The sequence below is a fragment of the Malus domestica genome, chromosome 15 (assembly GCF_042453785.1).
Source record: "Malus domestica chromosome 15, GDT2T_hap1".
Lineage (NCBI taxonomy): Eukaryota > Viridiplantae > Streptophyta > Magnoliopsida > Rosales > Rosaceae > Malus > Malus domestica.
Genome location: NC_091675.1, coordinates 27,270,925 through 27,343,013, shown reverse-complemented (window position 1 = coordinate 27,343,013; position 72,089 = coordinate 27,270,925). Strand labels below are relative to the sequence as shown.

The window sequence follows — 72,089 nt, the reverse complement described above, 5'->3', positions numbered from 1 at the left end:
TTGCCACATTAACCCTTTGGACCTACAAACACACGAAAATAGCTTAAAATACTAAAATAACTACGAACTAACAACATAAATGCCAAGAAACAAGCTAACTAAGTCGCATAAATATGCTCATATCAAATTCCCCCACACTTAGCTTTTGCTAGTCCTCGAGCAAAACAAAACAAACAAACAAAACAAAACAAAACAAACCACAACCTAGACCTTCCAACAATTGGCTCATGGATTTTTAATGAAACATGACATTTTAAAAATCATCATTCCCACATATTTTGGTCATCCTTACACTTGAGCACGTACTTATAGTCACCATTTACTAGTTTACAATTAACCAATTAAAATGATGTTTTGAATGTAGTAACATGCCTTAGAGAATTTACTCAATTCCTTACAAGATACTCTCTATTTTCACACACATTTTCTGACTACACACCCTACACTAGTTATATGTGAGAAGATTGATGTAAACATGAAAACGAACACTCACATATATGTATAACAAAGGGGGCAATTTTCTGGAGTTATTCAGCATATTTAGATATGATCTCATGAATGGAATGCTACTACTTAGATGCAAGAACCAGTGACACCATATGCTCATACCAATTCCAAACTCCACATATTGAAACGCATGACACTCAAGATGAAGTTAAGGGTTGTAACGGGGTTTAAGGGTAATGGCTAACAAAGAAAGGATAAGGATAACAAACGTTCTGAAAGCAATAGCAAGCAAAGTAATGAAATAGACACTTGGAATTCACTTAATAATGCAGAAATTAACTTTTAAACACAAAGGGAAGATTCAAGCAACACTTAGGGCCGAATTCAATGTTTTGGACCCTTTCTTCAACAAACAACACTTTAGAGTTTTTTTTTTCTCATATTTTTCAACTATTTTTCACTCTTTTCACAACTTTTCTTCTTTTCATTCTATTTTCCACGAATGTTTCTTTTTTTCCTTTTCTTTTCTACCCGTGCCTTATTAAGGACTTTGACACACACACAAGAATCATTTCCCCCACACTTGTTTTTCTGCAAAAGTTCAACAAAAGGAATTCCTTCTAAATTATGTTTTAATATGCTTCAAGAACAAGGGTATGGATGGTCCTAATCTAGGCTAGGTGAGGATAGTGTGGGTTAACAAAGAACATAGGCTACAAAAGGCTCAACGGGGTTAAACTTAAACACATAATGAAATAGGGCACGACAATTTGGCTGTGGTGGTCACTACACAACTTCATCTTGAATATGTGTTATGCAAATCAATAGCATGTTTTGAATGAAATAGGCATGAGTTCTAGCATTTGGAACTAAATGATGAAACGCCTTCTAAGTAGCAACCAAGCAAAGAATAATGAGATCATGCAACGACTTTAGAAAACAATAGTGCACAGATTATTAACTCTCCAAATAAATGTTTAGGCTCAAGTCTCACAAGGTTGTAGCATACATTTGAGTTCCTTCTTTCAAGCATGTTACAAAAATTGATTTTTTCCTTTATGATTGCATGTGAATTCATAAATTATAACCACAACCAAGCATACACCAAAGAGTAAATCAAATTGTTATCCATGTTTATAACTCTCTTTAACAGTCATGTAATTAAAAACCAAATCCTCATCATTGTGTTGGAAGGTACCCTAAGACACAAATAAACATACAAAAACAACTCTTTTTGGGTTTTTCAAAACAATTTTTCAAATTTTTATGAGATTTTCGGATTTTTATGTCAAAACACACTGAAACACTCCAAAACAGCTTAAAAACACTTAAAATAGAAAGGAACAACACTAGAAGTAATGGGTGATAAACTCCTACGAATTTCATGCAAAACAACTCCAAAACAGCTTAAAAACACTTAAAACAGCAAGGAACAACATTAGAAGTAATGGGTGATAAACTCCTACGAATTTCATGCAAAACAATGGTTACCCCCCCCCCCCACACTTAAATCAAACATTGTCCTCAATGTTTCAAGCATAAACTCACACAAAAATAAGCAAATAAACAAACAACGAATAAACATGACAAGTATAGCAAAGTAAACAAAAAAGACAGAGTAGAGTTTAAGAACGCAAATCTGGTTTTGGAGATAGATGATCTTGTTGACTTTCCACAGCTTTGATCTCAAACTGGTTTGGAATTCTGAGCAAGGAATATCAGAGTTCCTTGGTTTCAAATCAGACTCCTTCTGCTGGGTTGATTTGATTGTGCAGTCTGCATTCTTCTCTGCTTGTTTCTTCTGCACGGCAGGCAGGCACGAGGTAGAGGTGTTGGTCTGTTTCTTTCTTCAATCTTTCCAAGTGCCCACCTCTTGCTTTCTTTCTCCTTGTCCCTAGCTGAGGATGAATTGGCAAATTGTCTCCACATGCTTCGAGGTATCATTTTCACTTCCCTTATCTGTTCCCCAGGCAGATGTGGTAGACAAAGAGGAAGCATAAAATGATGAAGATGAGTACTCGAGAGCAAGGCTAGGTAAGCAATCAGGAAGGGGTTCCAGGCAGTCGGTTCCAGATCGGAAGATTGATACCAAGTGCTGGCTGATTGCTCTCTTTCTCCTTGTCCCAAAACAACGACAAGGAGAAGGACGGGGAGAAAGCATGATATGAGATACTCTTGCTTTCAACCTTCATGATATGAAATACTTTTGCTTTAGATGAGTTGTTTGCAGAGGTACCCCAAGGAATAAGGAACACTGAGTGACTCGAGAGGGTTTGTTGGAAAGGCATTCTCGGAGAAGAAGAAGGGTTATGTATGTCTGCCTTGCAATGGAAGGTGAGGGTTGACATTTATAGGAATTAATAACCGGTACTATTCTTTCACTCTTGTCAGCAACCGTTGGATGATTTAATAGTAACTTCACGTGTTTTCTACTTCACAAGAGATCTTCGATAGATTGCCTGTAATTTCTGCAAGGCTGAGTGTGCATGTGACAGGTGCCGACACGTTTGGAAAAATAAGTGCCTCTTTGATATCTGGAATCGGCGCTTCGACAAACTGCCCGTGATTTCCGCAAAGCTTACTCTGTATGTGACAGATGTTGACACGTCTGGAAAAGCAAATGGTTGGAATCGACGCTTCGACAAACTGCCCGTGATTTCTGCAAAGCTTACTCTGCATATGACAGATGCTGACACGTCTGGAAAAGCAGATGTCTCTCCGATATCTGGAATTGCCTCTTCGATCTCTGAAATCCCGTCGAGTGCAGAGGTTGCATGTGACAAGTGCGGACAAATCTGGAAAAGAAGATTGGCCGTGGTTTCTGAGCAAGCCCAGCTTTTGAGAAAGCTATCGCCTCTTTGATTTTTAAGTTGGCCTCTTCGATTTCTGAGCTCGCCTCTTCGATCTCTGAAATCCCATCCCGTGCTGATTTTTATAGAGGTACGCAGGACGTTCAAAGCACACTTGAATTTCTGCTTGTAAAAACTCACTTCTTGCACTTCTACGATCTTGACTTGTCTGACCTCCTCTTTCTTTAACACCTCTGAAAATGTCTGGCCCCTCCGACCGTCGTTTTGACTTAAACCTTGGTGAAGAGGCAGCCCCGCCTTCTCTAAACAACATATGGCGCCCATCCTTCATATCCCCTACTGGTCCCCTTACCGTTGGGGATTCGGTGATGAAGAATGATATAACAGCTGCGATGGTGGCCAGGAACCTTGTCACTCCCAAAGATAACAGACTACTTGCCAAATAGTCTGATGAGTTGGCTGTTAAAGATTTTTTGGCTCTCAGTGTGCAGTGCGCAGGTTCCATGTCTAATATGGCCCAACGTCTATTTGCCCGAACCCGTCAAGTTGAATCATTGGCGGCTGAAGTGATGAGTCTCAAGCAGGAGATTAGAGGGCTTAAGCATGAGAATAAACAGTTGCACAGGCTCGCACATAATTATGCTACAAAGATGAAGAGGAAGATTAACCAGATGCAGGAATCTGATGGTCAGATTTTACTTGATCATCAAAGGTTTGTGGGTTTGTTCCAACAGCATTTTCCTTCGTCTTCTGGGGCTGTACCGCGTAATGAAGCTCCAAATGATCAACCTCTGATTCCTCCTCCTTCTGGGGCTCCGCCGACTGCTGAGGCTCCGCCGACTACTGAGACTTCTCCTAAGCAGCCTTTGTGAAGGCCCCCTCTTGTATTTATCTGCTTAATGTTCCTTTCTTTTTTATGAATGTAAAAATACCTTGCATAACTGTCAGTGTTTCAAAAATAAACCCACACCAAAAACAATTAAACAAGCAACAAATAAAAATGATAATCATGGCAAAATAAAACTGCGGAAAAGGGAAGGTTTTTAGAAACGCAACACTGATTATGGAGCAATTCAAAAATCTTCCTTATTTGAATACATGGGTTGCCTCCCAAGAAGCGATTGCTTTAACGTCTTCCAGCAGGTCGAAACTTCCTTCTAAACTTGGATAGGGTCCATAGCATGGAATTGATCCTTGAATGGACGGTGATACTTGACGTGATCCGGCAATGGTTTAAATTCTAGTGTAGGTGCCTGAATCATCAAAATCAGCAAGTTAGTATATAATAAAATCAAAGTTGGAGAAGATGGCTTACTTGCTTGCTCCAACACAAACTTAATTACGAACACCACATTTTTGAAGGTTGCAGGGATATGGGACTTGGCTAGATTTGGTGTTTTGAGAGTTATGACTTGTCCCGTGTCATAAAATCCAACTTCTTTGGGAATTTTCGTCTCAAGTGTATCTTCTTTGATGAATTCTAGACATTCCCCATCCACTTCTTGCTCTTGAGTCTTTGGAAAGGTTTCGAAGATGCCTTTCTCACCCTCTTCTTCCTTGGATTGCATGATCCTGCAAGGAATAAGGACATTTGGTGAAACAGGGTCAGGACAAATTGAATTTAGGCTTACCTTGGTTGTAGTGGATGGCATAGAAGGCAAATGAGGCTGCGGCAAGGGTGGTTCTTCCCTTGTCGTGGCCTTGTTATTCCCCTCTTCTTCGAGCAGCAGTTGTTCATCCATGTTTTGGCTTGGTTTGGATGTCTTGGGTTCACCTCCAACCTGCATAGTACTTCCCAAAGTGATAGCATCATGGATTTCAAAATCTTCCTTCAAATTTTCAATAGTTGAGTTGGAGAGTTCACTTTGCTCTTGAATTTGTGCCATGAACTCCATAATCTGCCCAATTTGCTTATCCAATTCTCCCGTCTTCTTGGCTTGATTTTGCATCTCTTTGTTTCCATTTTCTACTCCCTGGTTCAAAGAGGTGAGTAACTTATTAAACATATAATTATCCAAAGACGTACCTGAATTGAATTGGGCAGATTGTTGTGGTGGTTGCATAGGTCTTGAATAGAACTCCTCTTCTTGCTGCCAATACCCATCTTGTTGGAATTGTTGAGGTTCTCCCTACATGTAATCTGAATAATCTCTCCAATCCGAATTGTAAGCGTTGGAAAACATGTTGTCCCCTGATTGGCTATGGCCTTGATAACCCCAAGCATCTTCATTTGCAGCGAATTTAGAACATTGATGAGTTGGATATCCTTGCCCATAGGACACACCATCTGTAGGGACACTTTGCATAGTGGTCCTTTCGGCATATTGTGACACTTGAGAAGTAAGTTTTGCCAATTGAGCTTGAATGGTAGCAAAATCCATGTCTTTCTTCTTTAGTACTTGAAATCAAGGAAACAAAACTAAATCAAATATCATAAGTAAAAATAAAAGACACAAATAGAAACGAAGTCAGTAACTAAAACAAAAAACATGAAAAAGAAACAACGGGGGATTAGCAAAGTTGCTAATCCCCGGCAACGGCGCCAAAATTTGATGCGATGAAAATTAAGCACTCAAATTAAACCCTCTTGTTGTCAAATTGTAGTATAAATGCAAGTAGGGATCGTTCTAAACCGGGGATAAGGAGGGCTTGCTAAAACCTTTAAAAAAACATAAAAACAAAGTTAAAAACGTTTAAATAGACTCAAGGGACTCAAACCAGATTCTAAAGACGCAAAACAACTTAAAAAACACTCAAAATTGCCTAAAACCACTTACTGGGCAGATTTGACTCAAATTTTTATGAGATTTTCGGATTTTTATGTCAAAACACACTGAAACACTGCAAAACAGCTTAAAAACACTTAAAACAGCAAGGACCAACACTAGAAGTAATGGGTGATAAACTCCTACGAATTTCATGCAAAACAACTCCAAAACAGCTTAAAAACATTTAAAACAGCAAGGAACAACATTAGAAGTAATGGGTGATAAACTCCTACGAATTTCATGCAAAACAATGGTTACCCCCCCCCCCCAACACTTAAATCAAACATTGTCCTTAATGTTTCAAGCATAAACTCACACAAAAATAAGCAAATAAACAAACAACGAATAAACATGACAAGTATAGCAAAGTAAACAAAAAAGACAGAGTGGAGTTTAAGAACGCAAATCTGGTTTTGGAGATAGATGATCTTGTTGACTTTCCACAGCTTTGATCTCAAACTGGTTTGGAATTCTGAGCGAGGAATATCAGAGTTCCTTGGTTTCAAATCAGACTCCTTCTGCTGGGTTGATTTGATTATGTAGTCTGCATTCTTCTCTGCTTGTTTCTTCTGCACGGCAGGCAGGCACGAGGTAGAGGTGTTGGTCTGTTTCTTTCTTCAATCTTTCCAAGTGCCCACCTCTTGCTTTCTTTCTCCTTGTCCCTAGCTGAGGATGAATTGGCAAATTGTCTCCACATGCTTCGAGGTATCATTTTCACTTCCCTTATCTGTTCCCCAAGCAGATGTGGTAGACGAAGAAGAAGCATAAAATGATGAAGATGAGTACTCGAGAGCAAGGCTAGGTAAGCAATCAGGAAGAGGTTCCAGGCAGTCGGTTCCAGATCGGAAGATTGATACCAAGTGTTGGCTGATTGCTTTCTTTCTCCTTGTCCCAAAACAACGACAAGGAGAATGACGGGGAGAAAGCATGATATGAGATACTCTTGCTTTCAACCTTCATGATATGAAATACTTTTGCTTTGGATGAGTTATTTGCAGAGGTAAAGTTAAGCACTCAAATTAAACCCTCTTGTTGTCAAATTGTAGTTTAAATGCAAGTAGGGATCGTTCTAAACCGGGGATTAGGAGGGCTTACTAAAACCTCTAAACTGACTTAAAAACATATAAACAAAGTTAAAAATGCTAAACTAGACTCAAAGAACTGAAAACAAACTCAAAGGACTCAAAACAAGCTAAAAACGCTCAAATCTGCCTAAAAACACTTACTGGGCAGATTTGACTCTAACACAACTTTGGACGAAATTTGGGTTTTGACTTGAATCAAAACACTCAAAAACACTAACGAAATATAAATTTAACACTTTGAAACAACAAAGTAAAAGGGAGATTTTGGTTTTGACGAATTCGAAACGAACAAACAACTTATAAAACTAGACAGATTGTAAAGCGAATTTAAGAAATGAGATGATGGATGGATTAATTAGAGGTCCGTTCTTCACACATGACACACTTGTACATGAATCGATTTCCAATTGCTTTTCAATAAACTATGATGCTCAACACCCCAGATTAACCGTGATGCACAAATTAACCCTCAGTTTTTCCTTTACTCATTGAGTTGGATGAATGCATGCAACAACCCAAATCATTCTCTAAAAGTCCCCTATATGAATGCATAATAGAGATACAATCAGAGATCATTACGTGCAATGAAAATCATAAGTGTTGGCGAGGCAATTATAACTATGAATGCATGATACATTTGCCAAGAATTCAATTAACACGATTGTGATAAACAACCTTCACTACTCATGAATATAAACTTGTAACGATTAGGTGAAACTCATTTATATTCTAGCATCTAATTCATGCATGAAAACTAAGTATGCATCCTTAATAAACATACAAGAATCAGTTATGAATAAAATAGATATTTGAATTGCAATCACAACTTATCAAATCACAATTGGAAGAAATCAATTCATATCTCAAGCATGTTCATGGCTTCAAACTTCCCCCTAACTAAATAGGGGTTTAGCCACTCATAGTTGCAACAAAATCAGAAAATAACAAAGTAGACATTGAAAGCAAGAACGAAGTACACCTAAAACGCTCCAATCTTCAAGCTTGAAATGCCAAGGACCTTCTTTTTCACCACCTTGTTGCGGCACAAGAAAGGGGAGTGGCTAAATGGAGGTCATGGCAAGGGATGAAAGTGTAAGTGTATGGAGTTGTGAGATGTGAAAATGTAGTGTCTTTGGATGGAGATGGATTCCTTTAGGAAGGGGAATGATGGATGTAATGGATTTGCACGGCTAAGAGATAAAAGTGTATGGATTGGTGAGATGTAGTATGGCTAGATGAATGGATGGAGGTCACGGCAAGGAAATTGTGTTTGTGAATGAAGTTGTGAGATGTGAAATGTAGTGTCTTTGGATGATGGCCCCCCTAAATTATGGTGAAGGGTGGATGTATTTATAGGCTAGGGAGAGGAGTGTATGGAGTTGTACTGAGTGGATGTAATGGGTGTAGTGGATGAGTGTTGTGGTAATGAGTGGATGTAATGGGTGTAGTGGGTGGATGTTTGGTAATGAGTGGATGTAATGGGTGTAGTGGGTTGTGGTAATGAGTGGATGTAATGGATGTAGTGAGTGGATGTTTGGTAATGAGTGGATGTAATGGGTGTAGTGTATGAGTGTTTGGTAATGAGTGGATGTAATGGGTGTAGTGGGTGGATGTTTGGAGAATGGATGTGTTGGGTGAAATGAGTGGATGTAGTGGTAGGTGAATGTGTTAGGTGAAATGAGTGGATGTAGTGGTAGGTGAATGGATGTGTTGGGTGAAATGAGTGTGCTAAAATGGTTATTTATAGGGAGAGGATGATGCACAAACTTCAAATTTCGTCCATTCCTTTTGCTCCAAGCATATGCCATCCATTCCATGCCCAAAAATGCTCCAAAAATTCTCCAAAATGCACTTCTTTGCCACATTAACCCTTTAGACCTACAAACACACGAAAATAGCTTAAAATACTAAAATAACTACGAACTAACAACATAAATGCCAAGAAACAAGCTAACTAAGTCGCATAAATATGCTCCTATCAACTACCGCGATAACCAAGGGTATCGCCATGATAATCCCCGACCTCAGGCAGTCAACACAGTAGGTCAAGCACGTGTCAAGACAGCCCCTACCCTGAGGTATGAGGCATACACACTTTTGAACGCCACATGCATGGCCATTTACCCCAGCATAGCACACTTGATACTGAAGCCAAAGCCGAGGCACCCGGATTACAAGCCCACGAAGAACACGGGCACGTTTTGCTGCTACCACGAGCATAATGGCCATGATGGCGAGAAGTGTACCACCATTCGTGATCATATTGAAGCTTTGGCACGTGAAGGAAAAATTGATCAATTCCTCCTTCACCCTCCAAGGGGTAACCGTAACCAACGCCAGGTAAATGTGATATATTCCATAAGTGGTGGCACACCCATATCTAAATCTTCCAACAAGGCCATGAAAAATAGTGAACGAGCTTTAAGGTCTAGCCACCAAGTGTTTCACGTGGAAGACATCAAGGGAGGTAAGTATCAAAAGCCTAACTGGGATCCAATATTTTTCTACCCTGAGGAAGAAAGAGGTATCATCTACCCTCACAACGACCCACTGATCGTGGAAGCTCACATAGCCAACTTTGAAGTATGACGAATCCTGGTAAACATGGGGGCTTCGGTCAATATCATGTTTGCTGAAGCTTTCAAGCACTTAATGTAGCTGAACACTTGCTCGACCGCTCGATTTCCCCTCTGATAAGCTTTTCCGGTGATATCGTGCAACCTTTGGGGAGCATACACTTACCTTTCACAATTGGTACAGGTCCTTACATAGCTACCATTACCACTAACTTCCTGGTGGTTGATTGCCCAACGGTATACAATGTCATCTTCGAATGCATAGGCATCAATGATCTCAAGGCCATGGTATCCACACATATGTTGTTGATGAAATTTCCAATGCCCTATGACAATGGTTACATCATAGGAGACCAACTTAGTGCACGATTATGTTACAACACTTCGGTCAAGCAACAACACCTGCATGTGCCCAAGGAAACCTTTTCTATACATGACCAAGTCATAAAAACCAGCCCAGACGATGGCAACAGTCAACCCGACGATCCTCGAGATGACTCTTTCACCCAGCAAGCACAACCCGCTGAAGAGTTGGAGAAGGTCTCTATCTCAAAAGATTATCCGAATCGCATAGTGAAGATTGGCACCACCTTGTCACCACCCATTCGGTTGGCATTGATCTCTTTTTTGCAAGAGAACACTGAGGTCTTCTCCTGGTCACACGAGGACATGCCAGGCATCTCTCCCGATATAATCTGTCATCGCTTAAGTATTGACCCCAAGACCAAGCCAGTGAGACAGAAGTGAAAATCTTATGACGCTGAACGGTACGAGGCAATGAAGGCAGAAGTTGAAAAACTCAAAGGCATAGACTTCGTCCGCGAAGTCAATTATCCAACGTGGGTAGCAAATGTTGTCCTTGTTAAGAAAAATCCGACCTAGGAAAGTCTCCTGCTCCAAAAGGTCTTGTGGAGAATGTGTGTCGATTACACCGACCTAAACAAAGGATGCCAGAAGGATAGCTTTCCTCTTCCTCTTATAGACAAACTTATAGACTCTACGGCAGGGTGTGAACTCCTAAGCTTTATGGATGCTTACTCAGGATACAACCAAATCCTCATGAACCCTCCGGACCAAAAACACACAGCCTTCACTACTGACAGGGGACTATATTGCTATAAAGTCATGCCCTTCGACCTAAAGAATGCAGGAGCGACTTATCAGAGACTGGTCAATTCAATGTTCGTCGAACAGATTGGGAAGAGCATGGAAGTTTAAGTTGATGATATGCTAGTCAAGAGCAAACATGTTGACCAACACATCACCAACCTATCTGAAACTTTCACCATTCTAAAGAGGTATGGAATGAGGTTGAACCCCAACAAATATGCCTTTGGTGTAAGCTCTGGCAAATTCTTAGGCTTCATGATAAGCCAACGAGGCATTGAAGCTAATCCCGAGAAGATCAAAGCAATCATCGACATGAAGGAACCGGTAACTTCAAAAGACATCCAGAGCCTTACTGGCAAGGTGGCAGCCTTAACTAAGTTCATCTCTAAGGCCACCGACAGATGCGTTCCTTTCTTCAAAGCACTTAAAGGAAGTAAGAAGTACATTACATGGACTGATGAATGTGCTAAAGCATTCAAGAACCTCAAAGACTACATGAGTAAAGCCCATTTGCTTTCCAAACCTGAGGTCGGTGACACTCTCATTATCTATCTGTCGATATCGGCTTCAGCAGTAAGTTTTGTTCTCATTTGAAATGATGGTAATGTCAAACGGCCTGTCTACTACGCTAGCAATGCCTTACAAGATGCGGAGACACGATACTCCAACATTAAGAAATTGGCTCTAGCATTGGTCATGTCTGCTCGAAAACTTCGCCCTTACTTCCAAGCACACTTCATCATCGTGCTTACCAAGCATCCTCTTCGACAGATACTCCAAAGTCTTGACACTTCCGGGCGAATGATCAAATGTGCGATAGTATTGGGTGAGTTTGACATCTCCTACCAACCAAAGCCAGCTGAGAAGGGCCAAGCAGTGGCAGACTTCATCGCCGACTTCACATATCCGGTTGACATTGTTTCTACGCCTAAAAAAATGGTTTCATTACCCTCAGAAGCTCAGAAAATAGAAGCAACAGCCCCAGCATGGAGTCTATATGTTGATGGCTCGTCCAACCAACAGGGTTATGGAGCAGGACTAGTCCTTACGACCCCTGACAAAGTGGCGATAGAGTATGCTCTTCGTTTCAAATTCAAGGCGTCGAACAATGAGGCCGAATATAAAGCCCTCATAGTAGGCTTACGTTTGGCCAAACACCTTGGGCTTAAACGAATTGATATCTTCAGTGACTCCCAATTGGTGGTTAACCAGGTCACCAACAACTTTGACGTTAAGGATAGCTCCATGGCAGCATATCTGGCACAAACACAATTGTTGCTCAAGCACTTTCACTACCAGATCACCCAAATTCCTCGAGCGGCAAACAGTCATGCAGATGCTTTGGCTCGCCTCGCCTCAACGGTGGAAGACAAGATTGGGAGAAAAATTCAGGTCGAATTGTTGGCAGCACCAAGCACTATGGCTGCGAAAGTGTGCAACTTACAACAAGGAGATAGTTGGATTACCCCGATTTATAAATTCCTTGCTCATGGCACCCTTCCAAATGACAAAGTCCAAGCTAAGCAGATTCGATACAAGGCTACCCGTTACTTGATCATTAATGACCAACTCTACAAGCGAGGTTTTAACCTACCATACCTAAGATACCTTAAGCCCGCAGAGGCAGAAACTGTCTTCGGGAAATACATGAAGGAGTCTGCGAAGATCATGCTGGATCTCGATCCCTAGCACACAAGGTTTTTCGCTAAGGATATTACTGACCAACATTCCACCAAGATGCCATCAGAATATCCCGCTCATGTGATAAGTGTCAACGCTACGCAACTATTCCTCACTCCCCTCCCGAGCCCATCATCCTATGATCAGCCTTTGGCTCTTCGCCCAATGGGGACTTGATTTGATCGGCCCAATGCCTGCAGGGAAGGGCAAGGTTTGCTATGCAATCGTTGCAGTTGACTACTTCACAAAGTGAGCCGAAGTAGAACCCTTGGCAACCATTACTGAGGTAAAAATAGAAGACTTCGTATGGAAGAAAATCCTTTGCAGATTCGGCATTCCCAATGCGATAGTCACTGACAACGGGCGACAGTTCGACAACAATAAGTTCAGGATGTCCTGCTCTAAGTTCAACATCAACTTATGTTTTGCCTCCCCAGCTCATCACCAGTCTAATGGACAAGTTGAAGCCATCAACAAAATAATCAAGCGAACTTTGAAAACCAGCTTGGACAAGGCTAAAGGTTGTTAGCCAGAATTTGTTCCCCAAGTTCTTTGGTCATACCGCACTTCGTATCGGACATCAACAAAAGAAACCCCATTCTCACTTGCCTTTGGTACAGAGGCAGTGGTCCTAGTTGAGCTTGAGCAAGCAACGTTCCGAGTCCAAAACTACATGTAAAGCGAAAATGACAAACGACTTACCCTCAACTTAGATCTAGTCGAGGAACACAGAAACTAGGCTCACTTGAGGAATGTCGCCTACAAGCAGCACATCTCCAACTACTATGACTCAATGGTCAAACCTCGTTCTTTCAAAGTGGGGGACTGGATATTGAAGAAAAGATTACTCAGTGACAGAGTCCCAAGTGAAGGAACACTTAGTCCAAACTGGGATGGACCGTTTGAAGTTGTTGGCATCAGTCGCCCTGGCTCCTACAAGCTTAGAAGCTTCGATGGCAAGACCCTTGGCCATTCATGGAACGTTGATCACTTGAAGTACTATTACAAGTAAACTCACATTGTACAAGTGTTAAGCTTCAGCCGTTCGACATCCTATGTAACGAAGACTATTTGGCATGAATTCAATAAAGAGGTGATTTAGACAACTTGAACGTAATCCTCTTACATTCCTAGCAATGAAACACTCGGGTTCAAAGCTTCAACATGAATGCTTCCAACATGAAACAAAGTCTAAGTATATGTCACCAAGACTATACAAATAAACGAACAGCTTCACAGTATATTCGTTCAATCATATATTCCAACACATTCATACATAAGCTAACTGTGCTTTGAAAGGGTTCAACATATTTTGTGTCATTCGACACTTGCTACAATGTGCCTAGACACCTTGCCCTTATTCTCACCAACCAGGTGAAGAAGGAACTCATCTTCATGCCACCAACCAGGTGATGAAATGTACAACCCGTACTCTCCTTCATGCCACCAATCAGGTGATGAAATGTGTAACCCGTACTCTAATATCATTTGGCAACTTGTCATTCATACCACTAACCAGGTGATGAAATGTACAACCCGTACTCTCCTCCATGCCACCAACCAGGTGATGAAATGTATAACCCGTACTCTAATATCAGTTGGCAACTTGCCACTCATGCCACCAACCAGGTGATGAAATGTACAACTCGTACTCTAATATCATTTGGCAACTTGCCATTCATGCCACCAACTAGGGGAAGAAGGAACTCATCCTCGTACCACCAACCAGGTGATGAAATGTGATGAAAGGTGATGAAGGAACTCACCTTCGTACCACCAACCAAATGATGAAAGCAACTCACCATTCATTCCACCTACCAGAAGACAAGTGGTACAACTTGTACATGTGAACTCCTAGCATTCACAAATAATCAAAAACCCTCAAGCTTGACAACTCAACTAGGGAGCACTTATGCCCAACAAGAGTTATAGTCACCAACAAAGCCTTATTGCAAGCCAACAACAACTTCAGTGCATGGCACACAAAAACTTGACCCATAAAAGCTTCACCTATAAAAGCTTGACCCACAAAAGCTTGACCCACAAAAACTTGACCCACAAAAGCTTTACCCACAAAAGCTTCACATACAAAAGCTTAACCCACAAAAGCTTCACCTACAAAAGCTTCACCCACAAAAGCTTCACCCACAAAAGCTTCACACTATCTTGATCAAGATAGTGTGAAGCAAAATCAGTTCATGGTGCCCAACAAAGCTTCAACCTCAAAGTTTCACCTACAAAGCTTCACCTACAAAGCTTCACCTACAAAGCTTTAAAAAAATATATATATATATATTTTTTTTTTCGGAAATTCAAAAATTCAAAATTTTGAAAATTCGAAAATTCAAAAATTCGGAAATTCAAAAATTCAAAAAAAAAAATTTGCCTATGCCTCATCTTCTTTGGGCTTAACAACTTTCATAACAAATATATATGAAGAATGAGTTTTGGGCTATCACTTAGAAAGGAAGTGCCTCATTCGTCAACTCCCTCGACCGAAGACTCAGGGAACTCCTACCATATGCTACTGCACCTTGATACTCGGAAGTCTCACGACCACTCAGTGACTTGGATTTTTCAAGTCTCCAAACGAGAAGTTTTCCTCACTCGGGAAATTAAGGGAGCACTACCTTAACCTACATGCTTCACTCACAAGGCTTCATCATACAAACTTCAACAAAAGAAAAATTCAAAGAACTTAGTGAATAAGGCCTTGGTGTATTTAACACAATACATTGAAATGAAGCAAGGCTTGTTTATTGATATCTCCGATAAGTTACAAATATGTACATATACATGAATCAAAATAAACAAACAAGAGGGAGCCTTCACAAAGGTTGCTCAGAAGAAGTCTCAGCAGTCGGCAGAGCTCCAGAAAGAGGAAGCACCAGAGGGTGATTATTCGGAGCCTCAGTACTAGGCAGAACCCCAGAAGGAGGAGGCACCAAAGGTTGATCATTTGGAGCTTCATTACGCGGTATAGCCCCAGAAGACGAAGGCAATAAATGCCTTTGGAATAAACCCACAAACCTCTGATGATCAAGTAAAATCTAACCATCAGATTCCTGCATCTGGTCGAGCTTTATCTTCATGTTTGTAGCATAGTCTTGTGCAAGCCTATGCAACTGTTTATTCTCATGCTTGAGCCCTCTGATCTCCTGTTTAAGACTTATCACTTCAGCCGTCAATAATTCAACTTAGTCGGTTCGAGCAAATAGGTGTTGGGCCATATTAGACACAGAACCTGCACACTGAACACTGAGAGCCAGATAATCCTTAACAGCCAACACATCAGACCGTTTGGAAAGTAATCTGTTATCTTTGGGAATGAGAAGGTTCCTGGCCACCACCGCAGCGGTCATATCATTCTTCATCACAGAGTCCCCAACGGTAAGATGATCAGTAGGGGATAAGAAGGATAGGCGCCATATGTTGTCTTGAGAAGGCATGGCTGCCTCTTCACCAAAGTTCAAGTCAAAACGACGGTCGGATAGGCCAGACATTCTCAGAAATGATGAAGAAGAAATGAGGTGTAATAAATCTCTGAAGTAAGGGGAAAATTCCTACAAGCAATAACTCTCTGAATGAACTCCTTGCACACAATTGGTGCCCTTATAAAAGATAGGGCAACAGGGCCGTTGGTTCAAAAATCAAAGAGGCACCACTCTCCGGATTCCGAAGAGGCACCACTCTCCGGATTTCGAAGAGGCATCACTTTCCACATGCAACATCAGCTCCTCGGGTACCACAGATAACTTTGCCAAAGATCTCTGACAAAGCTTAGACACATAAATTTTGAAGGTCCAGCTACCCTACTATTACCCACAAGGGTAAAGGAACAGCACCACTGCTTGATAACTAGAAAGTCTCAATATGTGTCAACCTCCGTGCTCCGTGGCAAGGCGGACTGGCAAAAATGCCCAACCTTTACTCACATTCGAGAAAACACTCCCAACAAGATTGCTTGCTCAAAAATCGAAGAGTAACCACTCTCCGAATCTCGAGAGCCAAACTCCCAACAGGATTACTTTCTCAAAAATCAAAGAGGCACCACTCTCCGAATCTTAAGAGCCAGACTCCCAACAGGATTGCTTTCTCAAAAATCGAAGAGACACTGTTCTCTAAATCTCGAGAGTCAGATTCCCGACAGGATTGCTTGTTCGAAAACCGAAGAGGCACCGCTCTCCTAACTTCGAGAGCCATATTTCCTTGGATAAAGCTTGTCTGCAATCTTCACACGCAACATCAGCTTTCCAGATACCACAGACCACTTTTTCAAAGCGCTCTGACAAAGTTAAAACATGTGAAGCTTGCAGCTCCCACTACATTACTATTACCAAGAAGGGTAAAGGAATACCATTATTACTTGCTCAAAAATCAAAGAGGCACCGCTCTCCGATTCTCGAGAGCCAGACTCCCAACAGGATTACTTTCTCAAAAATCACTGCTCTCCAAATTTCAAGAGCCAGACTCCCAACATGATTGCTTTCTCAAAAACCGAAGAGGCACCGCTCTCCGAACTTCGAGAGCCAAATTTCCTTGGATAAAGCTTGTTTGCAATCTTCACACGCAACATCAGCTTTCCAGATACTACATACCACTTTTTTAAAACGCTTTGACAAAGTTAAAATATGTTAAGCTTGCAGCTCCCACTACATTGCTATGACCAAGAAGGGTAAAGGAATAGCATTATTACTTGCTCAAAAATCGAAGAGGCGCCGCCCTTCGAATCTCGAGAGCCAGATCCCCGATAGGATTGCTTGTTCGAAAACCGAAGTGGCATCGCTCTTCGAACTTCGAGAACCAGATTTCCTTGGATAAAGCTTGCCTGCAATCTTCACACGCAACATCAGCTTTCCAGATACCACATACCACTTTTTCAAAGTGCTCTGACAAAGTTAAAACACGTGAAGCTTGCAGCTCCCACTACATTGCTACGACCAAAAAGGGTCTTACTACCTGTTGTTAGGGTGACTCCTATATATGTCGACATTCATCCTCCACAGACAGGCAGACATGCAAAAATACTCAACCCTTCCTCATATCTGAGAGGGCACTCCCAATGAAGCCTCTCGAAATACTCAGTTTTCCCCCCTAATAATACCTATGCAAACCAACCACACCAGAGCAAGAGTATCTCATATCATCAGGGTCAAAAGCAAAAGTATCTCATATCATGCTTTTTCCCTGTCTTTTCCTTTGCCCTTGTTCTTACCTGCAAGACAAAGAGAAAGAGAACAATCAGTCAGCACTTGGAATCAAGCTTCCAGTCAGGAACTGACTGCCTGGAACCCCTTACCTGATTACTTACCTGGCATTGCTCTCGAGTACTCATCTTCAACATCTTATGCTTCCAGAAAAGATACCACATCTGCCTGAGGAACAGATAAGGCAAGTGAGAAAGATACAAGGAAGCATGTGGAAACAAGCACAACAGAACACGTACCGATTCATCTATTACTTCGTCAACAGCAAAAGTATCCCATATCATCAAGGTCGAACACACTCTTGATTTGATGGACTTGTTTTGACCCTCAAATTCTTGAGTCGGCCTTATACTCTGGAGGAAACCACTAAACCATCCAGCCCAGTTCAAGAATAAGCCTGTGGAAAGTTACTTCTTCAAAAGCAAAAGTATCTCATATCATATCTTCTCCATTTGCTTCTCCTTATCCTTGTTGCTGTTTACGACACAAGGAGAATGAGAACAATCAACCGGAAGCCGAAGTCGAACCTCCGATCCAGGTTGTTTGCTTGGAAGTCTGATTGCTTACCTTGTCTGTTACCTCTTTCGACAAATATCCTAGCTCGACGACTTGAGGGACTCCTACTATAGGGTTTTGTATCGCACTTGACCAAGCCCGAAACTACAAGTAAGCTTCAAGTGAAATTGATACATTACCTTGTGCATCTTCATCGGTTAAAGATACCACCCCTGGATGAAGGAAAAGTACTTCCAGAGAAGATGCCACATCTACGTATGAGACATATAAGGCAAGTGAAAATGATACCATACTTTGGTACTTAGAAGTTTCATGATTACTCAATGGCTTGGATCTTGCAAGTCCCCAACCGATGAGCTTCCCTCACTCGGGAACTTAGGGGAGCACTGTTTGTACCATACTTGACCAATCCCGAAACTACTGAGCACCGGTCAACGTTATACCGTCAATGACCCAGAAGAGTTTCCCTCCAACCAGGAGGTCAATCACAGCGCGACACGTGTCGACATCAGAAGCCAATCATAGCGCGACACGTGTCGACATCAGAAGCCAATCATAGCGCGACACGTGTCGACATCAGAAGCCAATCACAACACGACACGTGTCAATGTCAGAATGGTGCCAGAATGAAACTAGAAACTATCTTCTTCTCTCACAATATTTCCTAATGTCATTTGTACTAAATCATTCACTTGTACTCACTAAATGAGAGCTTGAACCTATGTACTTGTGTAAACCCTTCACAATTAATGAGAACTCATCTACTCCGTGGACGTAGCCAATCTAGGTGAACCACGTACATCTTGTGTTTGCTTCCCTGTCTCTATCCATTTACATACTTATCCACACTAGTGACCGGAGCAATCTAGCGAAGGTCACAAACTCAACACTTTCTGTTGTACCAAAGTCCTCGCTGATTTGTGCATCAACACTTGACAAGCGCACAAACCACAAAATCGCCACCTCAAATTTGTGCAACAATTGTCACTCTAAGATATGAGGTGAGTAGTAAGTCATAACCTTTGCTAAAGCTCTACTCTTCAAAATGAGAGAGTGACCACAACCATAACCACAAAGGCTCTCCTCAACAAAGTGAGAGAGCGACCCTTCTAAAAATAGGAAAAGAAAGAGAAGAGATTAGGAATGAATGTTGTTGAGCCCAAGGCTAAAGACTGGGTTAGCGACAATATGTTTTTTCTTAAGGTTTCTTTTCCCTAACTGCTAAAGTTTTTTTATTAAGAAATATTGAAACAATAATATAATAATTTTTTTTAAACAAACGATGTTATCTACATTTAGGGGAAAGGGTGTGCTCAGTCTCACAATGGGTTAGCAATAATGTGGTTAGAATGCGCTTTTGGCAAGAATCGAACTTAAAAATGTCACTTACAAGTCAAGAGGAATACTACTAGACCGTAGTACTAAGTGGCATATGATAAGCTTTTAAGTGGATATATAAATTTTTCTGAGTATATCGATATTTTTACACTAGGGGGAGAGAGGAGTTCGGCTAAATTACGCAATAGGCAACCTAATTTGGTATCAAATTCGCCATCGACGAGATTCGAATCTAAGACCTCTCACTTCTACACGAAGAGGAATATCATAAGACCGTAGTATTGAGTGGCAAGTGGATATATAAATTAAATGAACATCCGCTTTTTTTTTTTTTTGATGAAAATGAAAATTTTGTAGAGAATTATAATTTCCTCTGTTGATTGCAACCAAAAGGCCGCTTTGTTTGGCATTTTTATTCATAAATGGGTCACACTCATAAAATACTTTGTTGAGTATTTGACAGCCCACGTTTCATTTACCCTTTGTTTGGCCCAAGTGCCATTTTAAGGCCCCATCCAAGAGGTTCATCATACACTAGTTTTTTTTTTTTTTTTTTTTTTTGTCTGATTTTGTTTTTGTTTATATACAAGTCATAAAGCAGAAGAATAATCAAACGGGTAACTTCTGACAGTGCAAGAAACTGCCGATGGTGGGAGGAATAAAGGTTGTCGGCGGTGCAAGAAACTAAGAAACTGTCCGGTGGGGATGGGTGGTGTGGAATTGGGAAATAGAAGCGAAGTAGCAATATGTTCTCTATAATCGTTTTACATTGACAACTGAATTGTGTTTATATGCAGATAAATAGCGGCGGGGCCACGTGAAGGCCAGGGTTGGTCCAGGCCCATTTTAGAAATTTTCTAATGTATATTACTATGTGCAAGCTTAGAAAATACGAAGCATGGCGTGTCAGTATAGTTTGATAGGTAGAGGTTTGAATCTTCTTGTTTCTTACATTTTTTTTCTTTTTTTTCTTTTTTTTTTTTTTACACCCAGCTTTATAACTAGCCTTGTGTTTTACCATATAAAAATCAGTTCATTTTTTGGGTCAGTTCATATGCCCTTCCCTCCTATTATTGATGTCTAATTCCGCCACTGCAGATAAGGGGTGGTGATCAAACAGGAAGTAGAAATATTCTAAAATACTACAATATACGAGAAGGGTGATTCACTTAAATGAAAGGGGACGAGTACAATGTCTAACCAACTGGTCTAATTCATATTGCATGTTAGATTAGATGGTCAAAGAGAATATTTTTCTTAAGGTAAGAATCCAAATATTGTTTTAAGGAGTTAGGCAAGCAATTAGTCAATGCGGGTTTTTATCATCTCCCTCAATTATTGTGGGATTGGATCGAAAGATAAAAAGAAATCCATTGAATCTTATTAAACAAAGTGGAACACCTCAAAAGAAGTTCTCTCTAAATAGAAAATGCTTTGATTACTTTAGCCGTTTGGCCATTGACTTGCCGAAGAAGACCAGAAAGATAAGGCCGACCAAGTTTTTCGTACCTTAACTTTCCCACTGTGAATGTTTGTTTTGTCACCGTCTTCACACCTATAAATGCACAACAAAATCCACCAAAACTAACATTAGGGTTAGTCAACCCAAAGAACGACATTGACAAAAGCAACCCACCCCATTAACCAATCCTTTTCCTTAGCCTTTTCGATTTATAGGCAGCTACATCCTCCATGCCTTTTCCTTTTAAACATCTTTTCCTACTTAACTTAAAAAGACAGGACTTGGATAGTGAGCTTCCACACATAGTTAAGTTACATATCTTAATATATTACATGCAATTAGGCTTAGTTTGACATATATTAATGAAAACAACCCTGGTAATTTGAAGCTGCCTAACATTTTCACCCCAACTTACCTAATTCTTAATATAGTGCCCCTTTTAATCCTAAAATAATCAAATCCATCTTTGTCTCAAGATTTGTGTTTTGTTGCGAAGTTGGATTACGCGTGCTCGTGAGCATCATACATTGTACACATAGGAACTAATTAGGAATTGAGGACAAACTACAAACTTTTCTTACAATAATCTATCTTTGTTGAGTACGTATACGTATGGAAATGCTTAATCTTTAGGTTTGGTTTTTCATTTATGACGATTTATTTTCAACTGAATCATGATTAGGTTTTGATCAGCTTTCAGCTTAGATGAAGCATTTCTTAGGATACCTAGGAAACTTTTGAAGTCCAATGCATCAACAGAGATTAGTATAGAGAGTATTTCCCTTTGGACCTTGTGTGTATGAGAGAGAGGGAGAGGTGAAAATATGAAGAGAAGATTATTTCTTTATGTTTGTTCATCAATGTATATATAAGCACAATATTCCTTAAATCCGGCTTGAAAAAGATGCTGCAACAAACAAAATAAGGGTAAAATAGTTGGTTAATTTGAAATAATGACTCAAATATTTTTTATTAATTATTAGCACGAATGTGAAATTCACTATTACCACGTCATCACTTAACCGCTAACTTAACAGATTTTCAAACAGTTGTAGAGAATTGAAATGATATAATAACTAAACATATGAGATTGAAATGTTTTAAAGATTGTATGATGTTGTAATTGCACTCAAATCTGAAAGATGAAATGAAATTTACCCATTAATATATGTAAAAAAAAAATTTCCAAAGTGCTTTATCCTACTACCTTGAATCATTTGGTACACATACTTGCATTAGAAAGGATAACCTAGAAAACTAAAGGTATGTTAAAGGTGGAACTTATAAAATTAGAGTTATGAAATGCAGACACACGTTTTGATACACATATTAACACCTAATGTGTAGAGTCTACTTCGTAATGTATTTCAATGAACCAAATGTTTATATTTTACTACATCATTCATAGTACATCCTTGCAAAAAAATTAGAAAAATCCAAGACCAATAAAATATTCATTTTTAGTGAAGAAATTGACGAATACAGTTTTACAAGGAAACACTAAATTTAATCCAAGGGTGATATAATTTCAGATTGAGTGGTTTTTATATAGATATGATCTTTGAGGTAATACATAAAAATTAGACGATTTGACTGTTGAAATACATTATAGAGTGCGTCCTACAAAATGTGTGTCAAAAGTGTAGGTTCTAGATCCTAACCTATAGAAGATGGATTGTTTATGAATAAAACCTATCTACTCCAACTAATCCTCCTTAAAATAGTATTAATTTCCTTCATAACTAACAAGATTAAAGTGAACTAAGGGTGCGTTTGTTGCACCGGACTGTCTCGGACAGATTAGCTTTAGGGACTAAGCTGGACTAGCTTAGACTAAACTAAGTGGACTAGCTTAGTGAAGCGTTTGGTGCAGTGTCGGATTAAGAAGCAGGATAATGAAAACAATACTATAACCAGCTTGGTCTTTGCTTAGACTAGGACTACATTATTGTTATATTTTAATTTTTTTTTTATTAAAAATATTATTAAAATTAATAATATTGGATGAGAGTAAGACTCAATAAAAATATAAAAACTGAATTTTCTTGCCAACGAAAGAAACATACATTATTCAAAAGTAGCATTGTTCCAAACTTGATGCATCTAGTAGAGCAACGAAACCCTAATCTAGTAAAGCAACTAAACAAAGAACCGAGAGATTAAACGAATCAGCTAATTTGTAAGGGTATTCTACTGTAGGCTGCCAATGTTGGCAAAGGACATGAAGGTGCTATCACATGAACTCAGTCACAAGACAACGACACGGTTTGAATTCCACAAGGAGTATTTCTAAAACTAGAAGACCACCATCGTCAAAGTACCAAGTAGCTATCTTTTTCTAATCATATGGAGCATCCGTAGAGAAAGATAAATATAAATGTATAATGATAGTAGCTTAGAAAGATGTAAATGCAACTGTTTTTCATATATATCCAATATAATACAAACTGTCCATAAAACATGGGAAGAAAGATGACCTGGTCATATTGACAATAACAAAAATAAGAATCTACAATGACGAAACAAAATTCAAGCGAATATGCACCCAACATATTGAAATTTCGATGGAAAAACAAGAAAAGGACAAGAACCTAGCTTGGAGAGTATGAACAAGTATTCATGGCAGACAATACAAGGAAAAGAGATACCTTTCCGACTTGATATTCAGAATTCATCTGACGTAAATCACATTGATCATATAAGCGAGGCTAAATCAGCAGATGCAACAATTCCAAAGTACAGGAACAGAGGCACTGCTGATGGTTAGCTTGTAAAATTTATCATTAACATAATAAAAAATGAAGGGTAACAATATATGTTAATCAGGTCAGAATCGTCAGAAGCAGTGTTACTATAATCGCGGAAAGCTAATCAAAATTGCACCCTCTAGAGAAAACAACTATTGTTGGAGAATCATTCTTCTATGGAGAACAACACATTAAATGGATCAGTATAAATGCGATCCAGTTGCAATCAATCATCTCTGATCTTTTTAAGAAGTTTGGAAGCCCAACTTTGGACGAGTCGCTTCAGCGTATAACCAACAACAATTCCAGCAACAAAGTGTACAAAGCTTTGAGCATGTCCATAGTGAAACCACATGCCTGCAAGTAGACATTGTAAAAATTGCCAGTTTAGTGTAAAAAACAGAAGACATCTGCAAAAAGAATTTGGAAAGTCGATGTATTCTCAAGCAACATTACCCTATCAACCGATGTCTTCTGAAGAACTACCCAAAGAACTAGGAAATTTGGTGTCTTCTGAAGAAGCACTGCAAAAAGAATTTGGAAAGTCAATGTCTTCTCAAGCAGCAATACCTGATCAATCGATGTCTTCTGAAGAAGCACTCCTAAATGAACTTAGAAAACTGCTTGCTATCTACTGAAGAAGCACTTCCAAGAAAACTTGGAACATCAATTCTGGAAAAGCACCGCCAAAAGATCTAGGAACACCGATGACTACTTATGGCTCAATTGGAACTGATTCAACAAAGAAGCAGAATTCTTGATGAATCAAGTCACTACTTTCTTGACTTCTTTTTGTTAGCAAGAACCCTTACCATTTGTTTCTGTGACTGGGACTGGAGAAGAAACTGGTATGTAATTGTAAATATGGCTTCAGCACTTGATTGACTGTCTCTCTTTATTTACAACGTATTTGCTCACCTTGAGCAGGCTTTTCTGCGATTTTTATCTATATATAAATTAATAGCACAATAACTAGCAAGCAGTTTTAATAAGTTGAAACATACCAACCCATATGTTCCATCAATCCTGGCCAATTCTTCAAACAGTGGTTTCACCTGCAAATTTCAGCACAAAATTAAACTACAAACTCTTTCTGTGAAAAGTTTGCACCAACCAAATCCAGTCATCACTATGATCATCAAATGGCATCAACAAATCATGCAAACTAATTCAGGTGTTGGGATACGCTCTCAGCAATACACTTACAACTATCCTATTCAAATGCACTTCAACAGCCATGAGAAACTGCAAATCAAGAAATGATTTTATGCAGAGTTGCAACATAGCTAGTCAAATGCATATATCAATTAAATCTCATCCAAGAGAAACACCAACAAAAACCTAATAGCAAAAACAAACACAACAAATCAATGGAAACATAATTAGGATATACCTCACACAAGAAAAAAGAAACAAGTCTCACATTGCTTAATAGGAGCGATCTTATTGCACATAAGAGATGCCAAAGATGGAAAGAGAATCATTTTTTATTTACATCATTATCTCTCTTTTTTTATAATAGGTGTTAATTTTTTTATAATAGGTGTTACCCATTAGTTCATCAATGCGTCCCCTCTTGTATCAATATTTTTCCATATAGGATTCAGGTCCTTCCTTTATGGTACTTGTATTCTTCCCCTTCTTCTTTTCAATGACCTAACTTTTGATCTTGGCCCAAATTATCATCACACCGATCTTCTCAATCTCCCTTTTCACTCCTATGACGACCTTCTATGACTTTGTTTGAACCTCATCATAACAAGCATATATAAGAACAAACTCATGCATGAGTAATGCATCAACCTCAACTCTTTAAAAAAAACATGCAAAAATCGATTATGGAAAATCATTGAAAGCTAAACCCAACAAAACCCAAGCTTGTAGAACCCTAAACCATGATTGCGGAAATCATTGAGCAAAAAAAATCCTACAATTTGAGATTTCAAAGACAACTCACAAATCCAAGCCCTCAAATCCTACACTTTCTAGCATTGTTGCATTCATAATTTTCTAATCACAAAAAATATATACAAAAATTCGCATATCGCCCTCAAATCCGATAGCCTGCAACAAATACAACAATCTATTATACATGTTTTTTTCACACAAAAAACAAAATTCATAAAAACAAGCATCACCGAATAAAACCCATAAAACAAAATCAACAACAAACAACAAAAACACAAGATACTAACAAATACTCAGATGATCATATATTGGAACAAATTGCAGTTAAAAAAATGGGGATTAAATTTAATAGTGAGAAATTTATAGAAATGCCTGACGACAATCGAAGTTCCATTTTTGCCCAACTGAACCGAAATCTCGTACCCGATTTTTTATACTCCTCTCGTTAGCAAAGTCATGGTGACTCCATTGTTCTATCTTTTTATCTCTCTGATAGACGTTTCTAACTTTTCTGGGAAAAGAAATACGGCGAAGCTCAATTGGGATTTCTGGGAAGGGGATGGCGAAGTGGGGAAGGGTGAAGTGAAGCAGAGATGGGGCGAAGCAAGAACTAGCAATCCACTCCTTTTTTAGGGGTCTCACTAAGACCCCCTAGCGAGCGTTTTTGTCGGAGCAAGTGAGACTTAGTCTCATTAAACCTAGTCCCTGTCGAGAACAAACATGGGACTAGACTAACCCTTAGTCCTGTCCAGTCCAGCACACTTTAGTGATGGCAAATAAACACCCCCCAATAGTACTGGTAATAGCAATAGATCCTTGCCCTATTTCTAAACCATTCTAAAACTGATCAAACTGATGTTATTAGTTTTTATAATACAAAATCTTACAGTTTATAATTTCCAGAGGCCTAATCGGATAAACGGTCCCCGTGGTGATAAGGTAATTGGAAAGTAACCCCCATGGTAAAAAAAAATTAGGATTTAAACCCTCGTGGTGTAGTCAGTTAGCAAATTTAGTCCAAAAGTGATTTTTCGTTAAATGTTCGTTAAATACAAGGGTAAAAACGTATTTTGATGTGTGACTCAAATTCCCTGAACTTTTCCTTGTTCCATTCCTCAACTTTGTTATCATCGAAGTTAGCTTGGTTCGCCCACTCCCTCATTCACATTATCGAAGCTAGCTTCCTCATCTCCCTTGGGTGTGGAAAGATGCAGATGAGGAAGCTAACTCCAATATCCTTGAGGTCCTCCAATGTTAACATGGGCAATACCTCATCATCCACCTCATGAATTTCAAACACCAGCGCAAACCGCCCTAACCGTAACCCATTGAGCCAAACCCTAACCCCATCTTCCCCACACCTTCCTCTTCCTTCATTCCCAATTCTATCCCCACTTGTCCCTTTACAATTCCAATCTTTGGCATCGTTATCTGACGGCCCGAATAGCTCAATACCATCATGGTTATCCCTACCCTCCGAAATCCTGGTCCTAATGGGTCTTCTACTTCCATGGTAAAGCAGCTCCCTTCCATTGGTATGCCCATCCACACCCAAATTCTCCGAACTATGAATTGCCCATCCACACATCGGATAAACGGTCCCGTGGTGATAAGTAATCGGAAAGTAGAGAGACGAGGAAGGAGACAAGGAAGAAGAAGGCACACGTCAATGTACATTTTTACCTTTGCATATAGCATACATTTAATGGAAAAATCATTTTTGGACTAAATTTGCTAACGGACTACACCACGAGGGTTTAAATCCTAATTTTTTTACCACAGGAGCTATTTTCCGATTACCTTATCACCACGGGGACCGTTTATCCAATTAGGCCATTTCCAGACATTGTTAAACAGAAAACATGGTCCTAACCGAACTAAAGGAGAAGGTATGCCTATAGCAATGATTAATGAGAAATGCTAAGGAGACTATCTAAAAGTAGAACTTTTCATGAACTCTCTATCATCTCATAGTTTCACGTTAATTCATGTACTAACATTATAAAATATTATGCTAAAAACATGAGGCGACAAAGAATCCATAAAAGTCTCACTTTTGAGAGAGTTTCTTAGCATTTCTCATGATTAATTATTAATAAATTAAAAGGTAGCTTTACAGTTACATTTTAGTATGATTGATATTATTATCATGCTCCAGCAAAGTGAGTCCAAGATATAATTGTATTTAAATCTGCCTCCAATTACATGGTCAATAGGTTTATATTTTTTAAGTAGGATTCTCTCATCTCCTTTTTTTTTCTTTCTCTTACATTTCTCTCTTATTTAAATAGTCACGATTAAATCACGTTAACATATTATATTAATTTTATATAGAAATAAAAAAAAACAAAATAGAAAATGTAAGAAGAAAAGAGAGAAGACGATGGAAAGAGAATGGAAGATGATTCTCATGCATGAGCTGGAAATCACTGAGCAAGTCAGAATGCAGATTACACATCAATTTTTCATATTTCAACCAATCCGCCCTCAACACCTCATGAATCATATGATCTTTATAGCACAAACCCCGTGAAGGCCGCAAGACTCACTCACTCATCCACCAAGGCCTATGCATTTTTGCGTGCAGTACCTATATTCTCATAATTTTACTATAACACACTGTATGGGATGCACTGATAATTTAACGATTAGATTGAAACTGTTAAAATTTAATTATGCAAATTTAGTGGTTTCATGCATGCATCTCTCCATCTCACTCACCGAAGTATTGTAGAAGTCTCTTGTTTCTATCCTGTCATCAATCACCCCATTTCCAATCTTTGATAGATTCTTCACTATCCAATATGTTTAATTAATTTGTCCTTACTTAATTTGTAACTTGTCGTCCTTCACATTAATAATACGAAAATTATTAACAAGTGTACTTTTAAATATGTTGATAGTGGACCAACAACAACGATAGTTATACCCAAAAGATGGAGAGTAATTTATTAAAAATATGTTAGTCCCAAACTATCTTTTAGCACTTGCTAACAACACTTGGGGCATGCGTGACATTACTCTATTGTTTAATTTGTTTATTTTGATATGCTGAAGGATAAAATATACCATCACTTTTTCCATGCAAAAGCTTTCATCTTTATTTGGTATATTTAGCTGGACATAAAAGGCACGTAACCGATCACTGCACAATGCTCCACAATATCTCTATTTCCTTTTTATAATAATATAGTTGAAGTTTCAATAGAAAACGTCCCAATCCAAGGCATGATAGGAACCCACCAAGATGTCTCAAAGTCCAAATCAGAAGCACCATAACGAGGAGGGAAAGCGAAAGCTGCTTAATGCTTATGGAGGAAGGGAAGAGGAACAAGAACAGAAAAAAGGAACACTCACACCGCTTAATCGTACTTCCTGGAAAAACTTTAAAATATAGCTCTCATCCTGTTATGTAGTGTTTTTATTCACGTGTTATCATATAAGTATATATATTGTATTCATATTTTAAGATACAATATCTACATATAAACACATTGTGAGGATGTGAAGATAAAAGAGTCTCACATCGGAAAAAGGAAAAACCTTGCAAGTGCTTATAAGAAGTTGGGCTACACTTTATATTGCCAATTGATTTTATAGTAGAACCTCCACTTTTTTCATGGTACAAAAGCAGGTTAATCGATGTGTGAAGTCCAAAATCACACGTGCTCCACGTCACCCAATTCGTGTCGTCTCATGTTTGGCTTGAAAAACGTGAAGAGACGTGTGAAGATATGAAAGTAAAAGAGTCACACATTGATGAAAGAAAAAACTTTGTAAAAGCTCCTAAGATGTTGGACCCTTCATATTGCAATTAATTTTATGATGGAACTTCAATTTTTCTTACACACGGGCTAATACAAGTGAACTGATTACACTAGATATATGACGTGTGACCTCGAAAACTATCTTTGTACCTTCCTCCTTATGTATCTTGCATTGCTCTCGATCGTTATCATCTTTTTGGTGCTAATATGCAAAACCCACGAAGCAAGTAAAAGCCAAACTCAGCAACATATGGAAAAGCAAATACAACCAACAACCCAAAAAGAAAGAAAGGAAAAATCCCCCGACACCACCCAGCCACAAACATGAAAGTTCGTCCACAGAGAGTACTACCCCATTATATATATATATATATATATATATATATATATATATATGTAACACCATTTATTAACAAAACAGTGCTTGTTTGTAATTTGAATGCGACATTAGTACTAGTAAATCACACAATTTGGATTGTAGTCAATATCACATATTTATAATATTCCCACTACCCTTAACTAGAAAGATACTAATCAACTAGAACCTTATTAACCAAAAACAGAATAAGGGAAAAGGCCCCCTTCCCCTTCCCTAGCTAGCATATAATCAAGGACAAATGATATGGTCTAATCAAGGCTCCAAAAGTAATCTCGGAAAATGCTTATGTTATGCATATATTCCTTTCAAAGTTCTTTTGCATGCACAAACTCAAGAGGATATTCCAACGAGTGTCACATTGCTTAAGATTTTTTCAATGATAAATGATTCTACAATCTTCTTTTTCTCCGCATCCACACTTTTTGTGTACTTTGCTCAATCGAATCATCATAACTAAGTATAAAGTATGCAAGTAGAGAAAAATGATGTGTCGAAATTAGTTCATTTCTTCATCACATATGTTGGAGATCATCTAAAACGCCACATCAATTTACAAAATACGTTACATGGCTAACTAGGAAAATATAAAGTTGACTCCAAAAACCCATCTTTCCTCTTCCTCTCGTGTTTTTCTCCTTAATTTCTTCTTTCTTCTCCATTACCACCCCCAACACTTGCTTACTCTACCCACCTAGGGCCACAACCAAGTTACAATGGCAGACCCAAAATTTAAAACCCAAAAGGAAAAATAATAAACAAAAAGAAAAAAAAAAGAGAAAGTTGGAAACTAATTCGGATTCTTTATGGAATTAGATTTCTCTGGGGTCGACAAAAATGGACATGCCAGGTGCCGACTTTGTCCAGTCACCGACAGAGCCGTCACTGTAGTCTTCCCCGAGCCGCTTGATGCACCACATGTCCTCGTCGCACGATAGCCTCTTCCAGTGCGGGATTCCTAACCTCAGCGGTTCGCGGCTCGACACCTCCGTCGCCACCACCCCGCAACCACGCTCCTTCGCCAAGTTGTGCGCGTGGCCGCACAGTGCCTTCACCAACTTTGCCGCGCGTGGGCCCTCTCCTCCGAGCCCGTACAAGAAGTGTACCCCGAACGGCCTGAAAATGTCCGGAACCGACGGCAGCCTCATCCACGGCAAGGCCCGATCCACCAACCTCGTTGTCTTCGCGAGCGTGCGTTTCACGAGCGACGCGCCTTTGACTTCTAATGTGAACACGTCCTTCGAGTTCCAGACGCTGAGGATGGCCCATGACTCGGGCGGGTCGGCCGAGAAATGATCCGCGCCGGGCCACGTCTCCTCCGTCACGCTGCCACGCGGCACGGCGAGGAACGTGCCGAGGCTGAGGCGGTTGTTGAGGACTGAGTCAATGTCGCGGGGGAAGAACTCGGTGGTGGCGAACCGGCGGCGGTAGAGTGCCTCGGCGTCGGAGGGGGAAAGCTCGATGACGGTGACGCGGGAGGAGACCTTGACCCGGTGGGCGTAGACCGGGTTTACAAGGATGGTGGGCGTACGGAACTTGACGTAGCCGCATTTGTCGGTGAAGAGCTTGACGGAGGCTTGGTTGTCGTTCTCGGTGGCCATGTACGAATACTCCGCCCCGTTTTCTCGAAACCACTCCTCCACTCTGCTCACTAGCTTTAACCCTATTCCCATCCTCCTGTTACAAAAAAAAAAAAGAAAAAAAAAAGTTAAATTAATAATTATTATTTAAAAAATAAGGAAAATGGAGGGGTTTTTGTTTTTTTCTTTTCCGGATAACGTCTCAATTCAGTAACTCAATGATATTGATTGTAGAACATGGCCGTAGCAGTGTACCGATGAAAAAAATAGGGGTGTGGAGGAGCGATTAGTATACCTGTGAGAAGGAGAGACACGGAGGCCCAAGATGTAAGCGAGTTTGGTGTAAACAGGGAGGGGCTTGAGAGTGACATCGCCAGCAGTAACGCTTTTACCATTTCTAGAGAGCTTCTTGCCGCATGTAACGGTTTTGATGCAACCTCTTATCATCCCAACTATCTCTCTCTCCTTCTCCGCCCCCACCACCTCTGCCACCTACAAAACCAAACACAAAATTTCAATTAACCGGCACCTAATATTCGTAAACTAAACGAAACCAATTATTTATTTATTTACTTATTTTTGGGAAGAAAAGAAGCTGATGAAATACGTGGTGGTTGTTAATTTGTTGACACATACCAGCATGAGATAGGCAGGAGAATGGCGGACCCTGCAAATCGGGTCGCCAAGGAGGTCGGTAAAGAGGGAGAGTCCGCCGCTGGGACCGACCTCGCAGCGCCTCTCAACGTCTTGAACCATTTCGCAATCCTTGATGGGGTCGAACTCTCTCACCACTAAACTAAAAACCATTCCGTCATCCTCACCCATAATTAACGACGACGATCAAATTCGGGTGCGTATATCAGAACCAAGTCGTTCAAATTACTCAGTGCACCCGAGTTATACGTGACGGAGCGGAATGAAAAGGGAAGGAGGAGGGGGTGTGTATAAAAGAGAGTGAGAGTGAGAGTGAGAGAAGGGAGGGAGCGAATATAACGTGAGTTGTAAGCAAGAAAGGGTAAGCTATATATGTCTTACCTCCATCATCACAATACCTTATATAGGCTTCAGGTTGCTAAGGCCCCCACTTATATATAATACTATCAACTTAAAAACCTCAACAAATAATTAAATAAAATAAGAAAATAACATCTCCGAATAATTTCGGAAATTAATCTGAAAACGAAGGGTCTGGGTTAAGGGTTTTGGAATCGGGATGGAACCGAGAGAGAGAGAGAGAGAGAGAGAGAGAGAGAGAGGGCCGTTTTTAAGTAGCTAGTTCATCATTGTGGAGATACAGAGTGCCCTTTCCCTTCCCTTCCCTTCCCTTTCCTAAACCCTTCCTTTCCCTTTATATACCTTATTTTTGGGCTTTTCCTTTTCCCAGATTTCCCTCTCTCTCTCTAGAATCTCTCCACCTTCTTTTTTTTTTCTTTTTTTTTTTATCATTCTACTTTTTGAATTTTATTTATTAAATAAACAAAAACCAGAAAGCTTTATTAAATTCGGTGCTGCTGCCTGCTAAGTGCTGACTATTTTTATGGCTTTCTATCTCCCATTTTCTCCCCTCTCCTGTCCCGTCTATTTTTGCCTTTCCATCCCCTCTCTAACACTAACACTAATATGTGGTAAAAATTTGTTGTTTTTTGACAAATTAAATAAAAATTTTGTCATCGTGCCTTATCTGTATATAAATTCTGTCTTTTCATTTTCTAAAATGCAATAAAAATTTATTTATTTTTTTACAAATTAAAGCTTTGGTGTGATTTAATAACAATGGCAGTCATGGTATTAAATGTAAAAAAGTATACCGGGGGGGGGGTTAATTCGAAAAATAGGAAATCATAACAGAAAAAGAAGAAAAAATGGGAAATGGCGGCTTTGGCTGCGCGCAGTTAGCCTACTCTTGGTTGTTTTCTCCCAGTTTGTATCATTTATTTCCACGGAAAGCAGGCGTTCGCCATCATTACCCCATTTCTAATCATTATCTATTAAATCGATTTAATCCCCTCTCTCTCTCTCTCTCTCTCTCTCATCTATCCATCATGAATACATGACCATCGTCGTTGCTTCATTCTCCATACCAATCATCTTGTTACCCACAATTTTATACAAAATATAATCATTTTACATGAAACAGACCCATATCATCGTAATGTTTTTATTTGACGATATACTATTATTCGACGAATGCTTTAATATATTATTATAAAAAATAAACACCACATAACGATAAACCTCTCGTATATGAACCTTTCTCCATATGACGCGAGACCAATCGAATGGAATGAACGGCTTTTAGATATATTCCCCAAATCTAGTTTTCTAATGGAAGTAAACTTCTCTTAGAAAACAATGGAAGTGAAACTTGATGACGTGGCGTAGCGGATGCCATCCGGTTTGGGCGGGAACTTCCTGGATTTGGGGCCGTCGATCTTTAGTTCTGACCGACTACTGATGAGAAGTGAGTAGTGCAGCTGCCACTGCTGCAAAAGCGGCTTTCGCTTTTAACAACCACATCAATATCATCATGACCACACTGTTGATGTTTTCCAGATGGACGGCTGGGATCGTATCATTCTAGGGACAGCTAAGCGACGCCGTCCTACTGCACTTGAATTGATGGGCAGCCACCCCCACCAGCCTACGGCGACGCTAAAACTTAGATATTTGATTATCCCAACCGTCGATTCGATTTTTTTTACTAGTGTGCAGCGTGGTCTATGGGACGCCGTAGCATCCAAGTGCTGCTGCTTCTAATCATATTAAAGCGTTTGATTATCCGCAACGGTCTAGACAATGATTGGGTAATTCAAAACAAGTGGACACGTCGCCTAAACTTGGCCTACAATTAATACTTTTTTTCAACCATTTATTATTCAATCATTTCTCTTAAAACCTTTATAATTAAGGAAAACTAATGAAAAGGGTTTGAAAACTTTGAGTTTTAATGATAAAGATAAAATAAAGGGTAAAGTGAATAGTAATATGATTGACTTTTTAGTGTAAAAATATGGTTTTTCGTTAAAGTTAACAGTACCGGGTGTTTTTCGTTAAAGTTCCCATTAAGGAAAACTAATGAAAATGGCTTGAAAACTTTGAGTTTTAACGATAAGGACAAAATAAAGGGTAAAGTGAATAGTACCAGGTTTGACTTTTTAGTGTAAAAATGTGGTTTTTCGTTAAAGTAAACAGTACCGCGGGCTTTTTGTTAAAACTCCCTAATAATTATAGGTAAATGCACATAAAGTTTTTTATGTCATTGAAGGAGAATTTTGTTTGGACAATCAATAGAATAATGATAAATTTATATTCAAGAATTCGTTATGCACGTCATTTATGTTGAATATAAGATTTCTCATTTTAAATGACGAAAAATACTACTAGACTATAGTAGCAAGTAATTATAAAATAACTATATTGAATTCAACTAAACTATAATGAGGGGTATTCGAATTTTAGTATAGAGAGGAAATCACATTTTCCTAAGACCATCTCCAAAGAAGATGTCATAAAATGCCACATAAATGACATACCATTTACTCTAACCGGAATGTCAAAGGTGACATGGAAAAGAATGCTAAGCTGACATGGATAAAGAGATGTCAAATTTGAAGCTGTCTTCAAATATGACTTTTATTATTTCCAAATGCATTCCACTTGCCTTACCTTAAATTCTAGCATATTTGAGTATTATTTTATTATTTTTAAACCAACAACAACCCAACTTTTATGATTTTTGTTAAAAAAAAACATAAATGAAGAAATAAATTTTGACATATCGGGTGGAATGGAAATATTGATAATATGTTAAATTGCCAAATCAATCATCAAATTGAATTTTAATGTTTTCAATTTGACGTTTCTTTTGGAGATGCTCTAACCAACTTGTCTCAGCTTAAGATTGTGTAGCGAGCAGTTACAGTGGGGCATAAAAGTATTTCGAAAATTGTTTCGTTTGCTATAATATTAATGCTTTTGTGATAATGGCTAAAATTATTGAGCACATTAAAATTAAAAAGGTGGGAAAGTGGGAAAAAAATGCGAGGAAAGCAAATAAAATAGACGCGAGGTTTGGCACAGAGGCAAATATTTTATACACATTATTTTGCACACTACACTTAATTTATATTAGACATATAAAGACATTTTTTGTAAGTTGGGGGTGGGGCGTGCACGTAGCAAACGTTTATACGACTGATATGCTTAATAAAATGATATACATAAATTTGCCAAATAAATTGATATACATAAGAGACAGATTATTAGATTAAGATCAGTGGGTCCCTACTTTTGTGGGTCTGGTTTGGAATATCTGTGGGCCACTACTTGTGGAGTGGAGGTTGGCCTTGAGATTATTTGGGTTGATTTTAGTTTTGGATTTGTCTCTCATTTGAAACCAGCAATTATTGTTAGAAAGGTGCTGTTCACACTAATTATCACTTTTCAAATATTTTGTTAATTTTTTGTCATTGATATTTTTCACTTCATTTGATCCGATGACTATAAATTGAGAGAAATCTGTGAGAAGTAAAAATGAGTTTGTGGATAATACTACCCTTATTGTTTTTAGTATTTTTAAGGGCTGGTTTGGTATTGTGCTTTTTAAAAATATGTTTCTGCTGTATTGAAAGAATAAGTTGTAAAATAAAGTTGTTGCGTGTTTGGTAAATTTTTTTTTTTTTTTGTAAAAATGCTTTTAACAAAAAAAAAAGTGTTTGAGTGTTTAATAAACTTTTATATAAATTGTTGTGAATATGTTAAATGACTTAAATTGATATGATATTTAATGTAATATAATAAAAGTCAAAGAGAATAATGAAAGGGCAGTGATAGTAATTTTATAAAATATGTGGGGTATACTTGTTATTTGAAAATTTCATTAAATGACACTGATTACCATGCTTCTAAAAGCATGGTAGACCTGTTTCTGCTTTCCTATGCTTTTTTACTATTATTGACAACTGTTTTTAAAAAATAAATACTTTTTTTTTGTTTTACCAAATACATTTGATGTTGTAGATTTTTTAATAAGCTGTTTTTTTTTAAATTATCACAATCTCAAACCAGACGTTAGAAAAAAATTAGGATTGTCATAAACTATGAATTATATTTAGATGGGGTTATATCTCTTTACAGGCATGCTTGTTGAATGAGCTACTATTATTTACGCTATAATTTCTTAATGTTTTAGTTTTTAGAAGCCAAATACTTCTCTTCATAAGAAGAACACTCTCTCTTATGAGTGATTCAGTTGTGCAAATGGACTACATGCGCTTACAAATAGATGTGACATTGAAGTGATGAGTGCTTGAAATCTTAAAAACTGTAGGCAATTGGTTGTTAGAGAGATTAAGAGTGCATTTGTTGTACTGGATTATTTCAGACTGGACTAGCTTCATGAACAAAGTTGGACTGACTTATAATAGACTAAGCTAGACTAATTTAATAAAGCGTTTGATGTAGTATCAGACTAAGAAGCAGGATAATGACAAAAAGAAAAAAAGAACCCTTGATAACAAAATTTTCAGATGAAAACCAAGAACCCAAATGAAATCAGAAGAACCGAAATGAAAATCACATTGATTTTTCAACTGAGGACTTAGAAATACCCAAATGGTAGTGGGCTTCCGCTATAGCTGTCCGCCAGTCAACCTCTATTTCTTTGTTTACCAACAAGGGCTCAGGCGACACAAGTAGACGAAGTGAGTAGCGAGAGAGGAGGGAAAAGGACGTGACTTGGTTCTGGGTTATCTGAGATTTGAAACAAACAGATGAAGCGATTCTAGGTTCTCTACTCTTCTGGGTTGGCGAGTGTGGGGTGATGTTGGCGACACAATTAGACGAAATGAGCAGATGAAGCGAGTAAAGGAGGACAAAGAAGACACGACACGAGAGACGCATCGAACGTCTTAGAAATCCCGTGGTTTTTTTTTTTTTTTGGGAGGGAGTCTTGCTAAGACCTTCTAACAAATGAGAAGTTGACGTGAGTCCCGTTAAACTTAGTCTATGTATGTAACAAACAGTGGACTAGTAGTCCAATGAGAGTTAACGAGCCCAAACAAATGCAACCTAAAGATCCTTATGTTATTAGGTAAAGGGTCAAATGGTAGCTCACGTAGTGCAATGAGCTTTTAGATAAGGTCATCTCTAAGTACCTATACATAACATTTGAGTTATATTGAAACTTATATTTGGATTTCAATGTAAATATGAGTCTAAAATGTGGCCCGCTCCAACAAGGAAATATACTTACAAGAAAAGTAACATTCGAGTTACACTCTAACCATCTCCAATGTACATACTCAAGTTTAATTTTCTTTTAATACAATAATATGTTTACACTAAAAGAGTGGGGGATTAGGGCTAAACCAAATTATGGGTCAACCAAAATAATTTGGTTCAAACTTGCTTTTGACGAGAATTAAACCTAAAACCTCTCACTTACAAGTAAAAGAAATACCATTTAACCATAATACTAAGTGACACTCAAATTTAAATTTTAACATTTGAATGTGTTGGAGTAAATCAAAAACTCAAAACTTGTGCGAATATAAATTTTGCACTAGAGATGGCCAAAGAATAGTTACCCATTCACACGAGGTTGTGTTCAACTTTCCATCACAGAATATCGATTGCAATAAAAATAATAATAAATAACTAGAATTTTTTTCATATATTCTAAACATGAGTAATATACAATTTAAAAAAAAATAAAGAATCGCTCGATAATTTTCCTGTTACAGCAGCAAAAGATGCATGTTATTATAGTTAATTAGTCAAATTTTTGCACTTGAGGTCATCCATCCTTCTAAAAGTAGACGAAAAATCTAGCCATTTTGCTTTGGAGCTAAGGGCAGAACATAATTTGAATTTTAATCTTGATAAATAACCACTGATCTTTCAAAGATTCTAAATTGGAAGCCTAGATTTCGATTATTCTTTAGTAATCAATTTTAGTTAGAAATATAGCAGTTAATAATGAATAACACGATCGTTAAAACAATTTAACAATAATGAACTTACGATGATGAGTATATAAAAAAGTTTGACGAGATGACGACGATGATAGTTTGGTAGAATATGAGTCTTCACACATCCATAAAATATAATTAGCTATTTAAGATTTGTAGCTAATTAAAACTATTTTCAATTTGGTTTTCTCAAATGATTGCTGGTCAAAATAGAAGAAACATACTACGTGCATGTACTTTGCATACAAAATTGTATATAAATATGTGTGTGTGGGATTAGAATAAAGTGACAAAGATGTAAATAAATGGGATTCTCTTGCTCTTGATTAAATTATGTTTTGTAGCTTAATTAAGTTGAACCTAAGAATCCAACTACGTACGTATCCACCATATTATTCTGTCAATGCGATTGTGGAGACTCTATTGGAAGATTATTAGGAATCATAGGAAGTATTTGGTCTGATTTTTATCCTAATAAAAAGTGTTCAAACTTTTGAATTATTGAATAACTACTTAATCTAAAACAATTCTTTTTTACAGGATTAATGTCTCTTGCTTTGGATTTTATCCAGAATCTCATTTATTAGTGAATAAATATTAATTGGCTCTGATCCGACCTCAATAATTTTGATCCCATGACAAAAGAAATGATCATGAGCATAATATATATGTAACCATCACGCCTATAAATGTGAACACATGATTCGTGCGAAGCTTTTGGCTTTTGATGCATATTAAACTCAATTAATTCCTTGATTAAGCATTATAATTTTGATTAGGTCGATGATGGATCAAAAAACCAATGTTCATTTCAACACAAATTGTTCTAGTTTGGCCAATCAACTATATATGAATAATAATAATAATAATAATAATAAGAGTTAGCTAGCTAACAGCTAGGGCATATATAATGCAGGACCACATTGTTGTTTGAAGAGATATATGCCCTCCTCATGGCTCATGCGCAATCTACAATATCACTTTGTAAATATATATACTTAATATCTTTGATTAAATATTAAGCTAGCTGGTCAAAAAAAAAAAAGAAGAACATGGGTCTGCGACACGTATCTTGTTTATATGTTTCACCAAGCTGATAAAATATTTGGAGGAAAGAAAACAGTTAGGGACAAATGTCAAGACAAATGCCTCGAAAACATTTCTGTTTAGGGATCTTGTTCCCTTCCATTGTGATCAATCTTAGGCATCCGTACGTGCCTTTTTACCCTATAATTGCATATACAATTGACTTAGGGTTGTGCACCACAACCAATATTGTAGGGCCGCCCGGTGCCAAACCAGTCCTAGCAGAATTAGGTTATGTCTCACCTTGGATATATATGACATGGGGTAATTGGAGCCGAGAGGACGAAATCGTGTCAAATTTTTTAAGCTTTGAGTGATATTTAGGAGCATATAAAGTTGGAGCAAGCAACTAGGCAAACATGTTCACAGGTAATATTTCCAAATTGTCTTTTGCTCCAATGGGAACGACCAAATAGCAGAATTGTCATTGGGGTTGATTAAAAAAATAATTAAGACAGTTGGAAAGTAGTATTTGAAGTTGACCCTTGATGCTTTAATTTTAGGGAGCTTAAGCGGTTTGTCCAAACTTTTTCTTAATCAATACCACCCTAATAGCTTTATTTAATGAAAATGATTCAAATGACATATATTTACCTCTAAATACGTGTAGCAAAGCCCATCACACAACCCTCCTATTTTTTTTTTTCCAACCATTGCCCTAAACTGGCATTAACCTAGATTCATCAAACTACTGGCATTATTTCTAGAACTGAACACTGCCATTATTTATAGAACCAAATAAGAAAGTATCAATTTTGAGGAAGCACTTACGTGGAAAGAAAGCCCATAAGGAGAGGATTAAACTTCTCTCTTGAGTCAAGGACCAATCCCGTCAGGTTTGGTTGAAAATTGGCAAAAGTTGCCGGAAAACGTCACCTTTTGGCGAGCTATTGAGTTTCAACGTGTGGGTCATGTATTAGAAGAAATAGGGTGTTGATACGAACTCATAGCCTCCGATCTTGCATGATTTCGTTACCTTATGATAGACTTATGCAGAATCTAAGATTGGAAAGAAGAAAATGAGAGGGAGGAACACTAGACCGAAAAAGAAAATGGGCTAGACTAAAACTAACGGGGGCAAATTGGAAATCGATCAATTATTTTGGCTGGGCCAGCCAAATTGCGCTGGTTTGATGTTGAGTTTTGTTCTAACCATTAAATGAAGTTATTAAGGTGCTTTTGGTTAAAGATTCAAAGTTTTAATTTTTTTTAATTCTTTCTTTAATTTTAACTTTTTAGCTAGGGTTAGAGAAAATTGAGTAGTGGAGAGTGTGGCTCAAGGAATAATAGCATGAGTTTATTATAGTGGAGGTTCTATTTGCCATGGAGCTTCTCACTCACTTCGTTTTGTTATTATATGCTTCAGTGCTTGATGATTTGGGTTAATTCTTGGTCAAGTTGGTCAACTTAGCTAGCTAGCCAGGGTTTCTTTGGCATCGAGACCTTAAACATTTGCTCCGGAAAAACTGCTTTCCATGGTCTAGAAGTTCCACGAAAATACAAATTTTATATAGCCATATATGAGCTACCTTAATTAAACAGACCCTTGTTCCCTTCTCGTAGCATGTTTTTAGGGTCGGTGACATGCAAGCCAAAAGCTGCTTGATCTTCTGTCCATATAAATATGATGACCTAATTATATGATCTAGCAAAACCAAGGAAAAAAAATTATTCGTATCTTATAAACAAAGAATTAAGATTTTGTATGAACCCTAGTCACCTAAGAAGAAAAATTCATATGAAGGGTTGGTGACATGCAAGCTAAAAGCTTGATTTTCTGTCCATATAAATATGATGAACTAATATGATCTAGCAAAACCAAGGAGAAAAAAATATTTGTATCTTATAAACAAGGAATTAAGATTTTGTATATGAACCCTAGTCACCTAAGAAGAACATTTCTTATGAAAAAGTTATATCATGTCATTATACTGATATATGGTTTGTCAAACTATTTAGGAGAAAATATCAGTACATGCTATTGTGATATATAACAAATTTATACTAGTTTATCGCTCAACAAGATAGTAAACTCTGCCTTTGTAAAAAGTGATGGTCAAATATGACAAGCTTATAGAATTAAAATTATCAAAAATTTACTGTTACAGTAGTTTTGTTTCTCAATATATAACTAGTAACACTATTCTTTTGACCTTATCTAGTTATTTCAGTTTCAGACCTTTGCCTGCCATATTGCCATGTCCATTTGTTTAGGTTACAGCTTTTAAAGGTTGGGACTAAATGGCAAAAGAGGGAGACAATGAGGGCAGAGACATATGGTGTGATTTGGTGGTGTAAATGGGTAGATCAGATTGAGAGAGGGGGAGTTTGAAGTTGAAGGGTTGGGGAGACGTATTTGGATGGTTGAGGATCTGTCATTTCCAGCATTTGTTTTTATCTGTATGTTTTTGGGCATTTGTATGGTAAGAGTCCGACACTAGGGTGCGGCCCTGGCTGGGACGAATCCCCAAGATTATGCACCATGTTCCCCTCCACATAGAGACGTGCCCTTGCCCCCATCACCCATCTCTCTCTCTCTCTCTCTCTCTCTCTCTCTTATGAATCTATGATGATATATCTTCATGCTTTGACAAGACCCTTCATTCTTTCCCAAACCATAAACAATCAAATCCCTCGTGTGTTCACTTTGCGAGGAAAGTTGATTCAATTATTTATTGATTGATGTTGATGTAAATCTAGTTCTTTAAAGGAGATCCACCGTGGAGAAAAACTTCGTTACGGATCACGGGTCTTGTTCAACCATCAGACTTAACAATTTCTGACACGATCTGTTAATCTGATTCAAAATAATACGAAATTAATAGGTTTTTGGGTCAACACGAATGAATCGTGTCGTTATCGAGTAACCCGATAAGTACCTGTTCAGATAAGGGTTGGTTCAGGTATACACATGGATAACACGTACACGATAAGAAAAATATTAATTTAATCATTTTATACCACTAAAATAAATTTTAAAAATTGATGACAGTTGGATTGGCTGTCCAATGTTTTTCTCAGTCTTAAATCAGACTCTCTCTCTCTCTCTCATCAATATTATTCTTGAAAACAATAGATCAAGCCAAACTTCCAATACAATTTCTCCATAATGATTGATGAAAATTAAAGGATTTTGTAAAAACAACAACATGCAAGCTTTGAGTTTCATTGACAAGGTTTTAACTTATGAGAAGGACTTCACAACCTTGAAAAGAAAAACTCTTTCATTTTGCATGTCCTTGCACATTTGATATTTTATAGTAGTGTATTGATGTTTTTTTTATTAGGCTCTTATTTTGGAGCATGTAGTACTTAACGACAAATATGTTTTTATGTTTTAAAGTAATATTTATGTGATAATGTGCAAGTTTAGAAGAAAAAAAATCTTGACAGGTTGAGTCATTTTACCCAACACTAAATGGGACACGACACGACACGATCCGTTAAGATAACAGGTATTACATGAAAACGATACGAACATGAAAAACACCACCCGTTTGTCAGGCCTACAGACCACACACACAAAAATCCCTTTCACTTCTCTCATACAACTGATATGTGGCTGACACTTCTGTGTCAGCTATTGTATTAGGACAGTAAGATTTTCTCAATATATGCCAGGACAATTTAAGTACATATTAGTAATATTGCCAAGTATCGACTGATAATATATGAACAAAGGATTGAGAAAAGAAAAAAGTTAGGGAACTTTAACGAAAAGTTCATGGTACTGTACACTTTAACGAAAAACCATATTTTTATACTAAAAAGTCAATCCTAGTACTATTCACTTTACCCTTTATTTTGTCCTTATTGTTAAAACTCAAAGTTTTTAAACCATTTTCATTAGTTTTCCTAAAAAGTTATTACAAAACTTAACATTTAGGCAGTGAGCTGAGCTGGTATCCAAATGTATTTTTAAAATTCACAATTTAATAACATAAATGGTTATATAGCAGTTTAAGTCTTACAAGAGCATATTAATCAATAATGTATACATTGATACCTATCACTAATTAATTAATTAACTGCATATCTTTCCTGTTGCTATGTTTCACACTTCACTAAATTCACTCAGGTATATACTTGATTCATATTTCCTTTAATTACCACATCCCCCATTAATTACTTTTTAATAGCAATGCTAGGTAGATCAATTTTTTAGATTAAATTTGTAAACCATGTGGTGAGTCACTAATAAGAAATAAACACGTTAATCAACATTTAAGTAATAATTCAATTATCAACGATCACGTTATATGATTTACAAAAATTAATTTAAATAGTTAGTCTCCCTGACATTAGTCATCGCCTTATAGCAAGAGAATACTAATTGAAAAAACAAACATTCAAAGCAGTTGGTTTCGTTAAGCTCAAGCAAGTGAAACAAACTCGATGGTCGGTCCAATCAAAACGTGCTACAGCTGGAGAAAGGCTTCATTTTGACTAGGGCACAGCAATTCAGAAGCAAAAAATTCCAGACTTCATGAAATGGAAATATATTATTACTGCACCCTGCAAATGACAGCTATTGTTGTCATCCTTTCTCTTCTATCTCAACAACAATAATTGTTTATGCAATAAGTTATATGCTTTTGTGTTCACATCAGTTGAAATCCAAATTGTGATCCAAAAGACATGCATGCATGCATGAGATATGGCTGTGTTTGTAAATGCTACTGTTTCCTTTTATCTTTTGCGCGTTCATCGGCCGATAGGTATAACTAGGAATGGATTTTTTTGCCAAATTGACGTACCAACCGAATTACCAACTGTTCTATATCGATTTTGTGCCAATCGGTAATGGCACGGTATTGTATCGTACCAAAATTTCATGGTATGGTTTTGGTAATGGATACTATTATCACGGTATTACCATACAGTACTGAAAATATAATATAATATATAATTTATAAATTATATAATATATAATTATATAACACATATTTATAATATTCTAATAATTTGAAAATAAAACCTTACAGACACAGAGTCACAAACTACTCACTCTTTCTCATTTCAGCCGTTCTACTTCTATTCCCTATGCTGGAGACAAAAACTCACCCACCCATCTCAGATTCTCCCATTGAACACTTCCCGTCGAACAGTCTCATCCATCTCATCTTCGTCTCTCCCGCGACTCCATTTATCAAGGTTAGTTCTCTAGAGTTAGATAAAATAAATAAAAAATTTAGAAACCCTAAATTGATAAATTGGGGATTTGTAATTGATTTGTTAAATGGAATTAGACTCAATCGATTAGGAATTGCATGACCTTTTGATTGAGTTATCACTTGTCAATGATGCATATCTTTTTCTTCTTCTATGCTTTTCTGCTTTTGGGTTGCTGGGTTTGTATAATTTACTTTGTTGGGTTTAGTTTCGAGGTTTTTGGTGTGAAATGTGAAGGGATGAGGGATTAGCTTTAGCTGGGTGTGTCCGCGTGTGACAGAAAGGTGTGAGATTTGGAGCTGTGTGGGATGCATGTAGCATGCCTACTATCATTTCATACATAAAAGTGAAATATAGGGAGAGGGAATTTCCTTTTTCCATAATCCAATTGCTTACTTTGATCATGACTTTTTTAAAGGTGATGCATGATTCTGCTTACTTCGAACAACTAATTAATCATGACTTGTTTTTTATTTGCTTTTTAATTGATACAATTGGAATGGGTGATGCTTTTGGTAAGATGTGTATACGAATTAGCTTCTACTATATTTGGATATGATGTGTATACGATATAATGTTGTGTTTTATTTTCAGTATTAGATCTAGATGAAGTCTAGGATAAACCAATCTCTATGTGGCTCTACTACTAGTACACCTTCCACCACTCAACCCCAACCCCAACCCCAACCTCAACCCCAAACACTTGAAACACAACATCAACAACAAAATCAAGGAGAAATAGATGAAAGTGTGGGAAGTGGTAAGAAAGATGTGCTCGATGAATATGAAGATGTAAGTGGGTTGCGATCCATATGTGTTGGTTACATGCTAAGAGAGTGAAAACAACCTTGAGTAAAGGGAACACATTCACCTTGCAATTTGCTCATATTGCAAAAAAGAGGTTCTGGCCGATCCTGGGAAAAATGGGACATCAAGCATAGGACATCACCTTAGAAAAGCTTGTAAAGACTCACCTCTTTACATGAAAACGGATAATAATCAACTTGTCTTAACAAATGAGTCTATGGGCGGTGGATTGGTCCCCCACACCTTTAACCAAAAAAAACTTGAGTCAAAGGTTGTGATGTTTGTCATTAAGGATGAACAACCATTTAAGGTGGTTGAAGGTAGTGGGTACATTGATATGATGAAAGAGGCTCAACCTCGGTTCAAGATTCCAAATAGGAAGAAGATTGCGGCTGGTGTGTGGGATTTATATGTGTTGGAGAGGTCTAAGTTATTTGAAGCAATGGTAGTTACCGCTCACTTCATGGATAGTGAATGGAAGTTGCACAAACAGATCATAAACTTCATAAAGATCACAGGTCATAAGGGAGAAGACATTGGGAAAGTTCTAAAGGTGTGTTTGAACCAATGGGGGATAGAGAAGATCTTTAGCATTACGGTTGATAATGCTTCCACCAATGATGTTGCGATTGACTACATGAAAAAGAGGCTAGGGGAAATGAATTCTATCTTGGTTGGTGTGAAGTACATACATATGAGGTGTTCTTGTCACATCTTAAATTTAATTTTCAAGAGTGGGTTAGAGGAGCATGCTAAGTCAGTTGAGGGGATTCGAAATTGTGTTAAGTACATTCATTCCTCACTGGCTAATTTTGCTATCTTATTCAAGATGGACAAGATGTCAAATGTGCCTTTTGATGTGTATCTACAAGGTGGAATGCAACATATAAAATGTTTGATGTTGCATACAAGTTTAGGAAGGTGTTTCTTAGGATGGCGGAGGAGAATGTGCAATTTCATGATTATTTTGAAGAAATGGAGATGGATTCAAAGAAGAATTTGGGAAAGAGAGTGGGGCCTCTGGATGAGGAGGATTGGGAGAAATCACTAGCCTTTACGCACTTTCTTAAGAAGTTTCATGATTCTACTTTGAATCTTAGTGCAACAAAAAATGTTACATCAATTTTGCTATGGGAACAAATGGTTGCTTTACAAATAGAGATTGAGAAGAAAAAGAATGATCCTACCAATCCTACATTGCAAAAAAAATAGAAAGAACTATTTGGCAATACCGAACTTCGGTATACCGAAAGTTTGATATGGTAATGGTAATAGATTTTGCCAAATCAAAAGTCTAGTACGGTAATTGGTACGAGAGTTTTGATACGGTAACTGTACCGAACTCACCCCTAAATATAACATACAAACAAAACGAAACGTACGCAAAGTCTGAAACGGTAAGCATGGACATTGAGTTGAGACCTATCTGTATCCGTATAATTAAGAACAAATATTTTACGAGCCTTGCTTGCACACCATCACCATCATCATCAACAGTTATCATGCATCATCAGTTCCATGCATGGATGATGGGCACCATCATTATCATCATCATCATCATCATCATCATCATCATCATCATCATCATCAATAGTCATGCATGAATATCTATATCCATGCATGGAGATGGAGGGTACATGGGGTAGGTGCAAAGTAAACTAGTCATCATATCTAATTTTCACTTTAACGTTCTCGATCTACCCATTAATCTAAATAGGGTTGATCAATTCTTTCCCAAAAGCATACATATTTTACCCCAAAGAACAATAACTCGTATTTTAACTAGCATATTTTACACCAAATGATGGAATTTTTTTAAGACATTATTTGTGAAATTTTATGTGGATTTCCAACCAATCATATTGACCTTTTGCACGGTAATGCCAACGAAACAATTACGTAACTTATTATAATGGAAAATTGCATTGCCCCAAGAAATGAGTTTAAATAATATTTCACTTGGACCCTTATTATATTTCTTTATATGATTCGTAATTATAAGATACGAAATATATTTGAACAGAAAATTGGAGACATTGCCTTGTAGTTCCAACTTGGCAGTCTTCATACTTCGACCTAATTCAAATTGAAAATTAAAAAAAAATGCTGTTCTTCGTCTTTTGAAATTGGTTTGGTGTATTGCTTTATGCCTTAATAATGTTGTGCACTGTGAAATAGGGATAATTTGATTGCGGTCCCTAATCCTTAACATTATTTGATTAAAACCTTAATAGTATTCAAAGTTTGATCAAGGTCCCTTGACTTTGTACACCTCATTATATTACTATTAATATTTATATTTTTATAGTTTTGACATTAATTGTTTGATATTTTATGAGATTTATAATCCTATAAATTTAAAATCCCTCATTATAATACTATTAGAAACGGTTACAATAAAAAAATTCAAACATTTTAATTGAATAAATGGATAAAAACTATGTAAAAATAAGAAATAATAAATGGCAAAAGAATGTATCCATAGTGTTAAAAAAATTGGTACATTTCACATATAACAAAGTGGTACATTAATAAAGAAGAATGGGTACATTATAAATAAATTAGGGTACAAATTAAAAATTAAAAATTATGAGTACAAATGAATTTTTAAAAATATAGATGCTAAAAGAAATTAATAAATGGGTACAAAATAAAACTAAAAAGAAAATACTACAAATTTAAAAAAAAATGTTGCAAATTAAAAGTGGGTACAAACTAAAAATATAAATTTATGATACAAAGTTTAGGCATAAATCATAAATATACCATATGTAATTTTTCTATCATTGATTAAATATACAATGTCACGTAATGGTATACACATGGGTACAAACACAAATAAAACTTTAAAAAATATGGGCACAAAAAGAAACTAATATATGGGTACAAATTAAAAATGAAAAGAAAATTGGTACAAATTAAAAAATATTTGCAAATTAAAAATTGGTAACTAAAAATAAAAATATATGATAAAAAATTTAACCATAAATATAAATATACTAATTGTAACATTTTTAACAATAAAGGAATATATTTAAAAATAAAAATATTTTATTATTCAAATAATTAATGATGTTATTAATACCCAATGACCTTGATCAAAAATTAAAAATAAATAGGATTTTAATCAATGGAGTAACAAAAAGAATGATGTAAACCTAATTTTCCCTTTTTTAAAATTCATTTGTACTCATAATTTTTTATTTTTTATTTGTACCCTAATTTATTTATAATGTACCCATTCTTCTTTATTAATGTACCACTTTGTTATATGTGAAATGTACCAATTTTTTTAACACTATGGATACATTCTTTTGTCATTTATTATTTCTTATTTTTACATAGTTTTTATCCATTTATTCAATTAAAATGTTTGAATTTTTTTATTGTAACCGTTTCTAATAGTATTATAATAAGGGATTTTAAATTTATATGATTATAAATCTCATAAAATATCAAACAATTAATGTCAAAACTATAAAAATATAAATATTAATAGTAATATAATGAGGTGTACAAAGTCAATGGACCTTGATCAAACTTTGAATATTATTAAGGTTTTAATCAAATAATGTTAAGGATTAAGGACCGCAATCAAATTATCCCTAAAAAATATATATGTTGTCAAAAATAGTATGAGAATTATGCGTTGTAATGGTGTGTGGTCCCCTCTATACCAGTTCCCAATATAGGATTATCTGCCAAATGTTTCATAAGCATAGTTAAGCTTAAGTTCTATATATTAACCTTGTCTTCAATTATTAGGTTTTTTGCTTTATCCCCCCATTCCTCATACGCTCAGTCAAGGTGGGTATTATACACCCCATTTGAGGTTTCATGTAGTCATTTTAATTTTAATTATTTTGTTGTAGATTGGGAAACAGTAACTCTGAAAGAGGAACAAATATATCCTATGGAAAACATTAATTTGGGACAAATCCTTTAAACTGGTGGATTTATGGGAAGGTTGGAAGACCCCAAAACCCTAGAAACAGAAGGGAGAGGACCCCAAAAATCAACGCTTCTACTTTTCTAATCCTAATTTGGTGGGAAATTCTTGGAAAAAGGACTAAGGACCCATCAAACAAAGGAGACTAGGGATACCATGGCTGCTGACACGTCCCCAAACACCAGGGTAGGCACGTGATGGCCGACATCCGAAGGTAACGAAGCCATGTTAGGATGCATGAGGAATAATAAATATAATGTTATGAAATTGAGGAACGTGTTCAGAGCATACAACTAATCTAGAACACTAAAAAGAAATAATATAAAATTGAATGCACAAAGAAGTGGGTCCTACACCGAGAGGACTCGAAGATGCCGATGTCAAAGTGCCTTGACACCGGGATTATACGCCTCGATTTTAAGTCCTGAGAGGGCGCTAAAAAAACATGAGTGGACCAAGTTGATATATATATATATAATACTGAAACAATTATCAACATACTAACCCCCAAAGTTTTATGAAAACTCAATAGCATAATATGTAGTAGGTTTTCCAAAAACCTTCATAAAACATATCTCGTATATAATGTGCTAACTAGTGGTATCAAATCGCCCATAGGTACTATATTTCTCGGTCTGAAGCTAGTGCATATATCTCTCGGCACGATGCCATCTACATATATCTCTTTCGGCCCAAAGCCATCTACATATATCTCCCTTGGCCCAAAGCCATCTACATATATCTCCCTCAGCCTAAAGCCAGAACAATGACCACTAGATACGCACAAAACATTGAATATAATATTTCCAACATAAGTACATATATCTCAAAAACATCTTCATAGTATATAGTCATCCATCATATATACTATAAAGAAGTGTGAAAATATGTTCATAAATAGTATATAGTCATCCATCATATATACTACGAAGAACAATAATTCGATAAAGTATGGTATTCCAGAATATTCTCAGTAAAGCATGATAATCATAAAGTGTAAATCTAATTTACTCATAAAATGTTTCATAAAACGTAACCATTAAATCATGTTTTTCATGTATGCATTTCATCCATTAAAGCATACATTGTAGAAGGGTTCCACTCACAGATATTCCGTCGTCGAAGAGCCATACAAAATAGGAATGATGAAATCACCGCTAATATTCGCACCTAAGCACATAAAGGGTCCAATTAATAAAACTATATTCAAACAATTGAATTTGGGAAAACGGACGTCGAAATTAGCCTAGAAGGGGTCCTGAACAAAACCCGAAAAAAAGTCAACCCAAAGTCAATGTTGACCGGTCAACGGTCAAAGTCAATGGTCAGCATTAACCGAAGTCAACGGGTCAGACCGAGTCAGTCAAATGGGTCGAGTCATCGGGTTTAGGGCTTAGGGTTTGGACTTGGATTAGGGTTAGGTTTAGATGGGTTAGGCTTTAGGTTAAAAGGTTAATAGGTTTAAAGGTTGGGCCCGGGTTAGGGCCGAGTTACAAGGCCAATGGGTTTAGGTCATAAGGGTCACAGGTTGGACTGGAGTCCCGTGGGTTTTGGGCTAGGTTTAAAGGACTTGGGTCGGGTTGACCAGTTTTCAAGCCAATGAATTGGCCGGTTTCTGGGCACCACTTCAAACGCCCATAACTTCTTCGTTACTTAACCAAATCAAGTTATTTAAAAGCCAAAATGTAGTTAGGAATGTGGAGAAGAGATTCATACCAAGTAGGGACTAAGTAGGGGTGGGCACGAGTCGGGCCAGGCCCATTTTTTGAGGGACCGGACCTGACCTGTGTGAATAGGAAACGAGCCAAGCCGGGCCGGGGATAGCAATTTGTAATATAGAAATCGGACCTAATCCGGTCCGATTGAAACGGGCTGATTCGGGCGGGTCCACGGGTCCTAGGTTTTTTTCTGTTATATATATTATAAAAATAAAAATATAAAAAACCGTAACATTTGCAGTTTTGCGCAAATTCAACATTTGCACAGTTTTGCACAGATTCAATTCAACATTTGCACAGATTCAATTCAACATTTGCACATGTTTTGCACAGATCACATCCAATCACCAATCCAGTGCAGATTTAGCACAAACACAAAACTGGAAGCACAATGGACCTCGTCTCATCCCAACCGTCGACCGCGTCAAACGGTCCTGGACTCGCTGTCCCCCACACAGACTCGCTCATCCCAACCGTCAACCGCGTCATCCCCACACAGACTCGGTTCTCCTCGTCGCCTTCCTCAAATCCATCCTCAAATCGCTCCTGGACCTTGTCTCGACCAAGCCCTACCCAACCTAGACCCGCTCTCAGAATTCGACCTCCCAGATCCTCCGCTCGTTCCACTGCATCTGAAACCTCTCAATCGAGCTCTCGTCGGGCGATCTCCGGTTCAGAAATGAGCAAAAACTGGCGCAGGTGCATTATCAGAGACTGAGGCGTTTGGAGAGATGGTGGGAAAGAGAGAGACTGTGGAAGAGAGAGAGAGATCAATAGGGAGGAGATTGAGAATCAAATATTAAGACTGGGGTCCGAGATCAAGAGGGATAACATCGAGATTGAGGTATGAGAGTGAGAATAAGAGAAAGAGGGTGAGGGGAGAGTTGAGTGGCAACTCGGGATAGAGAGAGGGTGAGGGCTTGAATGTGAATTGGGCCTAAGAGTGAGAACAAGAAAGAGTTTGTAAATGGGTAATAATAAAGGGCAGATTACAAATGCAATGAACGGTCCGGGTCGAGGGCCCGTTTTTTCTAATTTTTGGAACCGGCCCACCCTGTTATTTTTAAGAAATCGGCCCGGCCCGGCCCGCCCCATTTTGTATTTTTAAATTTTGGAACCGCCCCGTACCCACCCTAAACCGCAAAGAACTGGCCCGCCCCGAGGGTTCAGGAACCGTTTGCCCACTCCTAGGACTAAGTGGTGGCCAGAGTTGGCCGGAAAATGGCTTGAAAGATGGCCAAATGACCACGGCCTGGAAATTTCCAGATTTTCACATTGCTTTCCTTGAGCTTTTCCGAGTTCCTACACCACCAAAACAGCCCAAAAACATACTAATCGTGAACCTAGACATGATCTACAATTATAGGGACCAATTTTGAGGCTTACCTTCCTAAAAAATGGCGAGAAATCGTCGGAGAAGTTCCTTGAACAATGCAGCTCAAGGGTGAGTTTTCGAATGGTTTTTCTTCTATTTTCTTGGTCCAATAACTCGTAGGGACAATGAGGAAAGGTTGTGGTGTAGTCTAGGTTGTTGTTGTTTTAGTGAAAACCCTCTATGAGGGTTGGTTTTTTAGAGATAAATGAGAGGGCCAAGAGTAAAGGAGAGAGATGAGAGAGTTGTGAAAGAAAGAGAGAAAGTTGTGAGGGAAAAGAGAGAGATGAGGGATTTGCGCCTGGGGGACAAAATCAAGGGTGGGCCCCTTGGGCACACCAATTATAACCAAAAGCAATCCCATTTCAAAATATCTAGCCCAAAGTGAAAATTTACGAAAATACCGTTATGTTCCGTAATTTCCGGATGGTTTGTTACAATCTACCCCCATTAAGAAAATTTCATCCCGAAATTTGAAATAACTTACAATACAAAAATACTCGAAGATAGGTAGAAGAAAATATATGTAATGAAGAAATCAAGTCAGAGCGGTTGCATAAATGGGAAGATGCCACACCATCACGATCGGGTTGCAATGAATCCATCTTTCATGTCTCCAGGCTCATACCTTCTTCCCCTATCCGTGTAAAAGTATAAACATACTTTGTAAAGATATAAAGTCAAAAATGTATAATAGCATAGGGTCAAAAGTAAGAACGTAGAATACGATAACGTCAAAATAGATATGTAATAACATAAAGGTCGAAAACTCCTGCTGAACTTAAAACTGAAGACGGAAAAGACTCAACCAAACATTTGTAACTTCGAAAAGATATATGTAATATAAGGTAATTCAAAATACTTGTATTGAAAACCAAAACTGAAAATAAAAGTGGGTATCACCCAAGCATACGTAACGTCACGTACTACGAGAAAAGTTGTCTTTAGGTCGAGCCCTAACAATGACTACTCTGTAACATTTACCGTAGATGGGTCTACTTGCCCACTTGCTTAACGAACCCAACAAATAAGCTATCAATATCACAGTCTGCAGCCTGCAATATTGACAACACATTGTTGTCTCGATATGTAAGTGAGAAGTTCCCAACGATGCCAAAATACCATTTTCCCCGCACGTGAGAGTGTGCAAAGATCGTCTGATTCTCACCTCGACCGCGTTGTTGTACCATTCCATAGCACACTAAATAGATCTGCTAGAAGTGTCTTGACATCCACGTACTCACGAACAAAAAGGTCCTGGAGTGAAGCAGTGGAAAGATGCGTTGAGACGAACACATATCGTTGGAAAAGAACTACTAGAGTACGATATGATGTTTATGAATTGTAGTAAGATAATGAGAATTGACAATTCATTTTTGCGTGAAGATAGTGATTGGTGATGCAGTTCGCTGACTACCTGCACTACAACCTTCATCAATCTCTTACTAAAAGACGGCTCAAACCTCACACCCATGTAGAACTCTGGTAAGCTTGTCAAAAGATTATGCTCCTAACATTCTTGTCTGAATCGATATGAATTGGGTGTACACTTCAGCCGAGTCGATCCTTCGTGAATTCCTTACTGATTAAGTGAGAAACCAGGTCGAGAAGGCTAAAAGAACACTCAAGAATTTGAGGGTCAAAACAAGTCCAAGGATAATTCGTACTTCACAACTCTTATGAGGAATTTCAATTTCCATTGGTCGCAACCCCTTTTTGGAAATTGATGAGAATAACGTCTTGTATCGAGAAGTCTCCCAAGAAAACTATTTAATCTAAATGAAAACAACGCTCGAAGAATTTATTGTACAATTGACAATCAAGGTTTAGCGAACTTGACCTCGTGATTGGAGTAAGCGAGAATGCTAACGATAGAACAATCATTGAGGACTTATTCTAAAGATCCACATGAATTTCCTTAGCGGGAACAAGTCCGAGGACACTGATTCGATCCCACCAAACCACCATTAACTAAGCTTCGTAACAACTAGCACTTACTTGCTTTCTCCAACATGCACTTCAAATGTTTCGAGCAATTTCCATATATGTATGACTCTGCTCGCTATTCCAAGGGAACACATGTCACAATGTACATCACCAATTTGGATCTCCAAAGTTAAACCACTTAAATTTTTCCATTTCACCGTAGATATGACTCTGCCCGCCATTCCTAAGGAATGTATGTCATAGAGTGGCATCATCGTTTTGGGTCTCCTGTTGGTCTTAACCAACTCATACCACGAAGATTTTTCGTTTCCCAAAACTTCTATGTAGATCCGACTCTGCCCGCAATTCCCAGGGAACGCATGCTCCAGAGTATCATCCTATGTTGAAAGTCGTCTAACAATCCAACTTGTCACCGATGAGTTACAATCTCGACAAGAGTTTATTCTTCTTCCATAAGATGTGACTATTCATGCAGTGTAAGGGTTGCACAACCGTGAAAAGACAACAAATTCGAAAGTCGTGATATCCAAATGATGTCATGACCGACACACTACTAAAGTAACAGAAGGTCCTAAGTATGCTCTGAACAACCATGCTCTAATACCAAATTGACACGCCCAACCCTGATATTCTCCCAAACACCAAGGTAGACATGTGTTGGCCAACACCCGAATGTGACAAAGCCATGTTAAGATGCATGAGAAATAATAAATATAATGTTATGCAATTGAGGAACGTGTTCAGAGCATACAACTAATCTAGAACACTAAAAAGAAATAATATAAAATTGAATGAACAAATGAGTGAGTCATACATTGAGATGACTCGAAGATACCAATGCGAGAGTGCCTTGACGCCGGGATTATACGCCTCGATTCTAAGTCCTAAGGGGGTGCAAGACAAAAATGAGTGGATCAAGTTGATATATATATATATATATATATATATATATATAAAATACTGAAACAGTTATCAACATACTAACCCCCAAAGTTTTATGAAAACTCAATAGCATAATATGTAGTAGGTTTTTCGAAAACCCTAGCATGCCATAAAACCTTTATAAAACATATCTCATATATAATGTGCTAACTAGTGGTATCAAATCACCTGTAGGTACTATATTTCTCGGTCCGAAGCCAGTGCATATATCTTTCGGCCGAAAGCCATCTACATATATCTCCCTCGGCCCAAAGCCAAAACAGTGACCACTACATACGCACAAAACATTGAATATAATCTTTCCAACATAAGTACATATATCTCAAAAACATCTTCATAGTATATAGTCATCTATCATATATACTATAAAGAAGTGTAAAAATATGTTTATAAATAGTATATAGTCATCCATCATATATACTATAAAGAACAATAGTTCGATAAAGTATGGTATTCCAAAATATTCTTAATAAAGCATGATAATCATAAAATGTAAATATAATTTACTCATAAAACGTAACCATTAAACCATGTTTTTCATGTATGCATTTCAACTATTAAAACATGCATTTTAGAAATGGTCCACTCACAGGTAGTCCGTCGTTGAAGAGCCGTACGAAATAGGAATGACGGAATCGTCGCTAATATTCGTACCTCAGCACGTAAAAGATCCAATTAATAAAACTATATTCAAATGATTGAATTTGGAAAAACGGACATAAAAACAGATTCAGGACACTGAAATTAGCCTAGGACGGGTCCCAGACAAGACCCGAAAAAGTAAACCCAAAAGTCAACGTTGACTGGTCAATGTTCAACGGTCAAAGTCAATGGTCAGTGTTGACCAAAGTCAACAGGTCAAACCAGGTTAGTCAAACGGGTCAGGTCACCAGGTTTAGGGCTTAGGGTTTGGACTTGGGTTAGGGTTAGGTTTAAGTGGGTTGAGCTTTAGGTTAAAAGGTTAATACGTTTAAAGGTTGGGCCCGGGTTAGAGCCGAGTTACAAGGCCCATGGGTTTGGGTCACAAGGGTGATGGGTTGGGCTAAAGGCATGTGGGTTTTAGGTTGGGTTCAAAGGACTTGGGTCGAGTTGACCTGTTTTTAGGCCAATGAATTGGCCGATTTCTGGACACCACTTCAAACGCCCATAACTTCTTCGTTACTCAATCAAATCAAGTTATTCAAAAGTTAAAATGTAGTTAGGAATATGGAGAAGAGATTCATATGAAGTGGGGACCGAGTGGTGGCCAGAGTTTGCCGGAAAATGGCCTGATAGATGGCCAAACGACCACAGCTTGGAAATTTCCATATTTGCACATTTACTTTCCTTGAGCTTTTCTGAGTTCCTACACCACCAAAACCATCCAAAAACTTACTAACAGTGAACCTAGACATGATCTACAATGATAGGGACCAATTTCGAGGCTTACCTTCGTCGGAAATGGCGAGAAATCGGCGAAGAAGTTCCTTGAACAATGCAGCTTGGGGTGAGTTTTTTAATGGTTTTTCTTCTATTTTCTTGGTTCAAGAACTCGTAGGGACAATGAGGGAAGGTTGTGGTGTAGTCTAGGTTGTTGTTGTGTGTTGTTGTTTTAGTGAAAACCCTCTAAGAGGGTTGGTTTTTGAGAAAGAGATGAAAGGGTCGAGAATGAGGGAGAGAGATGAGAGAGTTGTGAGAGATAGAGTTGTGAGGGAAGAGAGAGAGAGATGATGGATTTGGGCCCGGGGGACAAAATTGAGGGTGAGCCCCTTGGGCACACCAATTAAGACCAAAAGCAATCTCATTTCAAAATATCTGGTCCAAAGTGAAAATTTATGAAAATACCCTTCCGTTCCATAATTTTCGAGACGAGTTTTTACAAATGCCCCTCAATCTAAATTTGGATTAGACATATGATGATGTCCTTTCACTTTCTATTACTTAGTGTAGAATATTAGAGGGATTTTTGTCTTTTCAGGATCAATAATAATCTCCCTCTATTTATTTTTTCCCTTTCTTTTTCAAGTTTAACCAAAATGTCTATAGAATTAATAGGAAGGGATTTTCGATGGTGCTTTGGATTATCAAATATGTTAAGCTTTTAAATGATTAGATTTTAGTTAAAAATAAAAACCAATCAAGGTCTAACTTATTACTTTTTAGAGTCTCTTATATTCTGAAATTTTTTACTATTAGATCTAAGTTATTATTATATTCAAGAAAATTAGAATTAGATGCCTCATTTTAGACTTTTGTAGACTAAACATTATGCTTTTTGAGTTTTTGATTAAGATTTTGAAACATTTAATTAAGATACTCAGACTTGAACTACTTCAGATCAATTGAAATTAATTTAGATTTAAATATCTGCTATATATTTTAAATAATTTCAACTATATTTAAGCCTAAAAATTTAAACTTTTCAAATCTAAATGTACACCCATGCCAAATGGACACGTACCAACATTAAATGAAAACGTACCAACCCTGAATTAAAACGTACCCAATTATAAACTATATTGAAATGAATATTCATCTTTTTGGAATGTTTAAAAATATGTTTGATTCATACACAATGATCTAGGTAGTCTTGTTTTTTGATTGATAAGTCTCTGGAACAACTTTTAGTTGATCGGAGATAAATCCTTATTATTGTAAATAATGCTAAATAATAATGATAAATCATATAATTTTGAATTAACAAAAAACTATTGTCTATTGGTTAATGACTCTTTCTATAAAAAAAATAACTAATTACAGTAATTAAACTTTTACATTGTTAACTACTCTTTCTATAAAAAAAATAATAATTAAAGTAATTCCTCATTATTAGGACAAAAGTAATAAAACTTATGTTTTGAAAACAAACGTATCAAAAATTCAAATGTACCAAAAATTAAATGTACCAAAAATTCAAATGTACCAAGAAGCCAAATGTACCAAAAATTCAAATGTACCAAGTAACTAAATGTACCATTATAATCAAACGTACCGATATAACTAAACGTACCTAACAACGAGTTTTGTTGCATTCTATTTAATTTACTAAAATAAATATTTTAATAAAAAATAAAAAAATCTTAAATCATCATAATAAGAGATGCATAAAAATAGGAGGAAAACGGGGAATGCTAATGTGAACAAACTTCTAATGAAATAAAATTAAATAAAATTAAAGTACCAGAACTGTGGGCCAATGTTTAATCAAATTTGCAAAATGAATAGAAGTTTAGTCCATGACATTTAAAAACGATGCGTCTATATTAAAACGTCCCTATATTTAATCAAGAATATAAAGGCCAAAAACTCTACAATATATTAATATCTCGAAGCATATTACACGTATATAATTAAATTGGACAGATCATATAAACTACTATATATGAAGAAGTTGACTATAATACATGATGTTGAGTATAGAATGACCATTGAACCTACCATAGATGTGCAAATTAAATTGGACTACAATATTAGTTTCTCTCTTCATGTATATATAGGGCAACATTATACCGAATACACGTACTTTATGGTTCTAGATAAAACGATTCCCAGTTAACAACTGTACATAAGAATGCATGTGCAAGCAGAACTGATTGCAATGTATACAGATATGTATGTATAAATAGAGGTCAACAAGTTTTTTACGGAAGCGGTTTCCCCAAATGACAAGGATGACCATTATGTTGCACAATCGAAAGAAAAATAGCCATTTGCCTACGTAATGAATTAATTTGCTTCTTCCAAGTTGCAGGTACACAGACTTTCTAATTTCCTTTTCATTGATACAGTTACAGCATGTACGAATGATCATCACAATGAACATCTTTTCATTGATTGAAGAGGAATGGAGTAAATCAAATTACACAATCCAGCCGGAAATCAGATTACAAATGCATACACAAGTTTGAGCCACACATGACAAGGTCAACAAGCAAGTCCCGCAAAAATCTAATAAATCGAAATTCAAGTATTACGGTCAAAATGAACCAACAAGAAAGAAGTCTTATAACAACGCAAACGCTTGCAAACCCTGCATCTGAACTCAACCACCACAATAAAAACTGAGGTAAGATTACAGAGGGAGGATCCAACCGAGTGCGACACACAGCATGATTCGACAAGCATCAGAACTCAATTTACTGGGTGCGAGTCCGGCTGCTTTCTGCATTTCTAATCGGGTAGAAATAAGGATGGGCCTGCATCACGTAAAAAAGGTTATTTTGTCATTACCACACAATGAGCATGGTGCCCATGTTACAGGGATTAAGACTGTTCAAAGCATGCCTCCTTGAAAAGCCCTGATGTTCTTTCCCAGTAATGAGCATCCTATTGATATGAACATCCACTCCAATTTGGTACACCATTACTTTTTCCTCACATGCTTGGTAGATGGACACAACTGTAATGCTTATTGTTTATGCCCAGTAATGGAAAGGAAAATCATCTCAACGAGTGATGCTACTTTCAAATGACAAGCAATTACGAAACCAGTACAAATTATGTTTCTCTTTTGGTTGGAGGAAAAGATATAAACCTGTTCTGTTAGCCACACAAACACCAAAAGGTTATACCTTTCATCTCAATGTCAAAATAACCATATAATACTAGCATTCTACTCATTCGTCATTCACAGATTAGTTGGTATTATATGGTTAGTTTGACAGTGAGCTGAAGTCTAACCCTTTGCTGTAAACAATGGCTACCAAAAGAAAAAAGATAAAAGCTTCATAAAAATTTCTATTTGTTTGGTAATTGCTTGTCATTGGAAAGTAGTAGTACCTCTGAAATGATTCTGTCCATTAATGTGAAGGAAACGCTAAAGCTTCAGTTCCTACCATCTCTCATATGAGGAAGAAGTGAAAGTGTAACAAGTTGAACTGGAAGTATAAACAAATATGGGCTTCTGACTCTCTGTAAGGAGTAGAAACAGCCAGTCCAAATCTACAAGTTTACTGATTGTGGACCCTATCGGGCAGGGACCAAGCAGCGCTAGACCCTACTTAGGGTCGTGCTTTGAATAGTCTGGGTTGAGGAAGAACTAGGATTTTACCATTGCTTCTTTTGCAGTTGGTCTTTCCTGGTGATCATAGTGCAACAACTTGTCTACAAAGTCAAGCGCCTACAGAAAATGACACCAGAAGAAATTTAGACTAAGGAAAACTCATTGCAAGTAGTATTAAAGACAATGACAGGAATTTACCTCAGGAACTGCTAAGTGCTGATTATCAACATTAATGAATTTTGTCCATGGTTTCCTGCTATGCCTGCATCAGAAAGTTTTTTAAGGAAAAAAAAGTCAGCATAGCAGGTAACAGAGGAATAAGAAACAAATTATGAGAGAACACCTACCTCCCAACTAGAGCTGCAAGGTGTGGGTCTAATTCTATGCGGTACTTGTGTAGATAAGCGTTTAATTCATCTGTCCCAAGTACCTGTTGCAGTAGAAAATTCCAAGACGTCAGATTTCAATTGCTCTTTCTTCTTTTGAAAACAACACTAAATTATGATAAAGCACGCACAGACACACATTTGTTATATGAATTGAATATACTCCAAACCATACACAACATAAAAATCTTTTTAACAGAGTAAAGCATATGATTAATTGTTTTTCAGTATAATAAATACAACAGGAAGCGACAGAAAACTTTCTTATAAGAATGAATACCTTTGCTATTTTGACTAGCTGGTCATAGTTATCATGCCCATAGAAGAATGGCTCCTTACGAAATATCTGTACAGCACAAGGCTCAAGAATAAGCATCAGAAGAGAGTATCACATACTTTGACACGGTATCAAATTTTGAACCTCCTTGCCATCTGTCACCCATGGATAAGTAGGCAAGCAGATCAAGATCACTGTCCATGGATAACTAAGAAGAAGAAAAAAAAGTTCCATCCTTCCCATCTCAATACTCATTTTGGGACACAAAACCTATTTCTGATATTTCATCATCCCTAGCAAATGCACAATCATTTTATCAGGGGATGATTCTGGGCTGGATGGGGATAACCAAGATTACACAACACTTGATATTTCCAGGCCAAAATACCAGCATAACCAGTGTTCTAAAATCCCCGCCTAGGAGCTAGGCAGTTGGCCACCGCCACGACGTTTAAAAAAGAAAGGCCGCCTTGATCGTCTAGGTCGCAACTCTCACATAGACAGAAAATAGATAACTTCCATTTGCATTTTATTTTTTCAATAGATTGTAAGAGACTTGTTGGATACTTGTTTGAACACTCATTATATCCTTGTTCCCAATGTTTTCAATATGTTCTAGTACATTATGATTTATATGTCATTCTATTTTGCAATTTATGTATCCCAATACAATTATGTATTCTTTTAAGTATAAGTAGACATCTATTTATATATTATATAATAAACTTAATTACAATTAAAAAAAAACTGCCTAGTGCTGTTTAGAACCTTGAGCATAACCATAGTCAGTGCAGGAGTATCTGATATCTATAGGGGTGCTTAGTAGTTAATAGAACAGAATAGATGGGAATGCTCACCATTCCAGCTAACATACAACCGAGACTCCACAAGTCTAAAGAATAATCATAATCTTGTAAATCAACAAGAAGTTCAGGACCTTTGAAATACCTGCAACCAAATGTGGATGGGGAAAGAGTAAGACAAATTTAAAGAAATTTGGATAAACCAAATTTAAAGCAAAAAGGTGTCTCATGATCATTTACATTTATGAGTTGTAGTCAAACCATAAACATGAAACAGGACTCCTGATGCTAACGGCAGGTAGCTAATGAGAATTCAATTTAAAGCATAATGTTGCACATATAATGCAAATAGAAACTAAAAAGTGTCCCCTTCATTGTGCATCTGTCTGCTTCTTTACTATTGCTCCTCTGTTCCCAAATACTTCCCAAATAAATTGCAGGTATGATTTTGCCCTAATGTCACACATTTTCCCTTCAGACCATACCACATCATCTTAATCCAAAATACCACCTCAAGTCAGTTAACTTTCAACCCCTCCTTTGTAAAAGAAAGGTAATAACAGGTTAGCCTCTTATTGATAATAGTCCAACTCCTGGTTATATTTCAGCATATATAACTTTACATCACCGCGTGCTTCAAAATTTACAGCGTGCAACATGCTTCAGGCATCTCAAGAACTATAACACATTAGTTTTTCAGCATGAGATCCATGATTTACAATTTCCTGTAATCTGTATTTAAAGTATGCATACAATGTCTTGTCATAGCCAAACAAGGAATTGAACAGGTCCTTTGCAAATTGCAATCCAAAATTACATGAAGCCCATAAGGGCACTAAGGCACGAGGTTTAAAACATAGTAAACCCACAATAAAATTAAGTTATGGAAGTTTCAGATAACAATATATGGAATGTGACAAATCTTGATGTGTTTTGTGAAGTAGAATATCAAATGAAAATAACCTTGAAGCAACCCGAACATTATATTCCTTCTCAGGATGATAAAACTCGGCAAGGCCCCAATCTATAAGGCGAAGCTTACGCTGCTCATGATCAATCATAACATTATGGGGCTTCACATCTCGATGCATAATACCTTGTGAGTGGCAATAATCTAAAGCCTACAAAGAGATCAATAGAAGACCGAGTTAGCGGATCTTACAAGCCGAGGAACTTTACCTTTGAGCTAGAAAATGAAAGTGCACACTTTGAGCATTAAGCACAGAACATAGAACTGCATCAACAACAACCTGGCCCTTGGTACCAGTTGGTTCAACCAGAAACTGAAAATATTTAACAAAGATCATAAGAGACCTCAAATTTTAAATTCAAGATTGTATAGAATTAAGGCCCGATTGCCTCAAGTATGAAGAGATGAATCTTCCCTTCCTTCTTTTTCAATGGTTTTGTCCTACATAACTCCTGTGAGTTGAATTGTTCCACCTTTCAGTGTCTATTAATAGAACCTTATGCTTGGGATAATTGAGAAATAAGCATCTGAATGAACTTCTACTTTAGTATACGGACAGTAGATTTCAAGATCCAACCTAAAGTTCACCAATAAAAAGATCCAACCTAAAGAACATTTAAGATACGAAAGAAGATTCAAAAAGGATGCTGCCTGTATCTGAGTCCTATAGGGGGCTCAATCCATGACTTCTAAGTAGTAAAACTATAACCGTTCAGCATTCTCTTACAATACTCTCATAATCACAAGCAGAAAGGTATACCCCATCTTGTAAATTTCATTGAAACTCTTAGTGTTAGTCACTTTGAAGACAATATGCTTTCTCCTTGCTTATTGGGATCATCTACCTTTGTCAATATTTTCTTCCAACCAAATTTGTGGGTGAAGATTAAGGATCACTATAATCTCGTGAACCCAAGGCCCCAGAGGGGAAAACCTGCCCTAATGTCGCAGATTTGGGGGAATAAATAGCAACTGAAGTGGGGTGGTAAATCCCACCTCACATTCAGGGCAGGATAGGGATGGCAAACTCCAAATCACATATGCTAATTCCAATATTTAACTTTTGCTATTTTATGATGTACATAGTTACTCAAGTATTGTGTGTAAAATGTATTATATTATGTTAGGGTTGTAAAAATGTATTTCATTTTTATTTGTCTAATAGCCAAAAAAAAAATTTAGGAAACGGTGGCAATGAGGAGGGGTTAATATTATTGCAGGGCAGGGTGGGGAATTTCTGTATTCTTTAAAAAAACAAGGCAAGTGTGGGGATGAGGATTGAGAATGGAAACGGAGATGCCTAAGCTAGACCATCCCACCTTGTTTCCAACCCTGGTGGACATGCATAAAGGTGAGCAAAGTACCTAGGCCATTCCCCAAAAGAACATAAACTAACTAGCAGCCAGCCAAATAAATCCTAGATCTGTACTGCAACCCAAACTTATTTCTAGTGTAAAGTGAGAAACAAAAATTGCACAGAAGAAAAATGCAGTGAAGTTACCAGTCCCAACCCATCACTCCCAAAGAGAAAGAAATCAATCTTTTTTAGGCCTTGAAAAGAAACTGACCTTTCAAACCTTGCAAATGTAAACAATTACCTCAGTTTAAACCTCACATCATTATGGACATCTAATTCATGTTTCTTCTAAGGGAATTAAAGTCTCACAACTCGTCATTTAGAAATTGCAGAACCAAAACAGCAAGCTTACCTTGAGAAGTTCATAGATGTAATATCGTATGTCAAAGTCTGAGAGCGTCGGATAAAGGACTTTAAAATCTGTATTATTCACATATTCAAATATAAGACTAGGGGTCTTTGATTGCTGGTCTCTGACAATATCAAGCAACTTCACAATATTTGGTCCTCCACAAAGATTCTGCAATATTTTTATCTCCCTCTTAATCTGAATTTACAACCAAACAGAAAGGTAAGTGTCACGGTAGTGATTCAATACAAAGCTCTTGTACAGAAGAGAACTTTTACTTCATATGCCAGGTGCAGTCAAGATTGTTTCTTGGGGTTGGTTAAACCTCCAAATCAAAGTCTTTTTTCGGTTTTCCAGTGAATAGGTTGCACAAAACTTCAGGAAAAACATCATGATAGAATTTCACTCTATACTTATCCTCATTCATTAGCTATCCAACAAATGAAAGAACAGAAAATATACTAACTTCCCACTGTAGGTAACTAATCCTATGAAAACATTAGCTGTATACTAGTAAATAATCCGCGATTACATGAATATAAACCAGGCAGACATGATAACCAGAAACAAACAAATAGAATTACCCAACTGATAAGAACAATGAAATGTCAATCGTTTCGTTACACAGATAAGAAGTTAAAGGAATGTAATTTAGAACTCACCTTCTTCTTTTTAACAGGTTTGAGAATCTTGATAACACATTTTTCGTTATCGGTACAGTGAACCCCCTCAAACACCTCACTGTATTTTCCTCTCCCAACCTTCTTCACCACCTCGTAATCATCCTGCTCCCTGTACAATAATCCCAATTAATTCAGAAAAGCAAAAACATTTATCCCTCAAAATTCAACCTTCCCACCAACCTAAACCAAATTTTCCTCCACTTTCTCACAATCCAAACAAGAAACAGAGAATTTCATCAGTTCGTTACCCCCATTGGACGGTGAGGGACTCGTAGTCCCAGTAATCCTTGGGTCGGATCACGTTGACATCGGCGTAAGTCCTAGCCTTGGAGGGGGCGCCAGGGCGGCGAATCGCTTTACAGATCTTCTGCGCCAGGGTTTCGTGATAAGGATGAAGTGGCCTCGGGGGGCGGTGAAAGGACGTATGGCGGTGAGGGAGCGGAGTCGCTGAGGACGCTATGCAGCGGACGAAAGGCGGCGGGAGCTGGTGGAAGAAGTGGGAGGAGAAGGAGAGAGGAGACGACGGAGGGTGGGGGCGCGCAAGGAAGAGGCAGAGAAGGTTGTGGTGGTGGGAGACGGTGAATTCCAAGGAGGGCCTTATGGCCATCAATCAAATCGCCCAATACAAAAAGTAGGACAGATGCCCAGTCCTTCGCCCTTCTCTCTCTCTCTCTCATTCTTTTTGGTATCACACATTTTTTTTTACATCTTACGTACTCTTTTCAACTTTCGACTATTAAATCGCATAAATTAAAGACACAAATGTGTAAAAAGTAAAATAAAAAATGTGTAAATGAGTGCTATTCACACATTTAATTTGATCTCTCACACATTTTGTTAATTTTTTGTCGTTGATATTTTTTAATTTATTCAATCTAACAATCGAAAATTGAAAAATATATTCATAAGTAAAAATAGTGTGTGAATAGCATTACTCATTAAAATTATGTGATTAAATTCCACATTTAAATTTTAATAAATGGGATTTTGGTACAGCAATTTATGTAGATTTATTAATAGTTTTGATTGCCTAATGACTCAGTGATGAGTAAGGATGATGGATGGACTCTCACAATAATACCCTTCTAACCGAAATATTTAAATTAATACTTTTGCTTTTATGTGGTACGCAGACATAACATAGTATTGTTATATTGACTAGATCGGTTGTGCTATTATAAAAGGAATTTATAATGAAGGGATTTCAAAACTCGTACTTTCGATTTTATGAATGCATAATATTTGACAGTGTAGTGGAAATTTAAAGTCTTTGTTGACTCGATGCATCAAGTCTTCAATTGGGCAGTGGAGTACAAGAAAAAGAGAAAGACTATCACCAACTACTCTTTTAGTAACTTTCTCCTCTTAATATTGGAAATTTAACCCTCATGTTGCACTCAATTAAAATTTTCTTATTTGTTTTATTCACTACCAAATTAACGAAGACCATGTCATTAGTGGCGAATTTATAGAGAGACTTAGGGCTGGTTTGGTATTGATGTGCTTTGAAAAAAAACTGCTATGAGAATAAGTGGTTTGTGCTATGAGAATAAGCGGCTGTGAAATAAATCAGCAGAGTGTTTGGTAAATTTTTTTGTAAAAGTGCTTTTGGAAAGAAAAAAAGTCTGATAGTGGGTCTTTTCATTAAAGGAGCACTGTAGCTCCGTGTGCTTTGAAAAAAAACCAATTTTCCAAAGCTGCAAATAACAGCTTCAGCTTTTTCCTTTAATTTCAGCTTATTCTCACAGCAGCTTCCAAAATAAGCCCTTTTTTTTTTAGTTTACCAAACACCTAAAACCCTCACAGCTTTTTTTCATAGGTGCTTTTTTTTTAAGCACCTCACTCCCAAACCACCCCTTAGGCAGCCCCATGACCCTTTGGCGATCTTGAAACCCTTGCTTGAAATTTTTTGGGGACCTCTCGAGGTCGACGACTGGGCCTCTGGCTCTTTGTTCTAACTCTGCAACGGCATCTTCACATAGAAGGCGACCACGAAAAAAGAAATGACTTTTTTTAAATGACTTAATCCAAAACGAAGGTGATTTGGCCAAATTATATATATATATAGTCTGTTATTGATATGATTATTAATATGTTTTATGTTTGTAACTCGTTTAATTTATTGGAATATGGATGGAGTTTTTGTATATTGGTTAATTGGTATATGTTTTTATGTTTTAATTAATTGTGTGGTGTAGAAATAAGAAGGGGTGTGATGTCCACACACCCTTTTTTACTTCTCACACACCCCTCTAATTTTCGGCCGTCGGATCGGATGAATTGAAGAATATCAACGAACAGAAATTAACAAAGGGTGTGTGAGAAGTAAAATGGGATGTGTGAATAGCACATCCCAATAAGAATTATGGAAAACAAATTTCAAGCCAAAGCCAATATCACCATCTATTAGTTTGGGTAGTTCACGTTCAAGATAAAATGAGTGTCGTATTGCTTGGCATGTTTGAATTCGAATGGTTCATTTGTAACTTGTAACAAAGAAAGCTACTTCGTCTTGCTCAGTTGTATCTTAAAGATTTCACATATCGAGATAGATTGGCACTTGAAGATCAATTTGATATTTATATTCATTTAATAAGTTATGATAACGATTTTTCTCAATTGCGGGGATTAGTGATATTGCTAAAAAAAATGGCAGAGAAAGGGTTGCATTAAACATTTGCATATTATATTGCTTATTGGGTTGACTTTGGTTTTATCAGTTGCAACCTCTTTAGAAAGCATTTTTTCACTATGAATATTAGTAAAGGAAAACTAATGAAAATGACTTGAAAATTTTGAGTTTTAATGATAAGGACAAAATAAAGGGTAAAGTGAATAGTACTAAGATTGACTTTTTAGTGTAAAAATGTGATTTTTCGTTAAAATGAATAGTACCGAGATATTTTCGTTAAAGTTCCCTATTACTAAATACTAATTGTCCACTCCACAACAAAATGAGAGATCAATGGTTGAGTAACATTTTTAGTTGTTTATATTGAGAAAGATGTTTTTTTTTATGTTGGTATTGAAGCTATCATGGAATATTTTCAGACCATGAAACCGCATCATGGATGACTTAATTAGGATTGTGTAGCTTGTAATGTTGTTTTGAGTATGACTTATGAATGAAATGTATTGTCATTTAACTTTTCAATATTGTTTTTGTCTATAAATTTTTTACCTTTAAGATTAGGACCCCTCGAATTTAAAATTATGGGTCCACCATTGTATGTCGTGAGCTAGCCTTCTCATGGTACGAAGCCAATCTTCAAATTAAAATTTTTGTGATCATTAATGTATTTTATTATTGCAAATCATACTAAACAAATAAACTTTACCCTCTGAAGTCTAGAAGGATATAAATTAAATTGTCCTTGTATCATTTTCAAAAGGTCATTTCTTTGCTTCATAGGCCTTGCTCACGCACATAATTGATCTTGCATAATTTAGTATACAAATCGGTCTTGGCCAATCAATTTATTCTAAAATTCATTAAACCCAACATCTTATGGGTTATACAAGTGGTTAAGTTGGGACTGGTCTGCGATTGGTATACTGGCAGGGGATACTCGTCAATTGACCTCGCAAGCACAATATCATAGCGTTAACTATGTTCTCAAGAAATGTAATGGTGTTGCCCATAAACTAGCTAAGTATGCTTTGATTATTGGTTATGAACTAGTTTGGTATGAGGAACCTCTTGGCATCATTTGAGATACTCTCATCAAAGATGTAATGTAATTGTCAATTTATCCAAAAAAAAGTTGGAACGATACAAATGTGATTAATATCGAACCGTTGACCCGATTAAAAAATCTTCATACATGATGACTCTTTGCCAATATACAAGTCTCACTGCGGAATTATGAATCACTTAGTTCCGAAAAAAAGTGACGATATAAAGTATTTCATAACAAAACCTTGTTCTTCATGTTTCCCATTGTTCTTCTTAAAGGGAGAATATTGAGTTTCTTGGCATGAAAATTAAAATTAAAATAACAATTTTGTCACAACATAACCCTTAAAAGGATATTCTAAAATTAGGGTGTGAATCATGCCTTAACTACATAACGAAATATCACAACTAAGACATGAGACATGATGAAAATAGAGCCATCTAATATATTACACTTATTCTTATTAATAAACTAAGTCTTAGTAGCTCAGTAATTCAACACACTTCTTAGGCACACTCAAAACATTTAAGTTGCGTTTGGTATGTGGGAAAGATAGCTGAAGAATGGGAAGTGTTGCCCTTCCGATGTTTGTTAAGTTCAGGCTTGAGAAATAATTTTCTGGCCCATAAGAAATAAGAGGGAGTGAATCTCATCATCCGTTTGATATTCACTTCCCTTCCCCAAGAGAAAAAAAAAACCATTAATTGATATCTTTTTATGACAAATAAGCCTTCATTGACAATTAAAATGCCCCACTATATTTCAGAAAGTGATATTTCCTACTTACTTTCCCACTGCTACCAAACATGAGCGAAGAATTTTGCATTTTCCTTCCCATAGGAAAAAACATGGGAAATCATTTTCCGTGAATTTCTTTCCGCATACCAAATACAGCCTTAAGATTTGATAAGAAGAAACGAGAAAATGACAATTTCTGCTTGGATTTTGTGTTTGTGAGAAAAATGAGAGCGAGAGTCGAGAAAATGAGAGAGAGAGAGAGAGAGAGAGAGCCTTCAAAGTTCTCATTGAGCTTGCTCCTTCTATCCTGCACATTTGCTTGTTCTCCTTAGTCACCAAAGAATATGAACCCTTAAGTTCATCATACCTTCTAAATGAGAGATGAGTGATGGAGCTATAATCGGCCATTAGTGTATAGTTGGGTCCTTCGGCCCTTTTTGTCATTTCTGACTTAATACAAGCCCAATGGGTCCTGAATACCCGAAATTATTTCAGGCCCAAATTGAACGCCTAAACGTTGATATAATTAATTAAAATAATTTAATTTAATCTACAAAGGGAAATGAATATTGTGCCTGATGGTTTGGTAAAGCTGGGTTTTTTTTTTTTTTTTTTTGGATATGGGTTGGATTATGTTGGATGACCATTCTCCTTCAATTGTTGATTTACTTTTAGATGATATTTCCAGGGTTGTTAGGACTCAAGCTATTTGGGTAAGCTCCATGGGCTGATGTTTTTCTTTGTTTAGCGGTTCAGCTTGGGCTTTGGACCCCTTTGTAACAATATATATATATTCGGTATGAGATTGGTTAGGTTTTAATTAGCGAGACATTGAGTGACTAGAACCGCTCAAATTAAAACACATATTTAACTCCCCCTTTAATGAAAACAATTGCAATTGATGCTCACAGACCATGAGCAACTATGTGGGGCTATAACGATTAATGTGATTAGTCCTTGATTAATGATCTTACCTCTTTGACTAGATTAATGGTCTAAGCATTTGTAAAATTGAGCTAAAATCTGAAATAAAATGTAATTGATCTAACGTATGAAACTTGGGTCTATTGACATAATTAATTTATGAGAAATCGAAACCATTTAAATCCAACTAGCCAGCCCATCCTTGGACCATAACAACAAATGGAGCCCTTGAGTCCTTGACCATAAGACAAAAACAACTGGACCACACAGAACCTCTCAATTCTGGGTCAGTAGCAGTACACAACCAATATTCAACCATCAGACCTGGGCCTAACAATTCCTGACACAACCCGATAACCCGACACGATACGACACGAAATTAATAGATGTTCGGGTCGACACGATAACGAATCGGGTCGTTATCGGGTAACCCGATAAGCACCTGTTAAGATAATGGGTTGATTCGGGTATATACGTTGGTAACACAAACACGATAAGCAGAATATTAATTTAATAATTTTATAACCCTAAAAAATACTATAATTATATATATTAAATTAACTATAATAATTATAATAATTATATATACTATAATAATTATACCCCCAAAATATTAACAATAATAATTATATATATATAATTTTAAATTAAATTTTATACCCTTAAAACTATGATAATTATATGTACAAAATAAATAGATTTAAATCTACTTAATAAATATATATATATATACCATTGAACTTGATGGGATACGAATTATACGAAACTAATTTCAACGATCCAACCGTCAAACTTGTTTGTATATGCTTCGAGATTGCATCATTAAATAATCACAAAAAACAAACATTCAGATATCAAGTAACCGAACAAAACTTTTCGACGGTTATAAAACGAAAAATCACGATTTAACGGTTATTTTAACTTCAATTTTTATGATTTTTTACAGCTACACTCCTTGACCCTATATGAATACAATGAATGAATTCGATCTTCAATTTAAAATATTTACACTAGTGGATTTTATTTATACTTAATGAAAGTATGAATAAACTCTTAAGTGTTAGTGAATCTATTGTTTTGATGGGATACGCATTCTACGAAACTAGTTTCAACGATCCAACCGTTAAACATGTTTGTATATACTTCGAGATCGCATATGCCAAAAATTGTAAAAAATAAGCATACAGAGATTAAGTAACCGAACAAAACTTTTCAACGGTTATAAAACGAAAAATCACTCCTTGACCCCGATTTTAACTCCGATTTTGATGATTTTTTACAGCTACACTCATTGACCCTATATGAATACAATGAAAGAATTCGATCGTCAATTTAAAATATTTACACTAGTGGATACCACAAAATCTTATGTTATACTTAATGAAAGTATGAATAAACTCTTAAGTGTTAGTGAATCTATTGTTTTGATGGGATAAGCATTCTATGAAACTAGTTTCAACGATCCAACCGTCAAACATGTTTGTATATACTTCGAGATCGCATTCGCCAAAAATTGCAAAAAACAAACATATAGAGATCAAGTAATGGGATAAAACCTTTCAACGGTTATAAAAACAAAAATCATGATTTAACGGTTATTTTA

General features: G+C 37.1%; 2 protein-coding genes across 2 annotated transcripts; both read right to left on the bottom strand.

Annotated features, from left to right (window-relative positions):
• Positions 1-30,288: 30,288 nt before the first annotated feature.
• Positions 30,289-32,685, bottom strand: LOC103416049 (probable N-acetyltransferase HLS1). The gene is made up of 3 exons (XM_008354322.4): positions 32,014-32,685; positions 31,673-31,869; positions 30,289-31,474 (listed from the first exon to the last, which is right to left on the bottom strand). Exons 1-3 carry the CDS (start codon positions 32,200-32,202, stop codon positions 30,610-30,612), a joined length of 1,251 nt encoding a protein of 416 aa, XP_008352544.3. The 5' UTR covers positions 32,203-32,685; the 3' UTR covers positions 30,289-30,609.
• Positions 32,686-59,124: 26,439 nt separating this feature from the next.
• LOC103431621 (casein kinase II subunit alpha) lies at positions 59,125-65,866 on the bottom strand. Its single transcript, XM_008369788.4, has 10 exons — positions 65,396-65,866; positions 65,127-65,256; positions 64,468-64,662; positions 62,752-62,909; positions 61,843-61,933; positions 60,989-61,054; positions 60,670-60,752; positions 60,521-60,584; positions 60,371-60,439; positions 59,125-59,516 (listed from the first exon to the last, which is right to left on the bottom strand). The coding sequence occupies exons 1-10, from the start codon at positions 65,752-65,754 to the stop codon at positions 59,457-59,459; spliced, it is 1,275 nt and encodes a 424-aa protein (XP_008368010.3). The 5' UTR covers positions 65,755-65,866; the 3' UTR covers positions 59,125-59,456.
• Positions 65,867-72,089: the final 6,223 nt, after the last annotated feature.

What these genes read in the sequence shown, in the direction of transcription:
- LOC103416049 (XM_008354322.4), bottom strand. Translation starts at nt 32,202, where the DNA reads ATGGGTGAGGATGACGGAATGGTTTTTAGTTTAGTGGTGAGAGAGTTC. An exon ending in CTCCTGCCTATCTCATGCTG is followed by an intron (nt 31,870 to 32,013) that starts GTATGTGTCAAC and finishes TTGGTTTTGTAG; the next exon opens with GTGGCAGAGGTGGTGGGGGC. An exon ending in CGTGTCTCTCCTTCTCACAG is followed by an intron (nt 31,475 to 31,672) that starts GTATACTAATCG and finishes TTTTTGTAACAG; the next exon opens with GAGGATGGGAATAGGGTTAA.
- LOC103431621 (XM_008369788.4), bottom strand. Translation starts at nt 65,754, where the DNA reads ATGGCCATAAGGCCCTCCTTGGAATTCACCGTCTCCCACCACCACAAC. An exon ending in AATGTTCGGGTTGCTTCAAG is followed by an intron (nt 61,934 to 62,751) that starts GTTATTTTCATT and finishes ATTTGGTTGCAG; the next exon opens with GTATTTCAAAGGTCCTGAAC. An exon ending in AGCTAGTCAAAATAGCAAAG is followed by an intron (nt 60,753 to 60,988) that starts GTATTCATTCTT and finishes CTACTGCAACAG; the next exon opens with GTACTTGGGACAGATGAATT.